Consider the following 72,089-nt stretch of genomic DNA (forward strand, 5'->3'; position numbering starts at 1 on the left):
TGCCTTTTCTTCATATGCCAAATGTAAGTGAATATATGGGCCTCTATTCTTCCCCAAGATCTGTACCTACCTATGTAATGTCAAAGCCTGCAGGTTCTCTGGCAAGATTTTAGAGTTAAAATTCCAACATGATATTTGTTTGCTTCCCATACTGATTCTCATTAATAATTAGGGCAACGTCTGACTCCATATAGGAACACTGTGATCATTCTTAACACTTTTTTTTTTTTAGACGGAGTCTCACTCTGTCACCAGGCTGGAGTGCAGTGGCACAATCTTGGCTCCCTGCAACCTCCGCCTCTTGGTTTAAGTGATTCTCCTGCCTCAGCCTCCCGAGTAGCTGGGAGTACAGGTGCCTGCCATCATGCCCAACTAATTTTTGTATTTTTAGTAGAGATGGGGTTTCATCATGTTAGCCAGGATGGTCTTGATTTCTTGACCTCTTGATCCACCTGCCTAGGCCTCCCGAAGTGCTGGGATTACAGGCATGAGCCACTGCGCCCAGCTTAACACATTTTTTTTTTTAAGAGACGGGGTCTCGCTCTGTCACTCAGGCTGGAGTGCAGTGGAATGACCTCAGCTCACTGCAGCCTTGAAATCTTGGGCTCAAGCAATCCTCCTACCTCAGTCTCCCGAATAGCTAGGATTACAGGTGTATACCTCCACACTGAGCCATTTTTTAAATTTTTTATCTTTTGTAGAGATGAGGTCTCACTCTGTTGCCCAGGCTGCTCTTGAACTCCTGGGATCAAGCCATCCTCCTGCCTCGGCCTCCCAATGTGCTGGGATTACAAACATGAGCCACTGTATCCATCCCATTTTACCACATTTCATGTTAGAAGATAACTCGACTGTAACGATTTGTCTATAGTTTCTGCCTTATGCTTGATTACTCCTTCAGCATATTCTTCGGGAATCCTCTTCATCTTCTTGACTCCATTTTAGGGGTGACTTAGAACATTATCATAGATTCTCTGTGCATTCACCAGATGAGAGATTTTATTGATTGACTGGAATTTGGTGACAGCGTACCACCTTTTTCTCTGAATATTTACCCCTCTTTCTTACCATCTAACTTAGACATATTTTTACCACCTCAAGTTGTATATTGGTTAAGACTAAATTCTCCTTACCCTGAATACAACTGGTAACATTTTGACTAGAAGAGGTAAGGGTGGAGTGAGAGGCAAACAGGCCTGGAAGCCAAGCTTGGGAAAGAAGTAAGAAATGTGTGTTTTCCAACCAAGTAAAGGAATAAAACATGCACCTATTTGCTCGTCTTATCTCCTTAAAGAAAGGGTCCTTGAATTAGCTACTAGCGCACTTGTGACCTTCTCCATGGTACCTGACATGCTGTGAATAGTCAGAATGGGTTGTACTCACCTTCTCTTTTATATTGTTTAGTGTTAGATTCAAGGTTTAGTGAAAATGTAACAAATATAACAAAACCCAGTGAGCCTATATTACACCATTTATTGTGGTTAAAGTGATAAAAGTTGTACTGAAAGTATACAGTTGGAGAGAAACACTCCTCAGATTTTTCAAGACAAAGAAACACAAACATATTTCAGAAATTTTCTAAATAGCTATACATTTATAATGGAATGAATAAAATTATTTATTTAATTAAATCCCCCCATCTTTATGGATATATTCCTTTTGAGAATAATATGAACAGAAATAAGTACCATTTTTCTAAGAAAGGTGTGTTGTCATCTGGCATCAGCAAAATCAAAAAGAGCACTATTATACCACTAAAAATCTTGATCCTTGTCTTCTAGTCTTTGAAGCTGTGATTACTGCAAGTTTACTTCAGATTTACATTGAAGCAAAAAATCTCCTTTCCACTTGTCATTTTACCCAGTGGTCTCAGAATTAAATTAAGCTATTTTGGTGGGGGAGGAAAGGAATAGATTTGCATAGTGAGATTAACTCCTTTTCCAGGAGTAGGCCCTGATCACACTGTAATAAAAACAAGTTCCAAAAACAAGTGAAGAAAATAGGCTAGACTCCAAATCAAATGTTAATATTAATGCAAAAGTAGGGAGGAGACAAAGGTAGAATTGCAAAGTAATTGTCAACACAACATAGAATGAAAATGAGTGGTCACCCCTTGCATCATATACGCATGTCACACTGCTGCTACCTGCCACAAACCAGAGATAAGCTCATGGAAGAATTGATACTCTCTCTGAACCAAACTAGGGGTGGAGGAGGGGTGGAAGTCTAGAGAAGGCTGGATGAATAGTTATTCTTTAAGTAACACATAGGAAGGGTGGAGGAGAAGGTGATAGATGAGGAGGAGTAGAACTAGGAATAAAATGTTATAATTTGACAACTCCCTCCTGCAATTCCTTTATAGTCACATCTCCTCCCCCCTACACCCCCAACTCCTGGCAACCACTGATGAATTATCCATCTTTATAGGTTTCTCTATTTCAGAATAACATACAAATAGAATCACACGGTATGCAGCCTTTGGGTCTGGCTTCTTTGACTCAGTATAGTTCCTGGGAGATTCATTAAATTTGCTGCACATATCAATAGCTTGTTCCTTTCTATTGATGAGTAGTATTCCAGGATGTATATGACTGTATCACTGTTTGTCTAACCATGAATTTATCTGAAAGACAGCTGGGTTGTTTCCGGTGTTTGTCTATTACAAATAAATCTGCTATTCATGTACAAGATTTTTTGTGAACATACGTTTTCTTTTTTTTTTTTTTTTGATAAATGATCAAGAGTGCAATTGCTGGGTGATATGATAAATGTATGTTTAGTTTTATAAGAAACTGTCAGAGTGCTATGCCAACAGCAATGTATGAAAGATTCAGTTGCCCCACATCCTCACCACCATTTGGTATAAATAATATTTTTATTTTAGCCATTCTAGTTGGTATATAATGGTATATTATGGTGATTTTAATTTGTCAAATACTTTGTATGATTTTCAATTCATAGCATTCTGTGACTTTTCCTTCCTAAATCTGTTAATATAATGGATAACCTCAATGGATTGGGGGGAGGAATAACTTTTTTAAAAATAGATTTTATTTTTTAGAGCAGTTTTAAGTTTACAGCAAAATTGAGCAGAAAGTGCAGAGTTCCCATATATTCCCTCACCTCCACACTTGCATGGCCTCCCCCACTATCAACATCCCCCACTAGTTACAATCGATGAACCTACATTGACACATCATTACCATCCAAAGTCCAGTTTCATTAGGGTTCACTCTTGGTTTTGTATACGCCATATATTTTGACAAATGTATAATGACATGTATCCACTAGTATAGTATAGTATAGGTGTAGTATAGTATGGTATAGCATAGCATAGCTTTGTATATACAGAATAGTTTCATTGCCCTAAATATCTTCTGTGCTTTGCCTATTTATTGCTCCCTTTCCCCAAACCCTGGCAACCACTGATCTTTTTACTGTCTCTATAGTTTTGCCTTTTCCAGAATGTCATATAGTTGAAACCATACAGTATATAGCAGACACCTCACCAAAGAAGGTATGCATTTGGCAAAGGAACCATACAAAAAGGTTCTTGACATCATATGTCACCACAAAATTTCAAATTAAGACAGCAAAGAGATACCACTATATACCTATTGAAATAGTGAAAACCCCAAACACTGACAACACTAACTGCTGGTGAGGATGTGAAGCAACAGGAACTCTCATTCATTGCTGGTGGGCATGCAAAGTGGTACAGCCACTTTGGAAGACAATGCAACAGTTTCTTACAGAACTAAACATACCCTTACCAAACAATGCAACAATCATGTTTCTAGCTAGTTACCTAAATGAGTTAAACATGTGGGCCACACAAAAACCTGTACATGGATGTTTATAGCAGCTGTATTCAGAATTGCCAGCACTTGGAAGCAACCAAGATATTTTTCAGTAGGTAAGTGGATAAACTGTGGTACAACGAAATTTTATTTAGCACTAAAAAAATATGAGCTACCAAGGCATGAAAAGACATGGAGGAATCTCAAATGCACATTACTAAGTGAAAGAAGCCAATCTGAAAAGGCTATATGCTGTATTATTCCAACTGTATAACATCTGGAAATGGCAAAACTCTGGAGACTGAAAAGATGAGTGGTTGCTACAGGTTCAGGGGATGGGAAAGGGATGAGTATGTGGAGCACAGAGGATATTTAGGGCAGTGAAACTGTTATGTATGCAAAATTGAACAGCCATTTTGGAATATAGTTTGGAAGTTTATTACAAAGCTAAATAGTCTTACCAACAATTGTGCTCCTGGCTATTTACCCAAATAAGCTGAAAACTTATGTCCACACAAAAACCTGTACATTAATGTTTATAGCTTCTTTATTCATAGTCATCAAAATTAGAAGCAACGGGTGACTGGCAAGATGGCTGAATAGGAACAGCTCCGGTCTGCAGCTCCCAGTGAGATCAATGCAGAAGGTGGGTGATTTCTGCATTTCCAACTGAGGTACCCTGCTCATCTCATTGAGACTGGTTAAACAGTGGGTGCACTGTAGCCCATGGAGGGCGAACTGAAGCAGGGTGGGCCGTCGCCTCACCCGGGAAGCACAAGGGGTCGGGGAACTCCCTCTCCTAGCCAAGGGAAGCCATGAAGGACTGTGCCATGAGGAACAGTGCATTCCGGCCTGGATACTATGCTTTTCCCATGGCCTTTGCAACCCTCAGACCAGGAGATTCCCTCAGGTGCCTATGCTACCAGAGCCCTGGGTTTCAAGCACAAAACTGGGCAGCTGTTTGGGCAGACACAGAGCTGGCCGCAGGAGTTTTTTTTTTTTTTTTTTCATACCCCAGTGGTGCCTGGAATGCCAGAACCTCCCTGGAAAGGGGGCTGAAGCCAGGGAGCCCAGTGGTCTAGCTCAGCAGATCCCACCCCCATGGAGCCCAGCAAGCTGAGATCCACTGGCTTGAAATTCTCACTGCCAGCACAGCAGCCTGAAGTCTACCTGGGACACTTGAGGTTGGTGGGGGAAGGGGCGTCTGCCATTACTGAGGCTTGAGTAGGTGGTTTTCTCCTCACAGTGTAAACAAAGCTGCAGGGAAGTTCAAACTCGGCGGAGCCCACCACAGCTCAGCAAAGCTGCTGTAGCCAGACTTCCTCTCTAGATTCCTCTTCTCTGGGCAGGGCATCTCTGAAAAAAAGGCAGCAGCCACAGTCAGGGGCTTATAGATAAAACTCCCATCTCCCTGGGAGAGAGCACCTGGGGGAACGGGCGGCTGTGGGGGCAGCTTCAGCAGACTTAAACATTCCTGCCTGCTGGCTCTGAAGAGAGCAGCAGATCTCCCAGCACAGCACTCAATCTCTGCTAAGGGACAGACTGCCTCCTCAAGTGGGTCCCTGACCCCTGTGCCTCCTGACTGGGAGACACCTCCCAGCAGGGGTGGACACACACCTCATACAGGAGAGCTCTGGCTGGCAACTGGTGGGTGCCCCTCTGGGACAAAGCTTCTAGAGGAAGGAACAGGCAACAATCTTTGCTCTTCTGCAGCCTCCACTGGTGATACCCAGGCAAACAGGATCAGAAGCAGACCTCCAGAAAACTCCAGCAGACCTGCAGCAGAGGGGCCTAATGGTTAGAAGGAAAACTAACAAACAGAAAGGAATAGCATCAATATCAACAAAAAGGACATCCACGCAAAAACACCATCCAAAGGTCACCAACATTAAAGACCAAAGGTAGATAAATCCACAAAGATGAGGAAAAATCAGCACAAAAAAGACTGAAAATTACCAAAATCAGAACACCTCTTCTCCTCCAAAGGATCACAACTCCTCGCCAGCAAGGGAACAAAACAAGATGGAGAATGAGCTTGAGGAATTGACAGAAGTAGGCTTCAGAAGGTGGGTAATAACAAACTCCTCCAAGCTAAAGGAGCACGTTCTAACCCAATTCAAGGAAGCTAAGAACCTTGAAACAAAGGTTAGAGGAATTGCTAACCAGAATAACCAGTTTAGAGAAGAACATAAATGAACTAATGGAGCTGAAAAAGACAGCACAAGAACTTTGTGAAGCATACACAGGTATCAATAGCCAAATTGATCAAACATAAGAAGGATATCAGGGATTGAAGATCAACTTAATGAAATAAAGTGTGAAGACAAGATTAGAGAAAAAAGAATGAAAACGAATGAACAAAGCCTCCAAGAAATATGGGACTATGTGAAAAGACCAAACCTACATTTGATTGGTGTACCTGAAAGTGACTGGGAGAATGGAACCAAGTTGGAAAACACTCTTCAGAATATTATCCAGGAGAACTTCCCAACGTGGCAAGACAGGCCAACATTCAAATTCAAAAATACAGAGAACACCACAAAGATACTCCTCAAGAAGAGCAACCCCAAGACACATAATCCTCAGATTCACCAAGGTTGAAATGAAGGAAAAAATGTTGAGGGCAGCCAGAGAGAAAGGTCGGGTTAAAGGGAAGTCCATCAGACTAACAACGAATCTCTCGGCAGAAACCCTACAAGCCAGAAGAGAGTGGGGGCCAATATTCAACATTCTTAGACAAAAGAATTTTTAACTCAGAAATTCATATCCAGCCAAACTAAGCTTCATAAGCAAAGGAGAAATAAAATCCTTTACAGACAAGCAAATGCTGAGAAATTTTGTCACCATCAGGACTGTCTTACAAGAGCTCCTGAAGGGAGCACTAAATATGGAAAGGAACAACTGGTACCAGCCACTGCAAAAACATGCCAAATTGTAAATACCATCAACACTATGAAGAAACTGCATCAACTAATGGGCAAAATAACCAGCTAACATCATAATGACAGGATTAAATTCACACATAGCTATATTAATCTTAAATGTAAATGGGCTAAATGCCCCAGTTAAAAGACACAGACTGGCAAATTGGATAAAGAGTCAAGATCCATCAGTGTGCTGTATTCAGGAGACCCATCTCACGTGCAAAGACACACATAGGCTCAAAATAAAGGGATGGAAAAATATTTACCAAGCAAATGGAAAGGAAAAAAAGCAGGGGTTACAATCCTAGTCTCTGATAAAACAGACTTTAAACCAACAAAGATCAAAAAAGACAAGACCATTACATATTGGTAAAGGGATCAATGCAACAAGAAGACCTAACTATCCTAAATATATATGCACCCAATACAGGAGCACCCAGATTCATAAAGCAAGTTCTTAGTGACCTACAAAGAGACTTAGACTCTCACACAATAATAGTGGGAGACTTTAACACCCCACTGTCAATATTAGACAGATCAACAAGACAGAAAATTAACAAGGATATTCAGGACTTGAACTCAGCTCTGCACCAATCAGACCTAATAGACATCTACAGAACTCTCCACCCCAAATCCACAGAATATACATTCTTCTCAGCACCACATCACACTTATTCTAAAATTGATCATAAAATTGGAAGTAAAACACTCGTTAGCTAATGCAAAAGAAGAGAAATAATAACAAACAGTCTATCATACCACAATGCAATCAAATTAGAACTCAGGATTAAGAAACTCACTCAAAACCACATAACTACATGGAAACTGAACAACCTGCTCCTGAATGACTACTGGGTACATAATGAAATTAAGGCAGAAATGACTAAGTTATTTGAAACCAATGAGAACAAAGACACACATACCAGAATCTCTGGGACAAAGCTAAAGCAGTGTTTAGAGGGAAATTTATAGCACTAAACGCCCACTGGAGAAAGCAGGAAAAATCTAAAATTGACACCCTAACATCACAATTAAAAAAACTAGAGAAGCAAGAGCAAACACATTCAAAAGCTAGCAGAAGACAAGAAATAACTAAGATCAGAGGAGAACTGAAGGAGATAGAGATGCAAAAACCCCTTCAAAAAAAATCAATGAATCCAGGAGCTGGTTTTTTGAAAAGATTAACAAAATAGATAGACCACTAGCCAGAATAATGAAAAAGAAAAGGGAGAAGAATCAAATAGACACAACAAAAAATGATAAAGGAGATATCACCACCAATCACACAGAAATACAAACTACCATCAGAGAATACTATAAACACCTCTACACAAATAAACTAGAAAATCTGGAAGAAATGCGTAAATTCCTGGACACATACACCCTCCCAAGACTAAAGGAGGAAGAAGTCGAATCCCTGAATAGACCAATAACAAGTTCTAAAATTGGGGCAGTAATTAATAATCTACCAACCAATAAAAGCCCAGGATCAGATGGATTCACAACCAAATTCTGCCAGAGGTACAAAGAGGAGCTGGTACCATTCCTTCTGAAACTATTCCAATCAATAGAAAAAGAGGGACTCCTCCTTAACTCATTTTACAAGGCCAGCATCATCCTGATACCAAAGTCTGTCAGAGACACAACAAAAAAAGAAAATTTCAGGCTAATATCCCTGATGAATATCAATGCAAAAATCCTCAATAAAATACTGGCAAACTGAATCCAGCAGCACATCAAAAAGCTTATTCACCATGATCAAGTGGGCTTCATCCCTGGGATGCAAGGCTGGTTCAACATATGCAAATTAATGAACATAATCCATCACATAAACAGAACCAATGACAAAAAACACATAATTATCTCAATAGATGCAGAAAAGGCCTTTGACAAAATTCAACTGCCCTTTATGCTAAAAACTATCAATAAATTAGGTATTGATGAGACATATCTCAAAATAATAAATGCTATTTATGACAAACCCACAGCCAATATCATACTGAATGGGCAAAAGCTGGAAGCATTCCCTTTGAAAACTGGCACAAGACAAAGATGCCCTCTCTCACCACTCCTATTCAACATGGTATTGGAAGTTCTGGCCAGGTCAATCAGGCAAGAGAAAGAAATAAAAGTATTCAAATAGGAAGAGAGGAAGCCAAATTGTCTCTCTTTGCAGATGACATGATTGTATATTTAGAAAACCCCATCGTCTCAGCCCAAAATCTCCTTAAGCTGATAAGCAACTTCTGCAAAGTCTCAGGATACAAAATCAATGTGCAAAAATCACAAGTGTTCCTATACACCAATAACAGACAAACAGAGAGCCAAATCATGAGTGAACTCCCATTCACAATTGCTACTAAGAGAATAAAATACCTAGGAATCCAGCTTACAAGGGATGTGAAGGACCTCTTCAAGGAGAACTACAAACTGCTGCTCAAGGAAATAAGAGAGGACACAAACATATAGAAAAACATTCCATGCTCATGGATAGGAAGAATCAATATCGTAAGAATGGCCATACTGCCCATGGTAATATATAGATTCAATGCTATCCCCATCAAGCTACCAATAACTTTCTTCACAGAATTGGAAAAAACTACTTTAAACTTCATATGGAACCAAAAAAGAGCCCATATTGCCAAGACAATCCAAAGCAAAAAGAACAAAGCTGGAGGCATCATGCTACCTGACTTCAAATTATACTGCAAGGCTACAGTAACAAAAACAGCATGGTACTGATACCAAAACAGATATATAGACCAATGGAACATAACAGAGGCCTCAGAAATAATGCCACACATCTACAACCATCTGATCTTTGAGAAACCTGACAAAAACAAGCAATGGGGAAAGGATTCCCTATTTAATAAATGGTGTTGAGAAAACTGGCTAGCCATATGCAGAAAACTGAAACTGGACCCCTTCCTTACACCTTATAAAAAAATTAATTCAAGATGGATTAAAGACTGAAATGTAAGACCTAAAACTGTAAAAACCTTACAAGAAAACCTAGGCAATACCATCCTGGACATAGGCATTGGCAAAGACTTCATGACTAAAACACCAAAAGCAATGTCAACAAAAGCCAAAACTGACAATTGGGATCTAATTAAACCAAAGAGCTTCTGCACAGCAAAAGAAACTATCATCAGAGTGAACAGGCAACCTACAGAATGGGAGACAATTTTTGCAATCTATCCATCTGACAAAGGGCTAATATCCAGAATCTACAAAGAACTTAAACAAATTTACAAGAAAAAAACAACCCCATCAAAAAGTGAGTGAAGGATATGAACAGACACTTCTCGAGAGAAGACATTTATGCGGCCAGCAAACATGAAAAAAAAAGCTCATCATCATTGGTCATTAGAGAAATGTAAATCAAAATCACAGTGAGATACCATCTCACAGCAGTTAGAATGACGATCATTAAAAAGTCAGGAAACAACATGCTGGAGAGGATGTGGAGAAATAGGAATGCTTTTACACTGTTGGTGGGAGTGTAAATTACTTCAACCATTGAGGAAGACAGTGTGGTGATTCCTCAAGGATCTAGAACCAGAAATACCATTTGAACCAGCAATCCCATTAGTGGGCATATACCCAAAGGATTATAAATCATTCTACTATAAAGACACATGCACACCTGTGTTTATTGCAGCACTATTCACAATAGCAAAGACTTGGAACCAATCCAAATGCCCATCAATGATAGACTGGATAAAGAAAATGTGGTACATATACACCATGGAATACTATGCAGCCATAAAAAAGTATGAATTCATGTCCTTTGCAAGGACATGGATGAAGCTGGAAACCATCATTCTTGGCCAACTAACACAGAAACAGAAAACCAAACACCACATGTTCTCACTCATAAGTGGGAGTTGAACAATGAGAACACATGGACATAGGGAGGGGAACACCACACATCAGGGCCTGTCGGGGGTTGGGGGCTAGGGAAGGGTTAGCATTAGGAGAAATAACTAATGTAGATGACAGGTTGATGGGTGCAGCAAACCACCATTGCACGTGTATACCTATGTAGCAAACCTGCACATTCTGCACATGTATCCCAGAACTTCAAGTATAATAAAAAATAAAAAAATTAGAAGCAACCAATATGCCCTTCAATAAGTGAATGCAGAAACAAACTGTAGCATATCTGTATAGTGGAATATTATTCAATGATAGAAAGAAATGAGCCATCAAGCCACTAAAGACACAAAGGAACCTTACTTGCATATTACTAAGTGAAAGAAGTCAGTCTGGAAAGGCTACATAGTATATGAACCCAACTATATGACATTCATTTGTCAAAACCCACAGAACCGTACAACACAAGGAGTGATCCTTAAACTATGGACTTTAGTTATTAGTAATATATCAATATTGGTTCCTTGATTGTAACAAATATACCACATCTTTGCAAGATATTAATAATAGGGTAAAATTTGAGGGGGAAGGGAGGAGTTGGGATATAAGGGAACTCTGTACTTTATGCTTAATATTTCTATAAACCTAAAAAACTCTGAAACATAAAGCTATTAATTTTTAAAAATACACTTACCATATGACATGGTAATCCCACTTCTAAGTATTTAGAGAAACGAAAACATGTTCTCACAAAAAGATCATGTTCCCACAAAAAGTCTGTACATGGATGTTTATAGCAGTTATTCATCATAACCTCAAACTAGAAACAATCCAAATGTCCTTAAATAGGTGAATGGATAAGCAAACTGTGGTATGCCCATAAACTGAAATCTTGGCAATGAAAACAAGCTAACTATAGATACATGCAACAAGCTGGGTGAATCCCAAATGCATTTTTCTAAGTGAAAGAAGTCAGATTCAAAGGGTTACCTATGTTACAATTTCATTCTATGACGTTAGGGAAAAGATAAAACCAAAGGGACAGAAAACAGATAACTGGTTACCTAGGGTAACTATAAAGAGGTAGAATGAGGTAATATTTTGGGTTGAGCAGACTGCTCTGTATCTTGATTGAGATGGTATTTACACAACTCTATGCATTTGTCAAATCTCAAAGAGCTATACACTAAAAAAGAGATTATCTTACTGAATGTAAATAACAAAAATAAACAAAGGGTAACAGATGTCCCTCCTGTAAATGCCTCATGCATCACAGAAATAGGTTTACCATTTTTAGATACTGAAGTTACAGTGGCCTTGGAAACCTAGGTCTCTGCTTGAAAAAAAAAAAAAAGGTTAAAAGATGTTGCATTCTTTTTTTTTTTTTTTTTTTACCAGTTACTTTGATCCTGAAACAAATGAATAATTTCAGAGGCATTCTTTTTCACAGGTAGTCCTAAGTGCTAAGGCAGCATGAATCATAATTGTCAGGAAAAACTTCATAGATTCCGCTATAGTATCTCTGGTATTGTATCAGGACAATCTATAAGACATTTGGAGCTACACCAGTTGAAAGGTATTGGCTCAGTCAGCCCCCTTATTCAGTTTTGTAAATTAGGGGGCCGCTTGAAGAAAATTCTATGGTTTATGCTAATACACATGTAGCTGAAAATATAATTACATTTAAAATCTGTTGAATTTAAATTTACTACAGTTTTTTTTTAAAAGATCATGCTATCCTTCAGTCAGTCTTGCAGCAATTTTCCAACTCAATGTAGAACTACCAATGAAAAGTGATACCCTCAGGGAAACTACACACAACACAGACACAACATACACATGCACAGACACAATCTCACCAGCACACACAGGCAGACAAACATGTACACACCCACCTATATTCACATGTACATATGTTCATCCTCATGCATGCACACACATATAGTTATATATAGGCACACACATAAACACACAGTGACAGATCTATGTGTGCTCATACACAAAAAAGCACAACCCCACAATGCACATTACTTTTGTTTCTCAAAAATTTAGACTGTTCAACCTGGGCAACATAGTGAGACCCCATCTCTACAAAAAATTAAAAACTTAGCCAGGCACTGTGGCGTGCACCTGTAGTCCTATAGCTACTTGGGAGGCTGAGGCAGGAGAACGGATTCAACCCAGGAGTTTGAGGTTACAGTGAGCTATGATCTTGCCACTGCATTCAAACCTGAGCAACAGAGTGAGACCCTGTCTCAAAAACAAAAAAATTGGACCATATATTATAATCCACAGTGTAAGAACCCGAAGTGTAAGTTCCACAATGAGATAACACTTTATACCTACTAGGAGTTGCCTAAATCCCAGCAATTTCACTCCTAACTATATACCCAAGAGAATTGAAAACAGATGCTCCAAGCAAAACCTGTACATGAATGTTCACAGCAGCACTATTCACAATAGCCAAAAGGTGGGAACAAATTAAGTGCCTATCAACTGATGAATGAATAAACAAAATGTGATATATCCATGCAATGAAATATTATTCAGCCATAAAATAAGTGAGTTTTAACACAATAAAAAAGCAGTAAAGTATCAGTACATGCTACATGGACAAACCTTGAAAACATTATACTAAATGAAAGCAGCCAGACACAAAAGGCCACACACCGTATAATTCTGTTTATATGAAATGTCTAGAATACACAAATTAATAGAGACAGAAAACATATTTGTGGTTCCCAGGGGCTGGAGAGGAGGAAGAATGGGATGTGACTTCTTAATGAGTACAGAGATTCATTACAGGGTGATGAAATTATTCTGGAATTAGAGAGCGGTGATAGTGCACAACGTTGTGATTATAGTAAAAGCCACTGAATTGTTAACTTTTAAATGATTTAGAATGGTGAATTTTACCTCAATAAAAAAAAAAGTCTAGATTGATTGTTCTTTTGTTTCAGCACTTGAAAAACATTGTGTGTCACTTTCGTCTGGCCTCCACGATTTCTGAAGAAAAGTCCAGTAAAATTGTTGTTCTATTATAGGTGATGAATTGTTTCTTTCTGACTGCTTTAAAGACTCTTTCTTTGTTCTTGTTTTTCAGAAGTTTGATTACGATGTATCTTGGCATGGATTTCTTTGAATTTATATTGTTTGAGATTCACTTGCTTTATTTTTTAAATAAACTTTTTATCTTAGGATAGTTTTAGATTTACAGAAAAGTTGCAAAGATAGTACAAAGAGGACCTGTATACCCCACATCCAGCTTCCTCTATTGTTAACACCTTACATTGTACTATGATACCTTCATCACAACTAATGAATACATTATTATCAACTGAAGTCCATCTTTTTTCAGATTTTGAAAGTTTTTACCTAATGTTCCAGGATTCAATTCTGGATACCACATTATAGTTAGTCATCATATCTCCTTAAACTTTTCTAGACTATGAGAATTTCTCAGACTTTCCTTGTTTGAAATTCCTGATAGCAGTCATTGACAAGCATCACCCAGTTAACTTGTGTCCCAGGATTCACTCTGCCATGTTGTAAACCTGAAAGTATTTTATCTCCTACACTGAATTTTCCCTTGACCTGTTTTCCTTGAGGCCGTTTCTATTTAACATGTTAAACTGTAACTCATCTTATTGAATCTGTATATTTATGTCTTTCTCTGATTTGGGAAATTTTCAGCTATTATTTTTTAAAATATTTTTCAGCCTTAATTTCTTTCCCTTCTCCTCATGAGTGTCCAATGGCATAGATGTTATTGTTTCATAGGTTCCTGAGTGTCTTTTTATCTTTTTTCTAATCTATTTTCTCTTTGTCATTCATATTTGATCGTTTTTATTTAAGTTCACTGATTATTTCCTGTGTATTCTCCATATGCTGTTGAGTCCCTGTGATGGTTCATACTCAGTGTCAACTTGATTGGATGGAAGGATGCAAAGTATAGATCCTGTGTGTGTCTGTGAGGGTGTTGCCAAAGGAGATTAACATCTGAGTCAGTGGGCTGAGTCCACCTTAATCTGGGTGGACACCATCTAATTAGCTGCCAGTGTGGCCAGGATATAAAGCAGGCAGAAAAAAGTGAAAAGGCTAGACTGGCTTAGCCTCCCAGCCTACATCTTTCTCCTATGCTGGATGCTTCCTGCCCTCGAACATCAGACTCCAAGTTCTTCAGCTTTGGGACTCAGACTGGTTTCCTTGCTCCTCAGCTTGAAGACAGCCTATTGTGGGACCTTGTGATGGTGTGAGTTAATACTACTTAACAAACTCCCCTTTATATATATGTGTGTGTTTGTGTGTGTGTGTGTGTGTGTATAGATATATAGATATGTATATATCCTATTAGTTCTGTCCTTTTAGAGAACCCTGACTAATACAGTCCCCCTAGTGAATTTTTTTTTATTTTGGCAAATGTATTTTTCAGTTGTAGGGTTTCCATTTTTTACAATATATTTTATTTATTTTCCGAGGTTCTCTGTTTTATTTATTTCAAATGTGTTTCTAAGCGCTTATTTAAGCATATTTATGATAGTTACTTTTAAAATTCTTGTTAGATAATTCCAATATCTGTGCCATCTTGGTTTTTGCATCTGTTCATTATCTTTGCTCATTCAAATGGAGATTTCCTGGTTCTTGGTATAAGTGATTCCCAATTATATCCTGACCATTTTGAGTATTATGAGACTTAGATTCATATTCATATTCATATCTTATTATATACTTTTGCCAGGCTGACATGGTAGTGAGGGCTCTCTTTATACAAACAGCATCTGCTGATGTCTGCTGCCTGGGTGGCAGAACCACTTCATCACTGCTATGGCTGGATGGTAGACTGGCCCTGCTCCCACAAATCACATCTGCAGACACTCATGGGTAGTGGAGAGGCAGAGCTCCTCATCGACACCTCATTGTTGTTTTGTGGTATGTTAGTCAGGCTCTACTCTCATAGACAGCATTCTAGATCCCTGCTAGCCAAGAAGCAGAGAAGTGTCATTACCAGGGCCAGTATAGTAACAGGCTTAATTCTCAGGTACAGCCGCTGTTGATGCCTGCCATCCAGGAAACAGAGCCACCTTGTTGCATAGTGGGGTGGTAGATAGTATCCATGCTCATACTAAGCCTCCCTAGATGCCCATAGGCCAGCATCAGGAGCCGTCTCATTGTCAGCACTGGTAGAAAGGGTTAGTTCTTGTATGCAGTGTCCATAGACCCCTCCAGTGGGCAGGCAGAGTAGTCTCATTACTGGGGCAGAATGGTAGACAGGCTCAGCTCTCAGGCACAGCCTCCACAGATTCCCACCAACTGAGACGCAGAGCCATCTTATTTCCATAGCATGGTGATAAAAAGGTTCACTTCTCAAGCAGAGCATCTGCCAGCCAAGATATGGAGCCACCTTGTTGGAGTAGGGTGGTCAAACAGAGTCTGTAGGTGCCTACCAATCAGTATGCAGAGCTAGCTCGTTATTATCAGGGCTGGATGGTAGTCAAATCTCCACTCACACAATCCTGGTGCTGGCAGGGGGTGTGGAGGTGGGCATAGGTTTTCCCATGGTGTTTAGCTATAAGTAGAGCTACTAGTATCAGAAAGGTGCTGTCATGCAAGTCTGACCTCTACCCAGAATGTCAGGCCTGTCCTTTTACCTTTTTTTCTTTTGGGTTCCTGTTGTTGTTTCCAGATTTAGATTTCCTATGCCCATTCTGGGACATACAGGAGGTAAAATAACAACAACAACAACAACACTAATAATAATAATTCAGAGAACTCACCAATGAATCATTCCTTGAATCCTGAGGTCCCTAGATAGTTTGCCTTCTTTTATCCACCATTCAGAGCCTCCTGTGGTCCATTTCATTTATTTTATCAAGGGCATTTAGGAGTGATAAGGGTGAAGACTAGGGTGAAATGTTCTTATGCCATGTTTTTCTGATCCTCCATAAATTTCAAAATGTTTTAATTTTCATTCAGTTGAATATATTTTCTAATTTCCCTCGTGATTTCTTCTTCAATCCAAGTATTCTTTAGAAGACTGTTGTCTAATTTTCAAACATTTTTTATTTCTTAAATACTTTTTGTTGATTTCTAATTTAGTTCTTTTGTGGTCAATGAACATTCTTAGTATGATTTTAATCCTTTTAAATGTATTTGGATTGTTTTGTGGCCTAGCGTATGGTTTATCCTGGAGAATGTTCTACATGTACTTTAGAAGAATGTATTTTCTGCTTTTATTGGGTAAAGAGCTCTAGAGATGCCAGTTATGTCAAGCTGGTTCGTAGCATTGTTCAAGTCTGTATCCTTCCTGAATTGCTGACCACTTGTCCTACCCATCATCAGAAGTGAGATATTGAAATCTTTATTTTTGTTGAGTTGTTTATTTCACTCTTCAATTCTGTTAGTTTTGGTTTTGTGTATTTTTTCACACTTTTTAGGTGTATATCTTTTAACTGCTATATCTTCCTGATAAATTGACTCTTTTATCATCATAAAATACCCTTATTTTTCTCTAGTAACAATATTTTTCTTATTTTGTCCGATGTTAATATGCTCACTCCAACTCTCTTCTGGTTGCTCTTTGCATGGTATATCTTTTTTTAACTTTTAAGTTCAGGGGTACATGTGCAGGTTTGTTACACAGGTAAACTTGTGTCATGGGGGTTTGATGTACAGATTGTTTTGTCACCCAGGTATTAAGCCTAGTACCCATTAGTTATTTTTCCTGATCCTCTCCCTTCTCCCACCCTCTACCCTCTAATCAGACCCCGTGTGTGTTGTTCCCCTCTATGTGTCCATGTGCTCTTATCATTTATCTCCCACTTATAAGTGGGGACATGCAGTATTTGGTTTTCTGTTCCTGCATTAGTTTGCTAAGGATAATGACCTTCAGCTCCATCCATGTCCCTGCAAAGTACATGATCTAATTCTTTTTTTATGGCTGCATAGTATTCCATGGTGCATATATACCACATTTTCTTTGTCTGCTCTATCATTGATGGGCATTTAGGTTGATTCCATGTCTTTGCTATTGTGAATAGTGCTGGAATGAATATATGCGTGCATGTGTCTTTGTAAAAGAATGACTTATATTCCTTTTGGTATATACCCAATAATGGGATTGCTGGGTTGAATGGTATTTCTGTATTTAGGTCTTTGAGGAATCTCCACACTGTCTTCCACAATGGCTGAACTAAGTTACACTCCCCCCAAGAGTGTATAGGCATTCCTTTTTCTCTGCAACCTCACCAGCATCTGTTATTTTTTGGCTTTTTAATAATATCCATTCTGACTGGTGTTAGATGGTATCTCACTGCAGTTTTGATTTGCATTTCTCTAGTGATCAGTGATGCTGACCTTTTCTTTAAATGATTTTTGACTGCATGTATGTCTTCTTTTGGAAAAGGTCTGTTCACGTCCTTTGCCAACTTTTTAATTGTGTTGTTTGTTCTTTTCTTGTAAATTTGTTTAAGTTCTTTATAGATGAAAGATATTAGGTCTTTGTTGGATGCATAGTTTGCAAAAATTTTATCTTGTTCTGTAGCCTGTCTGTTCACTCTGATGATAGTTTCTTTTACTGTGCAGAAGCTCTTTAGTTTAATTATATCCATTTGTCAATTTTTGCCTTTGTTGCAATAGCTTTTGGCATCTTCGTCATGAAACCTTTGCCTGTGCCTATGTCCTGCATGGTATTGCCTAGGTTGTCTTCCAGAGTTTTTATACTTTTGGATTTTACATGTAAATCGTTCATCTATTTTGAGTTAATTTTTGTTTATGGTGTAAGGAAAGGGTCCAGTTTCCAACTTCTGCATATGGCTAGCCAGTTATCCCAGCACCATTTACTGAATAGGGAATTCATTCCCCTTTGCTTGTTTTTGTCAGGTTTGTCTAAGTTCAGATAGTTGTAGGTTTGTGGACTTATTTCTGGGTTTTCTATTCTGTTCCATTGGTCTATGTGTCTATTTTGTATGAACACCATGCTGTTTTGGTTACTGTAGCCCTGTAGCATAATTTCAAGTCAGGTAGCATGAGGCCTCCAGCTTTGTTCTTTTTGCTTAGGATTGCCTTGTCTGTTCAGGCTGTTTTTTTTGTTTGTTTGTTTGTTTTTTGTTCCATAGGAATTTTAAAAGTTTTTTTTTTCTAGTTCTGTGAAGAATCTCAATGGCAGTTTAATAGGAATAGCATTGAATCTATACATTGTTTGGGGCAGTATGGCCGTTTTTACTATATTGATTCTTTATGTTAAATTCTGGGGTACATGCACAGGATGTGCAGGTTTGTTACATAGGTAAACGTGTAATAAGTCATCATTCTTACTGGCATAAGATGCTATCTCATTGTGGTTTTGACTTGCATTTCTCTAATGATCAGTGATGCTGAGCTTTTCTTCATGTTTGTTGGCTGCATAAATGTTTTCTTTTGAGAAGTGTCTGTTCATGTCCTTTGCCCACTTTTTAATGGGGTTGTTTGTTTTTTCTTGTAAATTTGTTTAAGTTCCTTATAGATTCTGGATATTAGACCTTTGTCACATGGATAGACTGCAAAAATTTTCTCCCATTCTGTAGGTTGTCTGTTCACTCTGATGATAGTTTCTTTTGCTGTACAGAATCTCTAGTTTAGTTAGATCCCATTTGTCAATTTTTGCTTTTCTTGTGATTGCTTTTGATGTTTTTGTCATGAAATCTTTGTGCATGTCTATGTCCAGGATGGTATTGCCTAGGTTGTCTTCCAGGGTTTTTATAGTTTTGGGTTTTACATTTAAGTCTTTAATGCATCTTGAGTTAATTTTTGTATAGGGTTATTATTAAATAGGGAATCATTTTTAATATGTGGTGTTGGGAGAACAGGCTAGCCATATGCAAAAATAAGATGTGCAGCCTTATTTCTGAGTTCTCTATTCTGTTCCATTGGTCTATGTGTCTGTTTTTGTACCATGCTGTTTCAGTTACTGTAGCCTTGCAGTATAGTCTGAAGTCAGGTGGCATGATGCTTCCAGCTTTGTTCTTTTTGCTTAGCATTGTCTTGGCTATACAAGATCTTTTTTGATTCCATATAAATGTTAAAATAGTTTTTTCTAGTTCTGTGAAAAATGTCAATGGTATTTTAATGGGAATAGCATTGACTCTACAAATTACTTTGGGCAGTATGACCATTTTCACAATATTGATTCTTCCTATCCATGAGCATGGCAATGTTTTTCCATTTGTTTATATCCTCTCTGATTTCCTTGAGTGGTGGTTTGTATTAATAGTTCTCCTTGAAGAGGTCCTTCACTTCACTTGTTAGCTGTATTCCTAGGTATTTTATTCTCTTTGTAGCTATTGTGGATGAAAGTTCATTCATGATTTGGCTCTCTACTTGTGTGTTGTTGGTGTATAGGAATGCTAGTGATTTTTGCCCAATGATTTTGTATCCTGACACTTTGTTGAAGTCGCTTATCAGCTTACGGAGCTTTTGGACTGAGGCAATGGAGTTTTCTAGATATAGGATGATGTCATCTGCAAACAGAGACAATTTGACTCCCTCTTTTCCTATTTGAATACCCTTTATTTCTTTCTCTTGCCTGATTGTCCTGGCCAGAAATTTCAATACTATGTTGAATAGTATTTTTTGTGCCCGTTTTCAAGGAGAATGCTTCAAGCTTCTGCCCATTCAGTGTAATGTTGGCTGTGGGTTTGTCATAGATGGCTCATTATTTTGAGGTATGTTCCTTCAATACCTGGTTAATTGAGAGTTTTTAACATGAAAAGATGTTGAATTTTATCCAAAGCCTTTCTGCATCTATTGAAATAATCATTTGATTTTTGTCTTCAGTTCTATTTATGTGACAAATTACATTTATTGATTTGCATATGCTGAACCAGCCTTGATTCCTGGGGATGAAGCCAACTTGATCATGGTGGATAAGCTTTTTGATGTGCTGCTGGATTCAGTTTGCCAGTATTTTATTGAGGATTTTTGCATCAATGTTCATCAGGGATTCTGACCTGAAGTTTTCTTTTTTTGTTGTATCTCTGCCAGGTTTTGGTATCAGGATGATGCTGGCCTCATAAAATGAGTTAGGGAAGAGTTCCTCCTTTTCAGTTGTTGGAATAGTTTCAGAAGAAGTGGTACTAGCTTCTCTGTGTACTTTGGTAGAATTCAGCTGTAAATCCATCTGCTCCTGAGCTTTTTTTGGGTAGTAGGCTATTTATTACTGCCTCAATTTCATAACTCATTATTGGTCTATTCAGGGATTCAACTTCTCCCTGGTTCAGTCTTGGGAGGGTGTGTGTGTCCAGGAGTGTATCCATTTTTTCTAGATGTTCTAGTTTATTTGCATAGAGGTGTTTATAGTATTCTCTGAGGGTTGTTTGTATTTCTGTGGGGTCAGTGGTAATATCCATTTTATCAATTTTTATTGTGTCTATTTGACTATTCTCTCTATTCTTCTTTATTAGTCTAGCTAGTGGTCTATATATATTATTAATTTTTTCAAAAAACCAGCTCCTGGATTCATTGATTTGTAGAAGGACTCTTCATGTCTCTATCTCCTTCAGTTGCACTCTGATCTTGGTTATTTCTTTTCTTCTGCTAGCTTTGGGCTTTGTTTACTCTTGGTTCTCTACTTCTTTTAGTTGAGATATTAGGTTGTTAACTTGAGATATTTGTAGCTTTTTGATGTGGGCATTTAGTACTACAAATTTTCCTCTTAACACTGCTTTAGCTGCATCCTGGAGATTCTGGTACATTATCACTTTGTTCTAATTAGTTTCAAAGAACTTCTTGATTTCTACCTTAATTTTATTATTTGGAGGTGGTTCCAAGATGGCCAAATAGGAACAGCTCCAGTCTACACCTCCCAGCATGAGTGATGCAGAAGATGAATGATTTTTGCATTTCCAACTGAGGTACTGAGTTCATCTCATTGGGGATTCTCAGACAGTGGGTGCAGGACAGTGGGTGCAGCACACCGTGGGTGAGCCGAAGCAGGGCGAGGCATCGCCTCCCACAGGAAGTAAAAGGGGTCAGGGAATTCCCTTTCCTAGTCAAGGAAAGGGGTGACAGACAGCACCTGGAAAATCGGGTCACTCCCACCCTAATACCGTGCTTTTCCAACAGTCTTAGCAAATGGCACACCAGGAGATTATATCCCGCGCATGGCTTGGAGGGTCCTACGCCCATGGAGCCTCACTCATTGCTAGCACAGCAGTCTGAGATCAAACTGCAAGGTGGCAGTGAGGCTAGGGGAGGGGTGCCCTCCATTGCTGAGGCTTGAGTAGGTAAACAAAGCGGCCGGGAAGCTCGAACTGGGTGGAGCCCACCACAGCTCAAGGAGGCCTGCCTACCTCTGTAGACTCCACCTCTGGGGGCAGGGCATAGCCAAACAAGAGGCAGCAGAAACCTCTGCAGACTTAAATGTCCCTGTCTGACAGCTTTGAAGACAGTAGTGGTTCTCCCAGCATGCAGCTTGAGATCTGAGAACAGACAGACTGCCTCCTCAAGTGGGTCCCTGACCCGCAAGTAGCCTAACTGGGAGGCACCCTCCAGTAGGGGCAGACTGACACCTCACATGGCCGGGTATTCCTCTGAGACAAAACTTCCAGAGGAATGATCAGGCAGCAACATTTGCTGTTCACCAATATTCACTGTTCTGCAGCCTCCGCTGCTGATACCCAGGCAAACAGGGTCTGGAGTGGACCTCCAGCAAACTCCAACAGACCTGCAGCTGAGGGTCCTGACTGCTACAAGGAAAACTAACCAACAGAAAGGACATCCACACCAAAACCCCATCTGTACATCACCATCATCAAAGACCAAAGGTAGATAAAACCACAAAGATGGGGGAAAAACAGAGCAGAAAAACTGAAAATTCTAAAAATCAGACTGCATATCCTCCTCCAAAGGGATGCAGCTCCTCACCAGCAATGGAACAAAGCTGGATGGAGAATGACTTTGATGAGTTGAGAGAAGAAGGCTTCAGACGATCAAACTTCTCCGAGCTAAAGGCAGAAATTCAAACCCATGGCAAAGAACTTAAAAACCTCGAAAAAAGATTAGATGAATGGCTAACCAGAAAAACCAATGCAGAGAGGTCATTAAAGGACCTGATGGAGCTGAAAACCACAGCACAAGAACTACGTGACGAATGCACAAGCTTCAGTAGCTGATTTGATCAACTGGAAGAAAGGTTATCAGTGATGGAAGATCAAATTAATGAAATAAAGTGAGAAGAGAAGTTTAGAGAAAAAAGAATAAAAAGAAACAAGCAAAGCCTCCAAGAAATATGGGACTATGTGAAAAGACCACATCTACATCTGATTGGTGTACCTGAAAGTGACAGGGAGAATGGAACCAAGTTGGAAAACACTCTTCAGGATATTATCCAGGAGAACTTCCCCAATCTAGTGAGGCAGGCCAACATTCAAATTCAGGAAATACAGAGAACGCCACAAAGATACTCCTCGAGAAGAGCAACTCCAAGACACATAATTGTGAGATTCACCAAAGTTGAAATGAAGGGAAAAATGTTAAGGGCAGCCAGAGAGAAAGGTCGGCTTACCCTCAAAGGGAAGCCCATCAGACTAACAGCTGATCTCTCGGCAGAAACTCTACAAGCCAGAAGAGAGTGGGGGCCAATATTCAACATTCTTAAAGAAAAGAATTTTCAACCCAGAATTTCATATCCAGCCAAACTAAGCTTCATAAGTGAAGGAGAAATAAAATACTTTACAAACAAGCAAAAGCTGAGCGATTTTGTCACCACCAGGCCTGCCCTAAAAGAGCTCCTGAAGGAAGCACTAAACATGGAAAGGAACAACCGGTACCAGCCACTGCAAAAACATGCCAAATTGTAAAGACCATCGAGGCTACGAAGAAACTGCATCAACTAACGAGTAAAACAACCAGCTAACATCATAATGACAGGATCAAATTTACACATAACAATATTAACCTTAAATGTAAATGGGCTAAATGCTCCAATTCAAAGACACAGACTGGCAAATTGGATAAAGAGTCAAGACCCACCAGTGTGCTGTATTCAGGAAACCCATCTCACGTGCAGAGACACACATAGGCTCAAAATAAAGGGATGGAGGAAGATCTACCAAGCAAATGAAAAACAAAAAAAAAGCAGGGGTTGCAATCCTAGTCTCTAATAAAACAGACTTTCAACCAACAAAGATCAAAAGAGACAAAAAAGGCCATTACATAATGGTAAAGGGATCAATTCAACAAGAAGTGCTAACTATCCTAAATATATATGCACCCAATACAGGAGCACCCAGATTGATAAAGCAAGTCCTTAGAGACCTACAAAGAGACTTAGACTCCCACACAATAATAATGGGAGACTTTAACACCCCACTGTCAACATTAGGCAGATCAACAAGACAGAAAGTTAACAAGGATATCCAGGAATTCAACTCAGCTCTGCACCAAGTGGACCTAATAGATATCTAAAGAACTCTCCACCCCAAATCAACAGAAAATACATTCTTCTCAGCACCACACCACACTTATTCCAAAATTGATCACATAGTTGGAAGTAAAGCACTCCTCAGCAGATGTAAAAGAACAGAAATTATAACAAACTCTCTCTCAGACCACAGTGCAATCAAATTAGAACTCAGGATTAAGAAACTCACTCAAAACTGCTCAACTACATGGAAACTGAACAACCTGCTTCTGAATGACTACTGGGTACATAACGAAATGAAGGCAGAAATAAAGATGTTCTTTGAAACCAATGAGAACAAAGACACAACATACCAGAATCTCTGGGACACATTTAAAGCAGTGTGTAGAGGGAAATTTATAGCACTAAATGCCCACAAGAGACAGCAGGAAAGATCTAAAACTGACACCCTAACATCACAATTAAAAGAACTAGAGAAGCAAGAGCAATCACATTCAAAAGCTAGCAGAAGGCAAGAAATAACTAAGATTAGAGCAGAACTGAAGGAGATAGGGACACAAAAGACCCTTCAAAAAATCAATGAATCCAGGAGCTGGTTTTTTGAAAAGATCAACAAAATTGATAGACCGCTAGCAAGACTAATAAAGAAGAAAAGAGAGAAGAATCAAATAGATGCAATAAAAAATGATAAAGGGGATATCACCACCGATTCCACATAAATACAAACTACCATCAGAGAATACTACAAACACCTCTATGCAAATAAACTAGAAAATCTAGAAGAAATGGATAAATTCCTCCACACATACACCCTCCCAAGACTAAACCAGGAAGAAGTTGAATCTCTGAATAGGCCAATAACAGGCTCTGAAATTGAGGCAATAATTAATAGCCTACCAACCAAAAAAAGTCTAGGACCAGATGGATTCACAGCCGAATTCTACCAGAGGTACAAGGAGGAGCTGGTACCATTCCTTCTGAAACTATTCCAATCAATAGAAAAAGAGGGAATCCTCTTTAACTCATTTTATGAGGCCAGCATCATCCTGATAACAAAGCCTGGCAGAGACACAACAAAAAAAGAGAATTTTAGACCAATATCCCTGATGAATATTGATGCAAAAATCCTCAATAACATACTGGCAAACCGAATCCAGCAGCACATCAAAAAGCTTATCCACCATGATCAAGTGGGCTTCATCCCTGGGATGCAAGGCTGGTTCAACATACATAAATTAATAAATATAAACCAGCATATAAACAGAACCAATGACAAAAACCACATGATTATCTCAATACATGCAGAAAAAGCCTTTGACAAAATTCAACAACACTTCATCCTAAAAAGTCTCAATAAATTAGGTATTGACAGGACGTATCTCAAAATAATAAGAGCTATCTATGTCAAACCTACAGCCAATATCATACTGAATGGGCCAAAACTGGAAGCATTCCCTTTGAAAACTGGCACAAGACAGGGATGCCCTCTCTCACCACTCCTATTCAACGTAGTGTTAGAAGTTCTGGCCAGGGCAATCAGGCAGCAGAAGGAAATAAAGGGTATTCAATTAGGAAAAGAGGAAGTCAAATTGTCCCTGTGGGCAGATGACATTATTGTATATCTAGAAAACTCAATCGTCTCAGCCCAAAATCTCCTTAAGCTGATAGGCAACTTCAGCAAAGTCTCAGGTACAAAATCAATGTGCAAAAATCACAACAAGCATTCTTATACACCAATAACAGACAAACAGAGAGCCAAATCATGAGTGAACTCCCACTCACAATTGCTACTCAGAGAATAAAATTCCTAGGAATCCAACTTAGAAGGGATGTGAAGGACCTCTTCAAGGAGAACTACAAACCACTGTTCAATGAAATAAAAGAGGATACAAACAAATGGAAGAACATTCCATGCTCATGGATAGGAAGAGTCAATATCATGAAAATGGCCTTACTGCCCAAGGTAAGTTATAGATTCAATGCCATCCCCATCAAGCTACCAATGACTTTCTTCACAGAATTGGAAAAAACTACTTTAAACTTCATATGGAAGCAAAAAAGAGCCCGCATTGCCAAGTCAATCCTAAGCCAAAAGAACAAAGCTGGAGGCATCATGCTACCTGACTTCAAACTATACTACAAGGCTACAGTAACCAAAACAGCATGGTACTGGTACCAAAACAGCATAGTACTGGTACCAAAACAGAGATATAAACCAATGGAACAGAACAGAGCCCTCAGAAGTAATGTGGCATATCTACAACTATCTGATCTTTGACAAACCTGAGAAAAACAAGCAATGGGGAAAGGATTCCCTATTTAATAAATGGTGCTGGGAAAACTGGCTAGCCGTATGTAGAAAGCTGAAACTGGATCCCTTACAAAAATTAATTCAAGATGGATTAAAGACTTAAATGTTAGACCTAAAACCATAAAAACTCTAGAAGAAAACCTAGGCAATACCATTCAGGACATAGGCATAGGCAAGGACTTCATGTCTAAAACACCAAAAGCAATGGCAACAAAAGCCAAAATTGACAAATGGGACCTAATTAAACTAAAGAGCTTCTACACAGCAAAAGAAACTACCATCAGAGTGAGCAGGCAACCTACAGAATGGGAGAAAATTTTTGCAATCTACCCATCTGACAAAGGGCTAATATCCAGAATCTACAAAGAACTCAAACCAATTTACAAGAAAAAAACAAAAACAACCCCATCAAAAAGTAGGCAAAGGATGTGAACAGACCCTTCTCAAAAGAAGACATTTATGCAGCCAAAAGACACATGAAAAAATGCTCATCATCACTGGCCATCAGAGAAATGCAAATCAAAACCACAATGAGATACCATCTCACACCAGTTAGAATGGTGATCATTAAAAAATCATGGAACAACAGGTGCTGGACAGGATGTGGAGAAATAGGAACATTTTTACACTGTTGGTGGGACTGGAAACTAGTTCAACCATTGTGGAAGTCAGTGTGGCGATTCCTCAGGGATCTAGAACTAGAAATACCATTTGACCCAGCCATCCCATTACTGGGTATATACCCAAAGGACTATAAATCATGCTGCTATAAAGACACATGCACACGTATGTTTATTGTGGCACTATTCACAATAGCAAAGACTTGGAACCAACCCAAATGTCCATCAATGATAGACTGGATTAAGAAAACGTGGCACATATATACCATGGAATACTATGCAGCCATAAAAAATGATGAGTTCATGTCCTTTGTAGGGACATGGATGAAGCTGGAAACCATCATTCTCAGCAAACTATCACAAGGACAGAAAACCAAACACCGCATGTTCTCACTCATAGGTGGGAATTGAACAATGAGAACACATGGACACAGGAAGGGGAACATCACACACTGGGGCCTGTTGTGGGGTGGGGGGAAGGAGGATGGGGGAGGGATAGCATTAGGAGATATACCTAATGCTAAATGACGAGTTAATGGGTGCAGCACACCAACATGCCACATGTACACATATGTAACAAACCTGCATGTTGTGCACATGTACCCTAAAACTTAAAGTATAATTAAAAATTTTTTTTTGTTATTCACCAGGAGCCATTCAGGAGCACATTGTTTAATTTCCATGTTGTTGTGTGGTTTTGAGTGAATTTATTAATCTTCAGTTCTAATTTGATTTTGCTGTGGTCTGAGAGATTGTTTTTCATGATTTCAATTCTTTTACATTTGCAGAGGAATGTTTCACTTCTAATTATGTGGTCAGTTTTAGAGTAAGTGCCATGTGGTGCTGAGAAAAATGCATATTCTGTTGTTTTGGGGTGAAGAGTTCTATAGATATCTTGATCCCCACTTGATATCTGGATATCCCCACAAGATATCTGGATCCACTTGATCCAGACCTGAGTTCAAGTCCTGAATATCTTTGTTAATTTTCTATCTCAATGATCTGTCTAATATTAACAGTGGGGTGTTAAAATCTCCCACTATTATTGTGTGGGAGTCTAAGTCACTTTGTAGGTCTCTAAGAACTCGTTTTATGAATCTGGGTGCTCCTGTATAGAGTACATATATATTTAGGATAGTTAGGTCTTCTTGTTGAATTGAACCCTTTACCATTATGTAATGCCTTTCTTTGTCTTTTTTGATCTCTGTTGATTTAAAGTCTGTTTGGTCAGAAACCAGGATTGCAACTCCTGCTTTTTTCTGTTTCCCATTTGCTTGGTAAATTTCCCTCCATCTCTTTATTTTGAACCTATGTGTGTTTTTGCATGTGAGATGGATTTCTTGAATACAGCACACCGATGGGCCTTGACTCTTTATCCAGCTTGCCATTCTGTGTCTTTTAATTGAGACATTTAGCCAATTTGCATTTAAGGTTAATATTGTTATGTGTGAATTTTATCCTGTCGTTATGATGCTAGTTGCTTATTTTGCAGACTTGTTAATGTAGTTGCTTCATAGTGTCATTGGTCTGTGTACTTCAGTGTGTTTTTGTAGTGGCTGGTAACAATTTTTCCTTTCCATATTTAGTGCTTCCCTCAGGAGCTCTTTCAAGGCAGGCCTGATGGTGACAAATTCCCTCAGCATTTGCTTGTCTGAAAAGGATTTCATTTCTCCTTCACTTATGAAGCTTAGTTCATCCAGATATGAAATTCTGAGTTGGAAATTCTTTTCTTAAGAATGGTGAACATTAACCACCAACTTCTTCTGGCTTGTAGGGTTTCTGCTGTGAGATCTGCTGTTAGTCTGATGGGTTTCCCATTGTAGGTGACCTGGCCCTTCTCTCTTAACATTTTTTCCTTCATTTCAACCTTAGAGAATCTGATGATTATGTGTCTTCAGGTTGATCTTCTCATGGAGTATCTTAGTGGGGTTCTCTGGATTTCCTGAATTTCAATTTTAGCCTGTCTTGCTAGGTTGGGGAAGTTCTCATGGATGATATCCTGAAGTATGTTTTCCAACTTGGTTCTGTTCTCCCTGTCTCTTTCAGGTATCCCAATCAGTCATAGGTTTGGTCTTTTCACATAGTTCTCAGAGGTTTTGTTTGTTCCTTTTTATTTTTATTTTTTTTCTAATCTTGTCTGTCTGTTTTATTTCAGAAAGATAGTCTTCAAGCTCTGAGATTATTTCCTCCACCTGGTCTATTTGGGTATTGACACTTGTGGTTTCATTGTGAAGTTCTTGTGTTGTGTTTTTCAGCTCCATCAGGTCATTTATGTTCCTCTCTAAACTGGTTATTCTGGTTAACAGCTTGTATTAGTTCATTTTCACATTGCTGATAAAGATATACCCGAGACTGGGAAGAAAAAGAGGTTTAATTGGACTTACAGTTCCACATCGCTGGTGAAACCTAAGAATCATGGTGGATGGTGAAAGGTACTTCTTGCATGGTGGTGGTAAGGGAAAAATGAGGAAGATGGAAAAGTGGAAACCCCTAATAAAACCATCAGATCTTGTGAGACTTATTCACTACCATGAGAACAGTATGGGGGAAACCACTCCCATGATTCAAGTTATCTCCCACCAGGTCCCTCCTACAACATGTGGGAATTATGGGAATACAATTCAAGAGATTTGATTGGGGACACAGAGACAAACCATATCACAGCTCCTGTAATGTTTTATCATGGTTCTTAGCTTCTTTGCATTGGGTTAGAACATACTCCTTTACCTCAGTGAAGTTTGTTATTGTCACCTTCTGAAGCCTACTTCTGTCAGTTCATCCATCTCAGCCTCAGCCCAGTTCTGTGCCCTTGCTTGAGAGATGTTGCTATCATTTGGAGGAAAAAAGGCACTCTGACTTTTTGAGTTTTCAGCATTTTTGTATTGATTCTTTTTCATCTTCATGAGCTTATCTACCTTCAATCTTTGAGGCTGCTGACCTTGGATGGGGTTTTTGTGGGGTCTGTTTGTTGATTTTGTTGTTGCTTTCTGTTTGTTTTTCTTTTAACAGTCAGGCCCCTCTTCTGTAGGGTTGTTGCAATTTGCAGGGGGCCTACTCCAGACCCTATTTGCCTGGGTCCATCCCACACCTGGAGGTTTCACCAGTGATCCTGCAGAACAGCAAAGATTGCTGCCTGTTCCTTTCTCTGGGAGCTCCATTCCAGAGGGGCACCAACCTGATATCAGTGGGAATGTTCCTGTATAAAGTGTCTGGCGACCCTGTTGGGGGGTCTCACCAAGTCAGGAGGCACGGGATTAGGGACCCACTTAATGAAGCACTCTGGCTGCCCCTTCGTGGAGCAGGTGCACTGCACTGTGGGGAACCTCCATCTTCTGGACTGCCCATACTCTTCAGAGCCAGCAGGCAGGAAAGACTAAGTCCTCTGAACCATGACCACCCCTCCCCCCCAGGGCCTCCGTCTCATGGAGATCAGAGTTCTGTCCATAAACCCCTAGCTGGAGTTGCTGAAATTCTCCCAGGGATGTCCTGCCCAGTAAGGAGTAATTATTCCGGGTCCCACTTAAAGAAGCAGTCTGGCCATGATCTGCCACAGTTGCTGTGCTGTGTTGTGGGGAATTCCTCCCAATCTAAACCACCCAGTCTCCCCAGCACCAGCAGGGGAAAATGGCAGACTGGAGCTGCAGTGATGGCAGCCGCCCCTCCCCCTGAGGAAATTGGTGGTCTTAGGCAGTATCCAGTCTGCTGCCACTGGCCACAACCCAAGTGGTTGCCAAGCATCTGCACAGCTCTGTGCTTGGGACCCAAGGCCCTGGTGGCATGGTCTCATGGGGAGATCTGATCCTTGGGTTGCACAGATCCATGGTAAAAACGTGGTTTCTTTGGCAAGGTAGCACAATCACTCACTGTCTCCCTTGGCTGAGGGTGGGAGCTCCCCTTGCCCTATGTGGCTCCCAGGTGGGCCGTTGCTCCATTCTGCTTTTCCTTGCTCTCTGCCGGTCATGCCAACTGTCTAGTCAGTCCCAATAAGAGAACTTGGATACCTCAGGTGAAGGTGCAGGATTCACTCACCATTTTTATTCTTCTCAGTAGGAGCCACCAATGGTAACTGCTTCTAGTCAGCCATCTTGGCCCCTCTCAATATTGATGCTTTCTATCCGTGAACATGGAATGTTTTTCCATTTGTTTGTGTCATCTCTGATTTTTTTTGAGCTGTGGTTTATAGTTCTCCTTGTAGAGATCTTTCACATCCCTAGTTAGTTGTATTCCTAGGTATTTTGTGTGTGTGTGTGACAATTGTGAATAGGCGTTTGTTCCGGATTTGGCTCTTGGCTTGACTATTGTTAGTGTATTGGAATGCTAGTGATTTTTGTACATTGATTTTCTATCCTGAGACTTTGCTGAAGTTGTTTATAAGCTTAAGAAGCCTTTGAGATGAGACTCTGAGGTTTCCTATATATAGGATCATGTTGTCAGCAAACAGGGATGGTTTGACTTCCTCTCTTCCTATTTGGATGCCCTTTCTTTCTTTCTCTTACCTGATTTTCCTCCCCAGGACTTCCAATACTATGTTGAATAGAAGTGATGAGAGAGGGCATTCTTGTCTTGTGCCAGTTTTCAAGGAGAATGCTTCTAGCTTTAACCCATTTAGTATAATGTTGGCTGTGGGTTTGTCATAGATGGCTTTTATTATTTTGAGGTATGTTCCTTCAATACCTGGTTAATTGGGAGGTTTTTTTTTTTAACATGAAGGGTTGTTTAATTTTATGAAAAGCCTTAATGCATCTATTGAGATAATTATTTGGTTTTTGTCTTTAGTTCTGTTTCTGTGATGAATCACACTTATTGATTTGTGTATGTCAAATCAACCTTGCATCCCAGGGATGAAGCTGACTTGATCATGGTGAACAAGTTTTTGATTTGCCTCTGGATTCAGTTTGCCAGTATTTTGTTGAGAATTTTTGCATCAATGATCATCAAGGATATTGGCCTGAAGTTTTCTTTTTTTTTTTTTTTTATTGTATCTCTGCCAGGCTTTGGTATCAGGATAATGCTGGCCTCATAGAATGAGTTGGGAGGAGTCCCTCCTCCTCAATTATTTGGAATTGTTTCAGCAGGAATGGTACCAGCTCTTCTTTGTACATCTGGTAGAATTCAACTGTGAATCCATCTAGCCCTGGGCTTTTTTTGGTTAGTAGGCTATTTATTACTGCCTCAACTTCAGAGCTCATTACTAAAGTGTACAGGGATTCCATTTCTTCCCGTTTCAGTCTTGGGAGGGTGTATGTGTCCAGGAATTTATCCATTTGCTTCTAGATTTTCTAGTTTATGTGCATAGAGATGTTAATAATATTCTCTGATGGTTGTTTGTATTTCTGTGGTGTCAGTGGTAAAATCCCCCTTGTCATTTCTGATTGTGTTTTTTTGAATCTTTTCGCTTTTCTTCTTTATTGGTCTTGCTAGCTGTCTATCTATTTTATTAATCTTTTCAAAAATTTAGCTCCTGGATTCCTTGATCTGTTGAATGGCTTTTTGTGTCTCAGTCTCCAATTCACCTCTGATTTTGGTTCTTTCTTGTCTTCTACTAGCTTTGGGTTTTGTTTGTTCTTGGTTCTGTAGTTCTTTTAGTTGTGATGTTAGGCTGTTGTCTTGATATCTTTATAACTTTTTGATGTGAGCATTTAGTACTATAAATTTCTCTCTTAACGCTGCCTTAGCTGTGTCCCAGAGATTCTGGTATGTTGTATCTTTGTTCTCATTACTTACAAAGAACTTCTTAATTTATGCCTTAATTTCATTATTTACCCAAAAGTCATTCAGGACCACGTTGTCCAATTTCCATGTAATTGTATGGTTTGGAGTGAATTTCTTAGTCTTGATTTCTAATTTGATTGTGCTTTGATCCAAGAGACTGTTTTTCCTGATTTCAGTTCTTTTGCAGTTGCTGAGGAGTGTTTTACTTCCACTTATGTTATCAGTTTTAGAGTATGTGCCATGTGGTGCTGAGAAGAATGTATATTCTGTTGTTTTGGGGTGGAGAGTTCTGTAGATTTCCATCAGGTGCATTTGATCCAGTGCTGAGTTCAGGTCCTGAATATCTTTGTTAATTTTCCATCTTGATTTTCTTTCTAATATTGTCAATGGGGTGTTAAAGTCTCCCACTATTACTGTGTGGGAGTTTAAGTCTGTTTGAAGACCTCTCAGAACTTGCTTTATGAATCTGGGTGCTCCTGTGTTAGGTGCATATATATTAGTTTATAAGATAGTTAGCTCTTCTGGTTGAATTGAACCCTTTACTATTATGTAATGCCCTCCTTTGTCTTTTTTTTTTTTTAATCTCTTTTGGTTTAAAGTCTGTTTTGTCAGAAACTAGGATTGCAACCCCTGCTTTTTTCTGTTTTCCATTTGCTTGGTAAAATTTCCTCCATCCCTTTATTTTGAGCCTATATGTGTCTTTGCACATGAGATGGGTCTCCTAATGACAGCATACCAATGAGTCTCAGCTCTTTATCCTGCTTGCCACTCTTTGTCTTTTAATTGGGGCATTCAGCCCATTTACATTTAAGGTTAGTATTGATATAGGTGGATTTGATCCTGTTATCATGATGCTAGCTGGTTATTTTGCAGACTTGTTTGTGTGGTTGCTTTATAGTGTCACTGGTCTGTACACGTCAGTGTGTTTTTTTAGTGGCCGGTAATGATCTTTCCTTTCCATATTTAGTGCTTCCTTCAGGAGCTCTTATAAAGCAGGTTTGGTGTTGACAAGTTTCCTCATTCCTTCACCATTTGCTTGTCTGAAAAATATCTTATTTCTCCTTTGCTTAGAAGCTTAGTTTGGCCAGATATGAAATTGTGTGTTGGAATTTATTTTCTTTAAGAATGTTGAATATTGGCCCCAAATCTCTTCAGGCATGTAGGGTTTCTGCTGAGAGGTCTTCTGTTAGTCTGATGGGTTTCCCATAGTAGGTGACCTGACCTTTCTCTCTGGCTGCCTTTAACATTTTTTCTTTCATTTCGACCTTGGAGAATATGATGATTATATGTATTGGAGATGATTTTTTTGTGAAGTATGTTACTGGGGTTCTCTGGATTTCCTGAATTTGATTGTTGGCCTGTCTTGCTAAGTTGGGAAAGTTCTCATGGGTGATATTCTCAACTATGTTTTTCAAGTTGGTTCCATTCTTCTCATCTCTTTCAGGGACACCAATCATTCACATTAGTTTGGTGCAAACATAAGTGTGGTTTTTGCCATTACTTTTAAGTGGCTATTTTGTCTGTCAGTTTCTGCGATGTTTTATCATGAATTTTAGTTTCTTTCCCTTGGATTACAATGTACTTCTGTAGCTCAGTGAACTTCTTACCTATCCATATTCTAAATTCTACTTCCCTCATTTTAGCCATCTCAGCCTTAGCCCGGTTCCAAACCCTTGCTGGAGAGGTGATGCCATAATTTGGAAGAAACCACTCTGGCTTTTTGAATTTTCAGTGTTCTTGTGCTGATTCTTTCTCATCTTTGTGGGCTTATTTACCATCAATCTTTAAGGCTACTGACCTTTGGATGGATTTTTTTTCTTTCATCTTATTTGATGACTGAGGGTTTGATTGTGGTATAAGGTGGATTCAGCCAACTGGCTTTGTTTCTGGGAGATATTAGGGGGCCAATGCTCAGCTCCCAACTTCTGGACTGTGTGCTCTAACTCTGGGGGACTTGTATTGAGTCCCAACTTTGTTCTCTGGCCCCTCAAGGTTTGGAGTCCATTGTGATGCAGGGGGCCAAGGTGTGGCAGCTGCAGCAGAGTGCCAGCAGATTCAGGGGTGCTTGCCCCCTTGCCAACGTTCATCACAGTGGTGAAGGCAAGGCAACTGGGAGGGGGAATGGGGGGGCCACTGCTGGAGACTGTGTGCACAGTTGCACTGGAGGTGGTGTTGGCTTGGGGAGGGGTGCTGCCCAGTGCAGGTCTGGGTGCCTTCTCTGTGCCCCGCAAGCAGGAGTGATCACTCAGGGTGTGGGAGGATCCCCTGTTCACTTCACAGTGTTAACACAAGGGCAAGGTGCTAGTGGGGGCAGGGCTTGCTGGCTCTGTGCCCACCAAGGCTCTGTCTGCAATGGCAGTTGGCAGGGGTAGGGAGCAGGCTGCATTCCCACATGCTGGCAGGGCAAGTAGAGCAAAACCTGCTCGTGCAGACACGTTCCAGCAAAGTGATATGGGGAGTTGCCATGGGCTAAGGGGAAGCTTCAGTATCTGGAGGGAGCATGCAGGCTGGTGCGTGGCTGTAGGGGCTGCCTTGCTGGAGTTCTCCACTGTTCAGGCATGGTCCATTGGTGCTGAAGCTATGGTGTGGGTCCCCAGGGCACCCAAGGCTGCCCTGTAAGCTGGTATGGCCAGGCTGGGGCCCTGGGAGAGACCAGCAGACCAAGGGGTGCTCACTTTGGATCAGCACCATCAGACGTGCAAGACTGCCCTGCAGAGATCAGGTTCAACAGTTCCCCTAGGGCAAAAGTCTCTTATGGGAACAAGTTGAGCCCAAGGGGATGGCTGTCCCTGGCTGTGCTCCTGCACCAACCCCTCTGTGCTCCACAGCCACTGTCTTGCTGCCCCACCATTTCTCTAGGCAGCTCTCCCTGCCACCTCAAGTGTCCATGGCAGTTGAGGGATCCTCTCATGATGGGGTTCCAGAAACCTGTGGTGAGAGCGGGTTGCTCCATACAGTTCAACTCACTCATTCTCCTGGAGCAGCTGTGGTTCAAAAATGAGTCCCAGTGTGCAGTAGCCCATGCATGGTTCCCAGCTTTCTCCTTCTTCAGCCCAGCTTCTGTGTTTTCCCTCCATCCACTCTTGGCACCTTTCCCTCTGAAGATCTATTAAAAGTATGCCAGTCATCTCAGTCCCTCCGTGGGAGCTGTTCCACTTGTCTGTGTCTAGCCAGCTATCTTGCCCTCACATGGTATATCTTTTTCCATCTTTTTACTTCCAACCTTTCTGTATCTTTGAATATAAAGTGTGTCTCTTGTAGACAGAATAGTTATGTTTTTAAAAAATTATGGACTGACAATCTCTGCCTTTTGATTGGAGAGCTTACACAATTCACATTTAATGTTATTATTGATATGATTTTATTTATATCTGCCATTTTGCTATTTGTTTTGTACATGTGTCATGTCTTTTTGGGTTCCTCTTTACCCCCCTTTAATGCCTTATTATTTTTTTTTTGTTTGTTAAACCAATATTTTCTAGCACAGTATTTTAATTTCTTTTTTGGTTCTTGACTATATTTTTTGAGGTATTTTCTTAAGGGTTGCTCTAAGAGTTACTATATAGATCTTAATTTGTCACTCTTTCTTTCAATTAATGCTAATCCAAATAAAATATAAAAACTTTTTTCCAATAGAGATTCATTTACTCCTCCTACCCTCTGCTTTTGTTGGAATATATATTATACTTTTATATGCTTTGCTAAAATAATTAAATTGAAAGCCATTAGAGGGAGGTGGCTTTAATGTCCTCCATTCCTACATAAAGAAACTGAAACCTAACTAAGAACTTTAAAGAAAACCAAATGTAAGCTCAAGCAATCACAGATGCCGATTTGGTATTAGTTATATTGTCTTGAACTTTCCCATAGGGATTGTCTAAATAAGGCAATTATTCAAAATTTAATTAATCAAATAACTTCTTTGCTCTGCTTCCACATTCACCCTATAAAAGCCTTCCCTCTCTTCCCTTTAAACAGAATCTTGAACCACTTCTGGTTTGGAGCAGCCCGATTCATTAATTGCTGTCTGCTCAAATAAATTCTTTCAAATTTTAGTGTTCCAAAGTTTGTCAACAGTTCTAAGCCTAAAAATAGTTTTATAATATTGCTTTGAATTATGCTTTGAATTAGTTAAGAGAAGAAAGTCACACTTTTCTGGGTTTTTTTTCCATGTCTCATAATTTTTTGTTGAAAAATGTATTTTTGAAAATAGTATATTCTAGCAAATCTGAATTCTGGTTCCTTTCCTCCACACCCAGGAGTAGATGTTGATCGTTGTTAATTGTTTAGCCTCTTGCAAGGACTATTTCTGTGGAGAATGCTTTTCCCTCAGTGTGTAGCTGTTGATTTCTCTGTGAAGTTGTTTTCTTAATTTTATTTTGTTTTTAATTTTTAAGCCTAACCTCCTAGGAGTCATTCTTGGGTCAGCAGTGCAGCATAGCTTAGTGATCAGCCAAATATTACTTAGAGGTTGTGCTTAAACACATTAGGAAGTAAGATGTCTACCCTTTGCTGATGGATTTGTGTGCTGCTTGGGGAAAGGATTCAACATTCAGACATCTTACAGGTCTATTACAGCCTTTGCCTTTCTGCACTTACACAGCATCACAGTTATCCAGGAATGAGTAACTCACTAAGGCTCTCTCCAGTCCCTCCTGAGCATGAACACTGTGCTGTGCACACACACTCAGTCTCCCAGACCCCCAGGGATATTTGACAACTTATCAAGGCCCACTATGGCTATCTTATTCTCACCATCAAATTTCTTGCTGTTATGCTGTTCTATTGTTTGTCCCAACCAGTACCATGACCTCAGGCTAGCTGTGGTGTTAGCCCTTCCCGATTATTTGCCACTGAGATCACTGTTGTTTTCCAAAATACCCCTCAGCATGGTTTTTCTGTGCTCCAATACAAATCAAGCACAGCTCCCTCATGGAGCTGAGAAGAAATAGGAGCAGCACCAGACTAAAATGCCACAGAATCACACTGTTGCTGCCTAAATGCTTCTCAATTTGATGTTTGACTTTAGTCAATTTCCAGAGTCCTGATATGGTTGTTTTTGTTAATTTTATCCAGTTTTATTATTGCTTTTGACGGAGAGGACTTACTGAGCTCTTCACTCCACCATTCTGGAAGTCCTGTCCCCTGGTCGATGCAATTTTATCTCTGATTAGGATATTGATGTATTGAGCATCCTATGTAGCATAAGTTTCTGATTCTTGTATTCTTTCCCTTTTCATATATTTAGTAATATATAAATGAGTGGGTTAACATGAGCTCAGTGGGATCGTGGAGCCAGAAACTCAGCTGAGGCAGTACCACAAGACCCAACAGTATATGAACAAATAGGGAAAACATATTTATGCTCATGTCCAGCTAAGAATACGTGACATTTTTTCAGGTATTCTTCAATACAATGGATCCAATTTCTTCAGTTACAAAGTCTATACTGGTGAATTTGAAGATAACTAGGGGTGCTCTCAGTCGTTTTGAATAGAATTTAGTAATACTTAGCTGCATGTGGCCATGATTCTCACAAAGAACCAAAGATCAAAGCAGTTGTTAGTGCTATATTTTGTGCTTCTTCTAGTTTCTGAAAATTACCTCTTATTTCTGGATTGTTACCTTAGGCTTAGAGTGAATTTGGCAGAATTATATAATGTCAGTATGAACTTCATTGTTTTGCTAATTAATTGTGTCACACTCATTCTGGTTATTAACCCCTAATTATTGTGGCACCATTTTGAGGAAGGGAGTAATTTTAGGGATTGGCTCACTTTTTACCTAAACCCTAGTTGATGTAACAATAATATAGCATTTGACAATTAGCTAGGTCAGATATGGACCAGATGCACAAGAAATCTGCGAATTTTTGTTTCTGATGTCTTTCTGCTTGGAAACCTCTTCTCTTCCCACAAACCTTTAAACTCAGCTGAAGAGAAAATGCCATTTCCAAGAAGGCATCTTGGATGTTTATTGTTCGGAATTAAGCCCTCCTCACCTTATATTATCAAAAGAGTTTGCTGATCGACTATTTGAGGGGATGCTTTCTTCTCTTCTCCCTGGATTCTCTTTCCCAATTTACTCTTCATGGAAGAGAAGTTGTTTAATATGATTGATAAGCTTGGGGAAAATAAACTGGGCAACCTCAGCTCAGCTCTGCCGTTTTTCTCCTTGAGGGCAATCCTACTTTTGGGTAGCAGAAGATCTCTGGAACTCAGTAGCATAGTTTTGACCCAATTTTGCCTGTGACAGAGTGAGTTAATCTGCCTAATTAGTTGGCTATACCCTCCTATTTAGCCTGTATTAGTAATAAAAGTTCATAATTTGGCCTCTCAATCATTCTTTTACATTTTTTTCTCAAATTACTCAAAATCTCTTGAGGGTGTGGAAAGAAAGAGGGACTATTTATTTGACTCTCTTGTAGAGCACAGCAAAGATTTTAATATCTCATAATTCAGGTGGCTTTTTACCATGAATATAGTAGTTATTATTGAAGCACACTTTCCTCTAGAACATTGCTACACAAACAGTGGTACAGGGGCCGGGTACATTAGTATCATATGTGATCTTCTTAAAAATGGAAAATATTGGTCCTGACCCCAGATTTAAAAAGTTACAGCCTTCATTTTAACAAGATCTCCACTGCAGATTTAGGTGCACATGAACATTTGAGAAGCACTGCCCTAGGTGTCTTACCCCTAGAGAACAGGTGCATACACTGGTCATTCTCTGATTTCTCTCAGTGCTTAATACACTTCTTGTGCCATAAGATTCTAATGATTTGTTAACTAAATCTCTTAAAACAAATTCTAAAAACTGAAAATGCACTCATACTTTATTTTTAATTTTTTCTTGAGATAAAACTTACATTACATGAAATTCACAATTTTAACCATTTTAAAGTGTACAATTCAGTGGGATTTAGTATATTTACAATACTGTAAAACTAACATCACTATTTAATTCCAGAAGATTTCCTTCATCCTAAAAAGAAATTCTATACCTTCCAGTATCCCTTCCCCCCACCTATTGGTAAGAACTACCTTGCTTTCTGTCTCTGTGGATTTGCCTCTTCTGTACGTTTCATATGAATGGAATGATACATTGATACATTATGTGGCCTTCCTTTTGTGGCTTCTTTCACTTAGCAAAATGTTTTCAAGGTTCATCTATAAAACTTTATTCCTTTTTATGGCTAAATAATATTCCATTGCATAAATATACCACATTTTATTTATCCATTCATCAGTTGGCAGGCATTTGGGTTGTTTTTACTTTTCGGCTATTATGAATATTGATATTCATATGAAGATTTGTGTACAAATTTTTATGAGAACATGGTTTTTAATTTTGGAGGAGTATATTCACAGGAGTGGAACTACTAGGTCCTACAGTAACTATATATTTAACTTTGAGTAACTGCAAAACTATTTTCAATAGCAGCTGCACCATTTTACATTCCCACTAGCAGTGTACAGGAACTAAAATTGTTTATACCCTTGCCAACCCTTGTTATTTTTCATTTTAAAAAAATTATACCCATTCTAGTGAGCATGAAGTGCTACCTCATTATTGGTTTTATTTTTAGTAGAGATGGAGTATCACTATGTTACCCAGGCTGGTCTCCAACTCCTGGGCTCAAGTAACCCTCCTGCCTTGGCCTCCCAAAGCACTGGAATTATAGGGGTGAGCCACCACACCTGGCCCATTGTAGTTTTGCTTTGCATTTCCCTAATGACTAATGATGTTGAGCATATCTCCAGGTTCTTACTGGCCATACCTTCTTTGGAGAAATGTTTATTAAAAAGCATTGCCCATTTTTAACTGTTACTCGTCTATCGTTGAGTTGTAGGAGGTCTTTATATATTCGGAATACTAGACGTTTAGCAGATATATGATTTGCAAATATTCTCTCCCGTTGTGTGGGCTGTCTTTTCACTCAATTAATAGTTTCTTTTGATGCACAACTTTTAAATTTTTGATGAAATAAAAATTATCCTTTTTTTTATTTTGATATGTATGGTTTTGGTGTCATATTTAGGTAACCATTGCTTAGTCCAAGTTCACAAAGATATACATCTATGTTTCCTTCTCAGAATTTGATAGTTTTAGTGCTACATTTAGGTCCCTGATTCATTTTGGGTTAATTTTTGTATATGGTGTAATATAGGGGTTCAGCTTCGTTATTTTGCACCTGGATATCCAGTTGTCCTAGCACCATTTGTTGAAAAAACTATTCTTTCCCTATTAAATGGTCTTGACACCATTGCAGAAATAAGTTGACTGTAGATGGACGGACTCATTTCTGGATTCTCACTTCTATTGCATTGAGATTACATAGATAGATAGGTAGATAGACAGATGATAGATAGATAGATAAATAGATATATAGATAGATAGATAGATAGATAGATAGATAGATAGATGATAGATAGATAGATAGATAGATAGATAGACAGGTAGACATAGAGATATCTTATGCCGATACCACACTGTTTGAATACCATTGTTTTGAAATTGAAAAGTGTGAATGCTCTGACTTTGTCCTTCTTTTTAAAGAGTTTTGGCCATTTTTGGTCCCTTGCAATTCCAAATGAGTTTTAATATCAGCTTGTCATATAAGATCATGTCATCTGCAAATAGGGATAGTTTTATTTCTTCCTTTCCTGTGTGGATGCATTTTGTTTCTTTTTTCTTTTCTTTTTCCCCCTAATTCCCTGGGTAAAATTTCAAGTACAAAGTTGAAAGGAAGTGACAACAATGGACATCCTTGCCTTTTTCCTGATTTTAGAAGAAAAGCTTTCAGACTTTCAACATTAAGTATGATGTTAGGTGTGGGTTTCTTATAGAAACCCTTTATTAAATTGAAAATGTTTTCTTTATTCCTAGTTTGCTAAGTGTTTTTATCATGAAAGCATATTGGATTTTGTCAAATGCTTTCTCTTTGTCTATTGAAGTCATCACATGTATTGTTTCTTTCATTTTATTAATATGGTGTATTACATTGATTAATTTTTAAATATTGAACTACCCTTGCATTCCTGGGATAAATCTCACTTGGCAATGGTGTATAATCCTTCTAATGTTCTGCTGTAGTCGGTTTATTAGTACTTTGTTGAAGATTTTTGCATGTATATACGTTAGGGATATTAGGCTGTAGTGTTTTTCTTAAAAAAAAAAAGCTACAGGTTTTTGGCACTGTATTGAAGTAGTATTAGCCTCATGATATGAGTTAAAAATCATTACTTCCTCTTCATTTTTTTTTTTTTTTTGGAAGAGTGAGAAGGATTAGTCTTAACCCTCCTTTTAATATTTGGTAAAATTCACCAGTGAAGCCATTTTGCTCCTGAACTTTTCTTTTGGGAAGTTTTATGATTATTAATCCAACTTCCTTATTTGTTATATGTCTATTCAGATTTTCTATTTCTTCTGAGTCAGTTTCAGTAGTTTGTGCCTTTCTAGGAATTTGTCTGTATTATCTAAGTTATCTAACTTTTTGCCATACAGTTGTTCATAGCATCCTCTTATAATTATTTTCATTTCTGTAAGGTCAGTAGCAATGTCCTTAATTTCATTCCTGACTTCTTGCTACTTTCAAAATTATCTTTGTCTTTTTCTTTCAATAGTTTGATTATGATTTGTCTAGGGGTAAATCTCTTTGAGTTTATCCTGTTGGGTTTTGTTAAATTTCTTGGGTGTGTAGATTAATGTGTTTCATCAAATTTGGGGAGTTTTGAGCCATTATTTATTTAAATATTCTTCTGCCTTTTTTCTCTTCCCTCTCCTTCTAGGACTCCTCTTATGTGTATGTTGGTATATATGATGATGTCTCACAGATCTCTCATGCTGTATTCATTTTTTTCTTTATTCTCTTCTCTTTCTGCTCCTCAGATTGGATAATCTTAATTGATTTATCTTCAAATTAACTGACATTTTCTTCTGCCTGCCCAAATCTTCAGTTGATGAATTTTTCATTTTAGTTATTGTACATTTCAACTCTTAAATTTCTATTTGTTATCTTTTAATAATTTCTATCCCCTTATTTCTAGTCACTATTTTATGAGATGTTTTCATGCTTTTCTTTTTCTAAGCAGGATTTCCTTTAGCTCTTTGAACATATTTAAAATAGCTACTTTAAAGTCTTTGTCTTACAAGTCTAATGTCTGGGCTTTCTTAGGAGCCAGTTATATTAATTGCCATTTTTTCTATGTATGGGCCATATTTTCCTGTTTCTTTTCGTGCCCCCAAATTTTTGTTGCAAATTTGACAAGTTGGATATTACAGCATGGAAACTCTGGAAATCAGATTCTTCCCCTCTTCAGAGTTTGCTTTTTCTGCTTGTTGTAGTTGTCGTTTATATTTTAGTGATTTTTTAAAACTAGTTTTAAAAAATTAAGCTAATTTACAAAACTAGTTTTAAAAAATCACTAAAATTAATTCTGTATTATTTGTCATGTGTGCCCCCTGAAGTCTCTGTTCCATTAGCTTAGTCGTCAGCTAAAGATTTAACAAAGATTTCTATAAATATCTTGAACGAAAAAATTTCCCAATCTTTGCAGAAGTGTCTGTTTTGATGCATGACTTCAATATTCAGCCTGGCAATTTACAACTCAGCTACAGCTTTCACTTTCTGATCGCACAGAGCCTGAGGATCAGCCAGAGGTGAGAGCTTATGGCTTTCTCAAGTCTTTCCTGAGCATGCAGACAGCCCTGTGCATGTCCATGGCCTTCTAGATTTTTGGAATATGTTGGAGCTTTTCAAAACTTTTGTTCCCCGAAATATCTCATTCCCAGCCTTTCTGATCAATCATTTTGCTTAGTATATTGTTTTCCCTGTTTTCCATTGCCTCATGTGACAGGGGAAAAAATATTTGCCTGTAAATGTTTTTGAGCAACGGTTTCCAAGTAGTGGCTTTAGTACTGGGTGACTTCTGACTTAGGTAAGATAAAACAAATCTTTTGAGCCAACCTTCCAAGGAACCACCAGGCAGACCAAGGACGATCTTTGCAAAAGAGGTCTATTCTGCTTCTTCAGTGCTGGAACTGGCAATGCAGGCTTCTATTGTCAAGGCTACTGCTGAGCTGAGGAAAAAAGGATAGAACTAGTGTAAGTTAAAACACCACAAAGCTCACTATAATTATAAAGATTCAGCAGTTTTTCTTGAATAAATGCTCCGTGAGTTGTTGCAAGCTTTTGTTAGTTTTCAGCGTTCCAAAAATATTGATTCTGACAGGTTTTTTTCCCCATTTTTTAATTGATTTTAATGAGGGATAGACTTTTAGAGTTGCTTACCCTGCCTCTTGTGCTGACGTCATTCCTCTGCACACATACTTTTAATCAGAATGAGTCAGGTACATAAAGGAGCAAATGCATTATAGGTCAACAGGTTACTTTCCAAATTGTCTCTTCAAATTCTCTTTTCTTTATGAGAAAATATTTTGCTGAGACTTGCTTCTTAAGAAATGACCTGTGATTTATATCGTGATTCAAATTTTATGTTGCAAATCTTCATATGAGCAAACGCATCTCTGAAGAGATCCAGTGAGAGAGTTGCTCAATCATCAAGATGAAACGAGAGCGCCAGGCCAGGATGAAAATAAACTAGTGATGAACAAGAAGAAAGATAGATGGTGAGTGCTTATCCAAGTTACAGGTTTGAGCAATGTAATGGGTAGCGACAGCCCAGGTAAATCAAACTTGGGCAACCTTATCTAACAGTTTTTGCCACCTCAATATGGACATAGACCAATAAATTCAAATTAAGAACCTATGTTTACCTCATGGAAAAGTGAAATCATTTCTATGTTACTCCAAAATACAGAAGATCAAAACAAAAATCAGATGCTTCCTTCCTACAGAGCTAGACACTGTAGACTGTAGTAGGACCACATTGTGTTTGGGTATGCAATAAGAAATATATTTAATGATTTTACTGACTCTTATTCTCAAATTAATGCCCTGTTTGTTACTGGTAATCTACTTAGGAGGCCATAGCACATTTAAACAGTGTTTCTTGAGCAAAGAAAAAAAATACATTGTGATATATTCAATACCTTTCATGTACTAACAGATCATAAGATGCAAGTTAAATAAACTAACCATTAAGAGGACACAGAAAAGTCAATCAAATAATTTGCTCATTAGATGATCTTTGAGAGAAATTGTCTACCATATTTATGTTGTTAAATCAATTTATTATTTATTTATTTATTTTTGAGACGGAATTTTGCTCTTGTTGCCCTGGCTGGAGTGCAATGGCGCGATCTTGGCTCACCACAACCTCCACCTCCTGGATTCAAGCGATTCTCCTGCCTCAGCCTCCCCAGTAGCTGGGATTACAGGCATGCATCACCAGGCCTAGCTAATTTTGTATTGTTAGTAGAGACGGGGTTTCTCCATGTTGGTCAGGCTGGTCGTGAACTCCCAGCCTCAGTTGATCCGTCGGCCTCAGCCTCCCAAAGTGCTGGGATTACAGGCGTGAGCCACCGCGCCTGGCCAATCCATTTATTTTAGTTGCAAGAAGTCTTTGCAATAACCAAGGCCAATGTTTTCACTTAAAAATTATTTATTAATATTATTATCAATTATTCTAAACATAAAATATGAAAAGAAAATAATATAATAAACTTCATACATCACCATCCAGCTTTACAAAATATGAACATCGAATACATATTTAATTACATCTAATGATTTTCATGGGTAGTACTTTCATTGTTATTTATTTCTAGATATTATATAATTCTCAAAATGATCCATAAATCATTCAGATGTACATGTGAAGTTTTCAAATGTGTATATTGTTTATATATGTATCTGTTTGTATTTACTCTCTTTTTATTGTTAATTAGTAAATTGTAATAAGCAAAAATTATCTATATGATATTGGCTCTTTGAAATAATCTGAGACTACTTTGCAACCTAGTATGAGGTAAATCTTCATAAATGTTTTATGTGAACTTGAAAAGAAAGTATATTCTCTACCTATTCTGTATATACTCATTAGATATAGATTATTAGTTTTTCTGCTCAAACTTTAAAAATTCTTACTAACATTTGTGTCTCCTTGTCTAATAGAGGTATATTAAAGTTCCCCCATGATTGTAGACTTCTCAACTTCTCTTATAATCCTGGCTTTAAAAATGTTATATATTTTAAGGATATGGTATCAGGTGGCTACAAGTTCTCAACTGTTATATTTTTGTTTCTTTTAATGTGTGTCAATGTGATGTGTAGTATGTTGGTCACGATAGACTATGTACTTCTATAGTGACAAATAATCCCAAAATCAATAATGTAAAACAGTTTTAAAAAGTATTTTGCTCACACTACACTGCATGTTCAACATGAGTTGACCCCATTGAGGTTTTATCTCGATATCTCACCTGTTTCCATGATCACCACAGCAGTGAAGAGAATATGGCAACTTATGCAATGCCTCTTAAAGCTTCCACCTGGACATAACACACGTCCCTTCTACTTACATTTCATTTATCAAGGCAAATCACATGGCCACATCTATCGTTAAGAGGGTAGGGAAATGCAATTTTACCACATGCTTGAAAGGGGAAAGAACTAAAACGATTTGGTAAACTGTATTAATGACTGCAATATGTAATGCCCCCACTTAATTCCTACAGAAACCAAAAGCAGTAGCTGATGAATAGGCAAAAATAAAAAGGATAAAAAGGCATAATGTGGCCCCTTTTCCATTACGTGTTTCTGAGCCTGAGGGAGGCCTGAGCTGTGGGAATGGGAAAATGCTTTGAATTCATTAGAGAGTGACGTTTTCATTCAAATTGACTTTTTAATACCTAGAAATCTGACTTTCCCCATGTCAGAGAAAAAAATTTAAAAATTATTGGATCTATGCTAGAAATGTCATCTAGTTAGGAGAGAAGAGCTAGAATAGTTCTGAACATCAATGGTAGAGAATAGATTTGCTCCCCATTAACACATCCAGTCAGATGTGTTAACACATTTCTGACTATGCGTCTCACTAATTAAGTCAGTTTTTCATTATTTCTATTCTGCCCCAGTCTAGAATTTAAGCACTGTTTATTGAACACCATCCCAATCTGATTACCGCATCGAATTTTGGCTTTCCCCTAACAAACAAACAAAAAAATTAGGATGCAAGCAGAAAACAACTTCATTTATTTCACTGTCTCTTTTAATTTGTTGAATAATTCTTTCCTTATCTCTGAATGAAATCCTAGATTGGTCTCTAGATTTTATAATTAGTATTATATAACAAAAAGCCCTCTTATCATATTCAGTCACAAGAATACATTCAATTTAGTACTTCAAAACACCTAATCAGTATGTTAATCAAAACTCCTGTCTGGTCTAGTGTTATAAACCACTCCAGCTCATACCCACTTGATTTGTGGATGTCCATAGTGTGGGAGAGGGCATGGTCGCCTGCTCCTATCTTCCTTGTTCTTCTCTTCCCATTCATTAATTTTCTGGTTCCTAAGGATGAGAGGGATTAGGCGAAAGGGCAGAATGTTAAGTTTTTGGTACAGGTGTCCTCCGACATTGATCACCCCAGATGTGGCATATGTATAATTGCTAGCCCTCTCCCTCCTAGAAATCATGTGGGTTTTTCAGAGACTGTACCACTAGGACTACTGACCGCAGCTCCTTTGGCAGAAGTTTCAACCGCAAATGGTTAGCACCCACAAAAGGTTTTCACGAGTAATTATTGTAATTGAACAAATATTGCTTGTAATTAGTACTGTTCTCTGAATGAATAAAATAAATCAAGTAAATTGGTGGTACTCTTGACATCTCGTAGTTACCTACCATTTACTTGACATTTGTTTTTTTAATCATACATTTCAGTTCAGCAGCTCATATTATGAAAAACAAACCCACACACCATAGCTGGAAATAACCAAACTTCATCATTTTCAATATTTTGTATAAAGACACTTACATAGGTTAAAAATGTTTCTGCTCTGCAGCTATAAAGTAAAAGAAGGAGCTATTTGGGATTCCAACTCTATTCAGATGTTCTTGACACAATCAGCTGTATGTTCAGTGCCCTGGGTCATATTTGTAACTCTAAGAAAACCCCTGAAGTGATGAACACACAATTATAAAAAAGAAGAGCCCTAGTTTTTAAACCAGATAAAACCACATAGGGCTTCGCAAACTACAGCCCACAGGCCAAATCCAGCCCACAGCCTGTTTCCACACAGCCTATAAGCTAAGGATTTTTTAAAAAATATGTGTTAGATAGTTAGAAAAAAAAACAGAAGAAGAATATTTTACGACATGTGAAAATCATATGTAACTCAAATTTCAGTGTCCATAGATAAAGTGTTACTGGGACACAGTCACCCTCATTCATTTATGATTGTCTATAGCTGCTTTTGTGCTACAAAAACAGAGCTGAGTTGTGTGGCAGAGACTATATGACCCTCAAAACCTAAATTGTTTACTATCTGGCCCTTTGTAGAAAAAGCTTGTTGACCCTTGATTGTCGATTGTCGGTTTGTTCAATTCAGAGTAAATATTGTTCAATTAATGCATCAATTTTAAACTATCTGCACAGCAAACTGAGGTAACTCCATAAATATCAAATTATTTCTGCCTGATTAGTTGTCCTGACGGTGATACCACCCCCAAATGTTTCTTGTTCAGCAAACCCTATTAGTCGCCCACCCAGATCCCTCAGACCTTACTATTTCAGTGTCCTCTGTTCAACGTTCAATGGCTGGTATCTGCATCTCTGTATCCAAAGGCTTTGTGTCAGAACTGGGAAAGGCTGCTCTGCCTACTCATGTGTAGCCAGCTGAAAATGCCAGGCGATTAACACCTCCCCTGCCCCAGCAGCCCTTAACAAACGACTTACAGGATTTGCTGTATAAATACCCCAGTTCTATTGACTATGGAGTGGGCTAATTCTGAGCTGTGGTATTTTTCTTTTTCTTTTTCTTTCTTTTTTTTTTTTTTTTTACACCATTTCTCAAGAGTTTCTGTCTGAGATTAAGCACCAGTTGCCCATTATAGCAACTAGCTTAATAATACACTTTTCTTTTCTGGCTGCCTTTTCTTCCCAGTATTAGTTCTCCATTTCCCTGCCTGCACCTCTATCCACCCCTGAATAAACTACTTGCACTGAAATCCTTGTCTCAGGATCTGCTTTGAGAATCCAAACTAAGACATCACACAATTAGACAACATTTAGCTTTTAATATTGGCTTCCTAGACAACCTCAAAATATTCTCGTTCTCAGACAGCAAGGCACCTCAGTTTTCAATATTATTCTTATAATTCTGAGCTTTTAGTACCACTTAACAATGGAGGTTGAGTGAATGTGAGAGGTAGAGACCATGACATGAATCAAAGAAAGGCTTGAAACACAACATTAGGGGAACTAATGTCTTCCACATATCTGCACTCTTTAGCTAGATGTCCTAAACACTCCTCAAATTCTACCAAACTTTCCCAATATATTTCTAAGCCTCTATGAAGTCACCATTTTTCACATTAGGATGCTGAGATTGAGGAAGGTTAACCCAAATTACCAGCATGTTGTACATTTTCATCAAAGACAGACCAGAGGAAAGGGGCTGAAAAAATAGTTATGGTTTACATTTGATACTAAAGAATTTTGAACTGTATAAATGTAAGTTGCTAAACTGGCTGCCAGAAAATGAAACAAGTTAGGGAAATCAGCATAATGTGGAGTTACACAGACTCAAATTTAAAATTTGAGGTTCTCCACTTACAAGCTGTATGATTTTAGGTTAAGTGGCTTAACCTTTCAAAGACTCAATTATGCATCAATGAAACAAGAGGTAGTGATTGAAAAATTAAATGAAATAATGTGCATTCAATAAATAGTAGCTTTTATAATTTTTTAATTTCCATTTTTTAATTTTTAATTTTTATCGATACATAAGTCATACAAATTTATGGAGTATATGTGATATTTTGATATAAGCATATAATGCGACTTTTTATCATTTTTATTTTCCTAGGAGTCTAAGTAAGATATTGCTTCGGATGAAGATTCTGGCATTTCCCACAGTTATTCCACTCCAGTATGGAAAAGGAGCTGATCTTCTATTGGCACAAATGCTAGCTCATATTCAGGATAAAAAGTTCAACCTTTTTGTCCTGTCCCACAGTTTACAAATCTGCACTTAAACAGCAGAATGCCATTATTTGGTCACTCATTAGAGAATATAATTTAAACTCTCTGCTATTCATCATTTGTTGAAAGCACAACAAAAATAAATAACGTAAAAGGAAGGTAATCATATTTCTACCTTTGGAACTGGGAAAAACTTGAATTCCTCTAGGTGATGTCAATACTCCTTTCTGGTAAGAAGAGCCATGTACTTTCTCGCATTTTCCTCTTTGCTTTGACCTTAGACTTCTAGGGATTTAGACTCACATTTTCATAAACATATTTATGTATTTATAATGAAATGTTCTATGTATTCTTTTTTTATATATAATTATTTTTCCCCAAATCAAGTTTTTATACTTTTTGTTTTGTCCTTGTTATTTCTGTAATTTTTTTAAAAGCTATTCATTTTTGTTGTTTATTTGTTCATTTGGGTTTTTGTGAAAATGCGGTTAAGAAATAAAGTCAATAACTTAAAAAATGGAAAATAGCCCAGTATATATGTTTTTAGGGTATATTAAATGCAGTGAAGCTTGGCATTGGAGGCAAAGATTTTTGCAGGCTCATTTGAACCATGACTCTATTGAGCTAGAGTCTTCTTTCCTCATAATTATGGTTGCTTCTGGTGTATCATTTATTCTCCTAAATATGTCATTTGATATTTTTTATCATAAACAAAATGAAAAACGTGATGCCATTCTTATTTCTTTGTTCATTCCCTCAACAGATATTTATTGAGACTATCCAGAGCTGAAGATACAGCAGTCATCAAAGCATAGAAATTCTTCACTCTCAAGGACCTTACATTCTAGTAAGAGAAGAAGAAAATAAATAAACTCTGTTCTCTCTGTTCTGTCATCTATAAAGAGCCACAGTATGCTGGTGATTTGGTTTAACCTTACTTGACCTCAGTTTCTTCATGTGACAGGTAGTGATCAAATAAAGGCATAGAGATATGTTGGGAAGTTTTGAGTTTTTAAGTGCTATGTAGGAAATGAAGGCAGGGTAAAAGTATAGTAAGTAACAAAGGAGGCTATTATTTATGACAGAGTGGTCAAAGATGTCTTTGAGAAGGTGGCATATAAGCAAAGACCTGAGTTGAAGTGAAGGAGCATGCCATTCAGTTATCTGGGGGAAGATTGTGCAGCAGAGAGGACTGCAGGAGCAAGGGCCTTGAAGTAGGAATACACCTGGCATGTTCAAGAAATAGCAAAGAGGTCAGTGTGGATGAAAGGCAACAGGCAAAGCTGTAGCATTCAGAGATGAGCTCAAAAAGATAGGCAAGGAACAAGATCACATAAATCGAAAAAGCCTTTGGTTTTATTCTGATTAAGATGGGAAGCCATTGCCGGGAGGGGAGAATAAATTTAGGAATGACATTATAGTTTTAAGATATTCTTTTGGCAACTATAGAGTTACAAGCATAGACACAGAGAGACCAGTTAGGAAGTTGTTGCCATAATCGGGGCAAGAGATTAGATTATTGAGACTTGGACCAGGGGATATGGTAAATCATCAGTGGTCAGAGTCTAAACATATTTTGAAGGTAAAGCCAACAAGAATTGCTTAACGGGTCGAATGTGGGAGAAAGAAAATGAAGAATTTTCTCACAGACTAGCTTCTGGTAATGAAGCCGAGCACCATTTCATGAGCTGGGCACCATAAGATAGGTTCATATCCTGATATGAACTCTGGCTCTGCATCTTCATGTCAACATATCTGGTGAGTCAGCATAGTGGGCAGTAAATGTCTTTCTAGAAGCCATTTCTACAGCTAGCAGTAACTTAGCTATATATGGAAGTGACTGTGAATGTAACCCAAACTAAATATATTCTCAACTCAATTTCCCTTTAGCTGGATCTCAAAATTGCCCATGGCCACTCCAGCATCACTCAACTCAAGGGAAAGTGTGATGGAGTGAAAGTTGAAGTAGAAAGAGCCAGCGGTTTTTAACTGTTTGCAGTTAAAATATCTAATTTTTGCAAATTTTACAAAGCTGAAGGGTTATAAGAACACATTGCTAGGGCTTCCCCAAGAGCCTTAGAATGAGCTTTTTTAAGTGCAGGCCCCTGCATCTTAAAGCCAGTTAGCTTCACAGTCTTTTCACTTCTGTATGTAGTTTTGGAGATAGGAGTAGGAATCAGTCTAGGAGGCTGAGTGAATGAACTGTCAATGCAGAAGGAGAACTAAGAGAGAAGAGTAACTTATAAGCCAAATAAAGATCTTAACGATGAGACCAGTCAGATGAGGACTAAGAACTGAGAAATGTATTTGGCAACATGAAGGTCATAGTGAACTTAAGAGAAGATGAATTATTGGAGAGCAAGAGTGAATTGAATGAATGTGTTCAGTCAAGAGAGACTGGGGGAAGGAGACAATGAGTAAGCACAATCCTCTTGACACCGTCTTTTCACTTACTTTACAGATCCAAATCTTTTGTGAGTTATATGAGTAGTTATTATATCAAGAATTCTTCCTGTAAAGAAATAATCCATCCTCCACTCAGTCCACCTCTTATATCACACTTCAGGTCCTACAAAATGTTCGGCATTTTCCCAACTACATCCACCTCCTTGGCACATTAAAATGAGTGTTGTACCAAATGCCCATCAATGATAGACTGGATAAAGAAAATGTGGCACATATACACCATGGAATATTATGCAGCCATAAGAAAGAATGAGTTCATGTCCTTTGCAGGGACATGGATGAAGCTGGAAGCCATCATTCTCAGCAAACTAACACAGGAATAGAAAACCAAACACCGCATGTTCTCACTCAAAAGTGGGTGTTGAACAATGAGAACACAGGGAGGGGAACATCACACACCAGGGCTTGTAGGGGGTGGGGGGCAAGGAAAGGGAGAGCATTAGGACAAACACCTAATGCATGCAGGCATTAAGACCTAGATGATGGGTTGATGGATGCAGCAAACCACCATGGCACATCTATACCTAAGTAACAAACCTGCACATTCTGCCCATGTATCCCAGAACTTAAAATAAAAAAAAATTAAAAAGAGTGTCATATTGCTTTATCCTATGAAATGTAGTGAATTTGACATTTAGATAATTAAACAGGCATTTATTAGAAATATGGGAAATTCTCTATTGATATCCATGTTAAGACATTTCTATGAAAACTGTAGAATGATGAGGAGACCCTTGTCTGTGGCACATGCCAATGAGATTAAATATTGGCACTTAACGTATCACGGGAATCTGGGGAGAAGCCCAGTATTATTAAAAATAGAGGATGGGGACTACAGAATAACATGTAAAACACTACTTATTGAGTAGAGTTATGAACTAAAAATAGCATTGCTATGCTATTGGGATTGAGGTGAAAAGAGTGAAAAGGGAGCTTTCAATGAGAACAATATTAAATCCCCTATCTATGCTGATAATATCAGACCTAACAACTGCCACCAAAACCAGAGCAATGATATAGTGTGGGTTCAGGAAGTAGGGATGTCAGTAAGGCAGGTTAAAACCTAAGGCAGGAGAACAAAACAAGATGTGATCCACTGTGATTCTGAAGAAGGGAAAGCCAGTGAAAACATTCCTCTTTTGCCTTTATTCTAAAGGATGTGCCTTTGGGTGGTTTATAAAATGAAGTTTAGCTCCTTCTCAATTTTGTGAACATCTCTGTTGCTCTAAGGGCAGCTATTTCTAGACATTGCCAAGCTTGGATGGAGGTATATGTTTGGAAATGTTATACAGGCAGAGTAGTACAGTGGGGAAGAGACCTACATTCAAGGTCAGAATATTTGGATCACATCCTGATTTTTCAATGAGGCTTATAATATTTTATTTGTATAAATTTAAGGGGTACAAGTATACTTAATGTTACATGGATATATTGTGTAGTGGTGAAGTCTGGGCTTTTGGGGTAACCATCACCTGAATAGTGTACATTGTACCCATTAAGTAACTTCTCATCCTTCACCCCCCGATACCCTTCCACCCTTCTATATCTCCAGTGTCAATTATCTCACATTCTATGTCCATGCATACACATTATTTATCTCTCACTTATAAGTGAAAACATGCAGTATTTGACTTTTTGTTTCTGAATTGTTTCACTTAATATAATGGCTTCCAGTTCCATCCATGTTGCTGCAAAAGACATGATTTCATTCCTTTTTATGGCTGATTAGTATTTCATGGTATGTGTGTATATACATATATATTTATGTGCATACATATTTATATGTACATGTGTTTATATGTACATATATTTATATGTACATAATGTATTTATATGTATATGTGTACATATATTTATATACATATATATTTATGTGTATACACACACGCGTCACGTTTTCTTTATTCAATCATCCATTGATGGGCACTTTAGAGACAAACTCTGACTTCAGCTGCAATACTTATAATTACACATCTAGTCATGTCATTCCCTTATCTAAAACCTTTCAGGTGTTAAAAATTGTGAGAAAAATGGGGCTTATGCTCTTCATCCACACAAGGCCCCCTATGGCTGTATCCTACCTCTTTCACCAGTGTGATCTCTGTTTACCCTCCACCCAACCCCTAAGAGCCTAGTGAGACTGAACTGCTTGACATTTCCTCCTGAACTGTGTTCTTCCAGAGGAGACATTGTTCCCTTCTTTTCCCACCAAACTCATTTATATTTATTCTCAACGTTCAGTTCAGCTGTCATCCCCTTCAAAAATCCTTCACTGGATCCAGTTGGACTGAGGCCCTCTCCCTGCTGTTTCCATAACATGTCATATTAGGTTGAAAAACATCTGTGACCCTGACTATGAGGGCATGGCCTGTGTTTTTGTTGTCTCTATATCCCGAGGCCCACAACGGGAAAATTAGTCACTCCAGAAAAAAACCTATTGGACCAAACAATCATAAATTGAGGGAAATAACACTTGCCTAATACCTAACAGATTACTGGCAAGCAAAAGTTGGGTATTAACATAATACATGTAAGAGTGTATGGAGGAATGAGCATTTACTTAACCCTTAATATTTTTATTTATGCATTCATTCCCAAAATATTTATTGAATATCAACCATATGTCTGCAGCACTGGAGATATAACAGAGAATATCATTGACCAAGTCCTTCTCTTCATAAAATCTACCTGGCAAGAGGAACATATATCTGCCTGTATGCCATTTCCAAACATATACCTCCATCCAAGCTTGGCAATGGCTAGAAATAGCTGCCTTTAGAGCAATAGAGATGTTCACAAAATTGAGAAGGAGCTAAACTTCATTTTATCAGTCACCCAAAGGCACATCCCCCAGAATAAAGACCAATAACTATATATCCCATTAAGTGAAGAAATAGTATAAAGAGAAACAGAGCAATGTGAGCAAATGGAAATTGAAGAGCGTTACTATTTTAAATATGGTGTCCAGTAGGACCTGTTTGATGAGGTGGTGATTAATCTAAGGGAAGTAAGAAAGTAGGCCGTTTGATACTCTTTCTGACAGTGTTCTAGACAAAGAGAGTTCATCAAGTCTGAAGGCCTGGAGACAGGACCTTGTTTGCCATGTTCGAGGAACAGCAAGGAGCCTGGTGTGGATCAAGGGCACTAAGTGAGGGAGAGTCTGATAGAAGATGAAACAGAAGAGGTAGTGAGGAGACCAGATGATATAAAGGCCTTGAAAACCATGGACAGGACTTGAGTTTTGTTTTAAGTGAGGTGAAAGTCAGTGGTAGAAAAGGTGAGGGAGCAGACGTGATCTGACTTATAGTTTAGAAGGCTTCCTCAGGTAAGCTGGACTAAATGGGAAGCAAGGATAGATGCTAGTGATCAGAAGATCATAGCATGGACTGGGGAGACAGCAGTCAGATTTTGGATTTAGCGTGAAGACAGAGCAAACAGGATTTGCCAAATATTTGAATGTATGAGAGAAAGATGAGTTAAAGAGGCCTCTGGGATTTTGAATCCCCAGAAGATTGGAGTTGGATTTATGAGATGTGAGGAGCTACAGAAAGGATAGGTTGGGGCAAGGGGTGGGTAGGTAATCAGAAGTCTGGTTAATTAATGTCATAGCATGGTTATATGCTAATGGGAGTTATGCAGCACTAAGTAAAAAAAATCATGTAAGAGAGTGGCAAATTGCTAAAATGATGTCTGTGAGATGACAGGAGGGAATGGGATCTAGCACTGACCTTAGATAAGGGCATAAACAATATCAGATATTACACTGGGGGTTTAGGCCCTGTGGAACACTGCACAAACATAAGGCACTTATAGGCACAACTTCATTAACTAGATTTATGAATATTCTAGCTGTTGTATTCTTTGAGGATAAGTATATTTTCCAGTTGAACTAGTTCAATGAATTAAAATGTCTAAAAGGCCATAGCAATGACATGATGCATATTGGATTTGTGCTCCCTGGAGTCATCCTCAGGCATAGAACTGCAAATTTAAAGATCATTTGGCCTTTTCAAGATTATATCCGTTTCCATGGTCTCCCATGATACTCAAATTCTAGGTAAAGTAGGCATTATAATCATTTTATAAATGAAAAAAAAAAAACAACAGAGGCCCAAAATACTAAACAGTTTACCCAAAATCACATGGTTTGTTAGTGATAGAATTAGGACTGGAACCTGGGTTTTCTGTCCTACACCCCAGGGCTTATCCTAATAATTGGAATCACAGTCATATTATGCACCTGCCTCCTTGACCTTGTCCTGACCCAGAAGAGACTTACATAGTTCCAAAGGGGCATTACCCTGGCCACTTGGTCTCTCAGTTCACTAATTTTTCCTGCTTTCTTTTCTTCATCATTCTCATCCTTGGAGTAATAGAAAAGGCTTGTAACCTTCTCATAGGAAAGCGATTAACTATGGGGATAAAGAACTGGACTCCTGTCAGGATGCACAAGAAAAACTATGGGGATAAAAACTGGACTCCTGTCAGGATGCACAAGAAAAACTATGTCTCTCCTCCTCAGGTAACAAAGCTAACCTGTTGCCATGGTTCTTTCTGACATCCTGGTTTAATGTTTCTCATCTGCACGCAGGGGGCTTAAAGGATATTGATTTTCCAGGCATTTTAGATAAGTAGAGAAACTTCCACATGTTTGTTTATGGGTTATATTGCAGATTCTGCCTTTTTTTCTTCCTCTCCCTCCTCTTCTTCTATTTTCCAAATGCCTTTAAAGGGGCTTACAGAATTCATACTGTCAAACATAGCAAAAACAAATAGCAGAGACAAAAAGGATGAAGGGAAGATATAAGGACTGGATGATTCTCAAGTGAGATTAAATAAAATGGCCAAAGCCCTACACATCTTCTAGAGGTAGCATGTATTCTTGGCTCTGTGCTTCTCAACAGCCAAAGCAAAGGGTAAAACATGACCAATAAAATATCCATGAGCATCCACAGAATTATGACAAATTAGTTGCTCAGAAATGTAGCCTTTTCTGTTACTAATATGAAAGAGAAATTTGCCCCATAGGCCATTAAAAGAGGACTTGGGAAATAGAATAGATGAAGTCCTTATAAAATCCTCACAGTGAATACTGCAGTGTTTCCCAAGGCTAGAGACTAGAGATTAGACTCTTCTAACAGGAGAAGAGGGAAGAGGAGAGGAGAGGAGTCTGATAATATAAGGCTTTAGAAGAGCTCAGTTCAGTAATAGTAACCCAAAGAAGAGACATCACAAATTGATCCAGGTGAAAAGCTTTCTGTTAGTCTGACTTGATGCATTTCTCAAACATTTTGATCTCAGGACTACTTTGCATTTTTTAAAATTATCAAGGACTCCAAAGAACCTTTGTTTATGTGGAGTATATCTACCAATATTTACTTGATTTGAAATTTAAATGACAACTTTGAGAAATATGTATTTGAAAAATTCATTTAAAAATAATCCATTACATGTCAACATAGCAACATATTTTTCAAAACAAAAAAAATTAGTGAAAAAGTGACATTGTTTTATATTTTGGCAAATCTCCTTAATGTCTGGCGTAATAGAAGACAGCTGGGTTCTCATATTTCCTTCTGCATTCTAATTGTTAAGACATATTTTGGTTGAAGTATATGAAGAAAATCCAGCATTACATAGATATTTTATTGGAAAAGGGAAGAGTATTTTAAGAGCCTTTTCTGATAACTGTGAGTATTCCTTTGTACTACAACAAAATTTGACAAGTGGCTATTTCTTAAAGGTTAGTTGCAATGTGGAATCCAAAAGTATATTGACGAACTTTTCATGTGCTGTTACATTACACTTCATTGCTCTATCTTGCACTTTTAATAGATCTTTTACCCATGCATGATTTTGTAGTATCATTCGTCATTCGGAAAATACAGATTCACTGAGTTGAGTAGATCTTCTAAATGTTGATATATTTTATTATATCAAAAAATCACATTTGCTAATATTGCCACTGATCTCATTAGAAAGCCCTTAAGTGTTTGGAAGCTGTCAAGTTCGCAGTAACAGACATAAGTTTTCCAAATTTCCAATTTTCAGTTGAAAGCTAAAATTTTATCTTTGGTAACAAATATGATCAGTTGTTTTCCTTGAAGTGACAGGTTCTTTTTGTTCATTTTGAAGAAAATGTCTGCCGAATGCCCAAATCTGAATAAACACAGTTTGATTGTTAGTCATTCTTCAAGTAAAAATGGTGTTTGAAGGAAAAAAAAAAAAAGAGACTAGTTCAGCTTATAAGTCAGTTGCACAAGTGCTCTTCCTGGAGACAACCCTCATGCTTCAGCGTGCAGTGGAATTGTTTTATTCATGCTTTCCATTGCATCACACATTCTGTGAGTTCAAAGGTTGAGATTTAATAAAATTAGTCACTTTTACCTTAGCATCAAGGACATTCTTAACTAAAATTTACTCTTTCCCTTTATTTTGCTTGTTGTTTCTTTTTGTTTTGTTTTATCTTTTACTGTGAGGGAATGGCATTGAAGAAGATGATGACTACTAGTATAGTTGGTGCCACTGCCTTGATTCATGCCAGGGTGCCAGCCGTTTGCCATTATATTTGCACCATCACAGTGTAAAAGGCAATAAATCTTAGTATTAATTACTATAGTTATAGGTTAAAATATAAAAGCATACCTTGTTTAATTGCACTTCACTTTACCATGCTTTGCAGATAATGTATTTTTTTATAGATTGATGGTTTGTGGCAACCCTGTATCGAGCAAGTCTATCGGTGCCATTTTTCCAATAGCATGTGCTCACTTCACTTCTCTGTGTCACATTTTGGTAATTCTCACAATATTTCAAACTTTTTCATTATTATTATAACTGTTTTAGTGATCTGTGATCAGTGAGTTTTTATGTTACTATTGTAATTGTTTTGGGGTGCCACAAACCGCACCCTTGGAAGACAGCAAACTTAATCAATAAATTTCACATGTGCTCTGACTGCTCCACTGACTGGTTGTTTCTCCATCTCTCTCCCTCTCCTTGGCGTCCCTATTCCCTGAGATACAACAGTACTGAAATTAGGCCAATTAATAACCTTACAACGGCCTCTAAGTGTTCAGTTCAAAGAAAGAGTTGTGCACCTCTTACTTTAAATCAAAAGCTAGATATGATTAAACTTGATGAGGAAGGGAAGCTGAAAGCCAAAATAGGCTAAACACTAGGCCTCTTGTGCCAAACAGTCAGGTTGTGAATACAAAGGAAAGTTCTTGAGGGAAATTAAAAGTGCTACTCCAGTCAACATATGAATGATAAAAAGCAAAACATCCTTATTGCTTATAAGGAGAAAGTTTGAGTGGTCTGGATAGAAGATCAAACCAGCCACAACATTCCTTGAAGCCAAAGCCTAATACAGAGCAAGGCCCTAACTCTCTTCAATTCTGTGAAGGCTGAGAGAGGTGAGGAAGCCGCAGAAGAAAAGTTTGAAGCTAGCAAAGGTTGGTTCATGAGATTTAAGAAAAGAAGCCATCTCCATAACATAAAAGTGCAAGGTGAAGTAGCAAGTCTTGATGGAGAAGCTGCTGCAAGCTATCCGGAAGATCTAGCTAAGATCATTGACGAAGGTGGCTATGCTAAACAACAGATTTTCAATGCAGACCAAACAACCTTCTATTGGAATAAGATGCCTTCTAGGATTTTTATACCTAGAGAGAAGTCATTGCTTGGCTTCAAAGGATAGGGTGACTCTCTTGTGGCCTCATACAACTGGTGACTTTACAGTGAAGTCAATGCTTATTTACCATTCAGAAAATCCTAGGACCCTTAATAATTACGCTAAATCTACTCTGTCTGTGCTTTATAAATGGAACAAAGTCTAGATGACAGCACATCTGTTTATAGCATGGTTTACTGAATATTTTAAGCCCAGTGTTGGAACCTACTGTTCAGAAAAAAAAGATTCCTTTCAAAATATTGCTGTTCATTAATGGTACACTTGATTACCCAAGAGCTCTGATGGAGATATACAAGGAGATTCATGTTGTTTCTGTGCCTGCTAAAACAACATCCATTCTGCAGCTCATGGATCAAGGAGTAATTTCTATTTCAAGTATTATTTTCTAAGAAATACATTTTGTAAGGCTATAGCTGCCATAGATAGTGAATCCTCTAATGGATGTGGGCAAAGTAAATTGAAAATTTTATGAGAAAGGATTAACCATTTTAGACACCATTAAGAACATTCATGATTCATGGAGGAAGGTCAAAATATCCACACTAACAGGAGTTTGGAGGACATTGATTCCAACCCTCATGGATGACTTCGAGAGGTTGAAGACTTCAGGGGAGAAAGCAACTGCAGATATGCAAATAGCACAAGAACCACAATTAGAAGTGGAGCCTGAATATATGACTGAACTGCTGCCATCTCATGATAAAACTTGAATGGATTAAGAGTTGTTTCTTATGGATGAGCAAAGAAACTGGATTCTTGACACCGAATGTGCTGCTGGTGAAGATGCTGCGAGTATTCTTGAAATGTCAACAAAGAATTTAGACTATTCCATAAACTTGGTTGATAAAGCATGGGCAGGGTTGGAAAGGATTGATTCCAATTTCGAAAGAAGTTCTACTGCAGGCAAAATGCTATCAAACAGCATTGCATACTATAGAGAAATCTTTCGTGAAAGAAGGCATCAATCAGTGTGGCAAACTTCATTGCTGTTTTATTTTAAGAAATTGCCACAACTCTCAAAAAACTGGGTATAGAGGGACCATACCGCTACATATACATAATAAAAGCCATATACGATAGACCCGCAGCTAACATCGCACTGAATGAGGAAAAACCTGAAAGCCTTTTCCTGTAAGATACGGAACATGACAAAGCTGCCCACTTTTACCACTGTTATTCAATATGGTACTGGAAGTCTTAGCTAGTGCAATCAGACAAGAGAAAAATATAAAGGGCATCCAAATTGGAAAGGAAGAAGTCAAATTATCCTTGTTTGCAGATGATATGACCTTAGATTTGGAAAAGCTTAAAGACTCTACAAGAAAATTATTAGAACTGATAAACAAATTCAGTAAAGTTACAAGATACAAGATCAACAGACAAAAACCAGTAGGGTTTCTATATGCCAACAGTGAACAATCTGAAGAGGAAATCGAGAAAGTAATCCCATTTACAATACCCGCACATAAAATTAAATACCTGGGAATTAACATAACCAAAGAAGTGAAAGGTCTCTGTAATGAAAACTACAGAACATCAATAGAGGAAATTGAAGAGGACACCAAAAAATGGAAAAATATTCCATATTCATGGATTACAAGAATGAATATTGTTAAAATGCCCGTACTGCCCAAAGCAATCTACAAACTTAATGCAATCCCTGTCAAAAATACCAATGACACTCTTCACATAAATAGAAAAAACAATCCTAAAATTTATATGGAGCCACAAAAGGCTCAGAATAGCCAAAGCTATCCTAAGTAGAAAGAACAAAACTGGAGAAATCACATTACCTGACTTCAAATTATTTTACAGAGCTATTGTAACCAAAGTAGCATGGTACTGGCACAAAAATGGATACATAGACTAATAGAGCAGAATACAGAATCCAGAAACAAACGCACACACCTAGAATGAACTCATTTTTTACAAAGGTGCCAAGAACATACACTAGGGAAAAGACAATCTCTTCAATAAATGATGCTGGGAAAACTGGATACCCATATGCAGAAGAATGAAACTAGACCTCTATCTCTTGCCGTATACAAAAATCAAATCAAGATGGATTAAAGACTTAAATTTAAGACCTGAAACTATGAAACTAATACTAGAAAACATTGGGAAAATATCCAGGACATTGGTCTGGCAAAAATTTCTTGAGCAATACCCCACAAGCCCAGGCAACCAAAGCAAATGGGACCACATCAAGTTTAAAAGCTTCTGCATGGCAAAGGAAACAATCAACAAAGTGAAGAGACAACCCACAGAATTAGGAGAAAATATTTGCAAACTACACCTCTGACAAGGGATCAATAACCAGAATGTATAAGGAGCTCAAACAACTCTACAGAAAAAAAAATCTAATAATTCAATGAAGAAACGGGCAAAAGATTTCAACAGACATTTCCCAAAAGAAGACATACGAATGGGAAACAGGCATATGGAAAGGTGCTCAGCATCACTGCTCGTCAGAGAAATGCAAATCAAAACTGCAATAAGATATCATCTCAACTCCAGTTAAAATGGCTTATATCCAAAAGACAGGCAATAACAAATGATGCTGAAGATGTGGAAAAAAGGAACCCTTGTACACTGTTGGTGGAAATGTAAATTAGTACAACCACTATGGAGAAGAGTTTGGAGGTTCCTCAAAAAACTAAAAATTGAGCTACCATATGATCCAGCAATCCCACTGCTGGGTATATACCCAAAAGAAAGGAAATCAGTATATGGAAGAGATATCTGCACTTCTATGTTTGTTGCAGCACTGTTTACAATAGCTAAACTTTAAAAAAAAAACTAAATGTCCATCAATAGATGAATGGATAAAGAAAATATGGTACATGTACACAATGGAGTACTATACAGCCATGAAAAGAATGAGATCCAGTCACTTGGAACAACATGGAAGGAACTGCAGATCATTATGTTAAGTGAACTAAGCTAGGCACAGAAAGACAAACACACATGTTCTCACTTATTTATGTGATCTAAAATTCAAAAGAATTGAATTCATGGACATAGAGAGTAGAAGGATGGTTACTAGAGGCTGGAAATGGTAGTGAGGGATGGGGTGTAGAGAGTATGTTTAAGGGGTACAAAAAAATAGAAAAAGTGAATAAGACTTACTATTTGATAGCACAACAGGGTGACTATAGTCAATAATAATTTAATTGTACATTTTAAAATATCGTAAGAGTGTTATTGGATTTTTTGTAACTCAAAGGATAAATACTTGAAGGGATGAATACCCCATTCTCCATGATGTAATTATTTCATGTTGCATGTCTGTGTCAGTACATCCCATGTATCCCATAAATATATACACTTACCAAATACCCACAAAAATTGGAAAAAAAAATTTTAAGAAATTACCACAGCCACCCCAACCTTTAGCAACCACCACTCTGATCATTCAGCAGCCATCAACACGGAGGCAAGACCTTCCACTGGTAAAAAGATTACAACTCACTGAGAGCTTAGATGATCATTAGCATTTTTAGTAACAAAGTATTTTTAAATTAAGATGTATGCTTTTTAAAGACATAATGCTATTGCACACTTACTACACACTACAGTATGTATAAACATAACTTTTATATGTACTAGGAAACCAAAAAAATTATGTGACTTGCCTCATTGCAATATTTGCTTTAATTGCAGTGGTCTGGAATTGAACCCACAATATCTCCAAGGCCTGCCTACATTAGTATGTACTCAGTATAATTGGCCTTTGTATTAATATGCAAACAGTATTGACACTTAAATGCTTTGAAAAGGTGTCTGTAGAGAACTCTTTGAGAACTGCTCATCTTGGGGAAAGGATGGGCTGCATATCCACCAGGTAATTTTATATACATATTTTTATATATTTTATATGTATATAAAAATTTTAAGGGTCGTATAGTACCCTTAAAATGGATTTTTAAAATTAAATTTTATATTTTGAGACCATTATAAATTCACAGGCAGTTTTAAGAAATAATAGGAAGAGATCCTGTGCATCCTTTGCCCAGTTTCCCTCAATAGTGACATCTTCCAAAACTACAGTACAATAGCACAAACAGATCATTGACATTGATACAATCAAGATACAGAATAGCTTCTTCACCACAAGAATTCCTTGTATTGCCTTTGCATAGTCACACCCACTTTTCCCCTTTTCATTGCCACCTATCTCCTTCTCCCCGCAATCTTTCATCTGTTTTTATTTCTAAATTTTGTCATTTCAGTAAGATTATCTGAATGATATGGTATGTACCCATTTGGGATTTTCAATCTACATAATTCCTTGAGGATTCATCCATGTCGTATAAATATTTTATTCCTATGTATTGCTGAGTAGTATTCCATGCCATGAATATGACACAGTTTGTTTATTAATTCACCCTTTGAAAGGCATTTCAGTCAGGTTCTGGTTATTACAAATAAGCTGCTGTGAAGATTGATGTATACGTTTTTGTGTATACACAAAACGTGTGTATGAATGAAAATTGTGAATGAATGTTGTGAATGAAAGTTGTGAATGAAAGTTGTCTGTTCTCTGGGATATTTGCCGGTTTTTGTTTTGTTCTGTTTAAAGACATGGTCTCACTTTGTCACCTAGGCTAGAGTGCAGTGGCGTGATCATAGTTTACTGTAACTTCAAATTCCCGGACTCAAGCCATCCTCCCCGCTCTGCCTCTGGAGTAGCTGGGAATGCAGGCACACGCCACCATGGCTGGCTAATTTTTTTTTTTAATTGTTTTTTGTAGAAATGAGGTCTTGCTATGTTGCCCAAGCTGGTCTCAGACTCACGGCCTCAATTGATCCTTCCACCTCTGCCTCTCAAAGTGTTGAGATTACAGGCATGAGCCACTGTGCCCTGCCAGGTTCGTATTTTAATAAACTGTCAAATTGTTTTCCAGAATAGCTGTGTTATTCTCCATCCCCACCAGCAAAGTATGAGTGATCCATTTTCTCTACCTCCTTGCCAGCATTTGGTATAGTCATAATGTTTTTATTTTAGCCATTCTGATATGTGTATAGTGATATCTCCTTATGGTTTTCATTTGCATTTCTCTATGTAACTAACCTGCACAATGTGTACATGTACCCTAAAACTTAAAGTATAATAATAAAAAATAATAATAATCATAAAAAAAGGAAAAAAAACAAAATAATAATAATAATGTTGAATGTCTTTTTATGTGCCTATTACCATCTATATATCCTTGTCATAAAAATGTGTGTTCACGTTGCACCCATTTTCTAATTGGATTGTTTGTTTTTTTTACAGTTGAGTTTTGAAAGTTCTTTATAAATTCTGGAAACTAGTCCTTGCTTTTTTATAAAACTTTTATGGTTTTACATTTTACATTTAAGTCTGAGATCCATTTTGTATTACCTTTTTGTACAAGGCATGAGACTTAGGTTGAGGTTATTTTATTTTATTTTATTTTATTTTATTTTATTTTATTTTTGCCTATGAATGTCCAATTTCTCCTGTGCTGCTTTTGCACTTTTGCCAGAAATTAGTTTGGCATATTAGCACGGGTCTATTTCTGGGTTATTTTCCATTGAGCTATGTGTCTATCACTGCTTCAATACCACACTGTCTTGATTATTGCAATTATATAATAGGTTTTAATGTCAGGTAGAGTGATCACTCCTACTTCATTCTTTTTTTTTTAAAGATTAGTTTAGCTATACCAAGGCCTGTGCCTTTCCATTTAAATTTTAGAATAAGCTTCTCTATGTGCACAAAAAATTTGCTGGGATTTTGATTGCATTGAACTTCTTTAGTATGCTTTGTCTTTCCAATTCACGAACACAATATATTCCTCCATGTATATATTTCTTCTTTGATTTCTTTTATCAGCATTTTGTAATTTCCAGAATAAGGATTCTGTGTATGTTTTCTTAGGTTCGTATCTAAGCATTTAATTTTATTTGGAACAATTGTAAATGGTATTGTGATTTCATCTCGCTTTCTACATGTTCATTGTTAGTATGTTGAAAGGAGATTTCTGTGCTTTCATTTTACATTCTATGACCTTGCTAAACTCATGTGTTAGTTCTAGGAGTTTTTCTTGAATAGATTTCTTTAGATTTTCTATGTAGATAATCATGTAACCTGCAAATAGGGAAAGTTTTTTTCTTCCTATTCAATTGCTATTCCTTTTCTTTCTTTTTCTTGCCTACTATAGTGGCTAGAACTCTCACTACTATGTTGAATAAGAGTGGTGAGAACAAACATGCTTTCTTTGTTCCCAATCTGAGAGGGAAAGCATTCAATCCTTCACCATTAAGTATGATGTTAGCCGTAATTTTTTTGTAGATGTTCATTAAGTTTAAGAAATTCTTATTTCTTTCTGCCTGGCTGAGAGATTTTATCATGAATTGGTATTGGGTTTTGTCAAATAGTTTTTCTGCATTGATTGATATGAAAATATGGTTTTTCTTCTTTCGTCTGTTGATATGATGGAGTACACTGACTGATTTTTGAGTGATTAACCAATTTTAATAACCTTACTAAATCTCACTTGGTCATGGTGTATAATTCCTTTTGTAAATTGATGAATTCAATTTGCTAATATTTTGTTGAAGATTTTTACATCTAATTTCATGAGAAATATTGATTTGTCTTTTTTTCTATCATCTTTCTATTAATTTGGTGTAAGGGTAGTACTAGTTTATAAAATGAGTTGAGAAGTGTTCCCTCCTCTGAGATTTTCTGAATGAGATTGTGTAGATTGGTGTTAATTTCTCTCCTCCTCTTCCTCCTTCTTTTTGTAATTCTTCTTTAAATGTATCTCCATTAAAAATCATCTGGACCTGGAGATATCTTCTTTGAGAGCTTTTGAGAGCTTTAAAACTACAAATTCAGTGATTGTAGGGCTATTTAGATTGTCTATTTCATTTTACTTTAGTTTTGATAGTTTGCCGTTTTCAAGAAATTGGCTCATTTCTTCTATTAAATTGTCAAACTTATGAATGTAAAGTTGGTTGTAGTATTCCCTTATTTTCTTTTTCATGACACAGGATATGTAGAGATAGTCATGTTTCATTTATAATATTGTGTTGTCTTTTCCCTTTTAAGTTTTCTAAAGGTTAATGAATTTTGTTGATTTTTTGAAGAACCTGATTTTTGTTTTATTGATTGTCTTTATTATTTTCTTGTTTTCAGTTTTATTGATGTATCCTCTTATCCTTATCATTTCCTTCCTCCTGCCTGCTTTGGATTTATTTTCTGCTTCTTTCACTGATTTCTTGAGGGAGAAGCTTAGATTATTGATTCAAGACTTCTTCTTTTCTAGCATTTAGCGCTATAAATTTCCCTTTCTGTTTTAGCTGCATTCCAACTATATTAATATGTTGTGGCTTTATTTTCTTCATTTCTATGTATTTTTATATCTTTAGTCCAAGGAATATTTCGAAGTGTATTGTTTAATTTCCAGTATTTGGATATTTTCCTGCTGTTTTTCTGTTATTGATTTCTAATTTGATTCCATTATGATCAAATAGCACACTTCGCATTATTTAAATTGTTTTAAATTTGTTGAGATTTATTTTATGGCCCAGGGTATGGTCTATCTTGTTGATTGTTTCATGAGTCCTTAAAAATGTATATTCTGCTATTGTTGGATGGAGAGTTATAAGTACATCAATTATATTTTGTTGGTTGGTGATATTGTTCAGTTCTCCTATAGTCTTGATGATTTGATATCCAGTAGTTCTATCAATTGCAGAGAGAGGGATACTGAAGTTCCAAGAATAGTTGTAGATTTGTTTATTTCTCTTTTCACCTCTATTAATTTTTGCTTCATATATTATGAGGCTCTGTTGGTTGGCACATACACATAGGATTGTTGTGTCTTACTGGTGGGTTAATTTTTCTATCATTATTCAATGTAACTTTTTGTATCTAGTAATTTTCTTTGCTCTGCAGTCACTTTACCAGATGTTAACTTGGCCACTTCTGCTTTTTAAAAAATTAATGTTTGCATAGTATATATTTTTCCATCCTTTTACTTGTAATCTACTGTTATCAGTTTTCTAGGGCTTTTGTAAAAAATGTATCACAAACTGAGTAGCTTAAAATAACTAAAATTCATTCTCTCAAATTATGGAGGCCAGAAGTCTGAAATCAAGATGGGCCAGGCCATGGTCTATCCAAATCCCGTAGGAGAGTATCCTTCTTCGCTTCTTATAACTTGTGGTAGCCCCAGGCATTCCTTGGCTGTGGCAGCATAACTCCAATTTCTGCCTCTTTGTTCACATGATGTTATTTATCCCTATGTCTCTGTGTTTTATGGCCATCTTCTTATAGGAGCATGAAATGTATTGGATTAGGAACCCACCATACTCCGGTATGACCTTATCTTAACATATATCTGCAATGACCCATACAATTTACATCTATCAATGTATTTGAAGTGAGGTTTTTATAGACAGCGTATGGTTGGATCATTTCTTTTATCAATTTTTGTCTTTTAATTGATGTATTTAGATCAGTTACATCTAAGGTAATTATTGATATGTTAGGGAATAAGTCTCCATTTTATTATTTGTTTTGTCAGTTTCTCTCTCTCTCTTTTTGCTCTCTTGTAGGTTATTTGAATATTTTTCAGTATTTATATTATTCTTGAGTATATCACCTTGTATAATTTTCTTTGTGGTTGCTCTAAGGATTATTTTATATAAATATATGAAAAACACTTATTACATTCTAGTGGTATCTACCTTTAACACTGACTTAAGTGTAGAAAACTTACTTCCACTTAGGTGCCTTTACTCTCTCCTTTACAGCTTTACATTATTGGACATATTACTTTATGTAAGTAAAGGAAATGCCTTAAGCATTTGAGTACATAGATTGAGTAATATGTCCATTTCCTTTACATACATTGAGCACTATGTCCAATAATGTTGTAATGTTTGTATCAACCATCAAATATGATTTAAGAATCTCAGGAGAATAGTCTATTGTATTTACCATCCCCTCCATTTTTTTACCCATTCCAATGTTCTTCTTTCATTACTGAAGTTCTAATCTTTCTGTTACCATTTCCTTTCTGCTTAGAAAAATGTCTTTTAGTCATTCTTTAAGAGTATATGTGACAAATTTTCTTAGTTTTCCTTTGCCTGAGGGTGTCTTCACCTCCTCTTCATTCCTGAAAGATATTCTTTCCAGATATAGAATTCATGGTTGAGAGTTCTTTTCTTTCAGCACTTGAAAAATGTTATTCTACATCATTTTAGATTCTGGGGTTTCAGATGACAAATTTGCTGCCATCCTAATTGGTGTTTGCCTATAAAAGTAACACATTGTTTTTCTCTGGCTGCTTTCAAGATTTTTTTCTTTGCTTTAATTTTCAGAAGTTTAATTTTGATGGAGTTTGGCATGGATTTTCCTACATTTATCTTATTTGGGGTTCACTCAGCCTTTTTGAATATGTAGGTTTATATCTTTCACCAAATGTGGGGAGTTTTCAGTGTTATTTCTTTAAATAATTTTTCAGTCTCTGTTTCTATTACCCTTCTGAAACTCTAATATTACAAACATTATCTTTTTGGTTATTCTCCCTGAGATCCTGTTCATTTTGTTACAGCCTATATTCTCTCTGTTGTTTACACTGGGTAAATTCTATTGATTTGCCCTTAAGTTCATGGATTCTGTCCTTCGTCATCTCCACTCTACTGTTGATCCCATCTAGTGAGGTTTTTTTTTCTTTCTTTTTTTTTTTTTTTTTTTTTTTTTGAGACAGAGTTTCACTCTTGTCGCCCAGGCTGGAGTGCAATGGCGTGATCTCAGCTCACTGCTACCTCCACCCCCCAGGTTCAAGCGATTCTCTTGCCTCAGCCTCCCGAGTAGCTGGGATTACAGGTGCCCACCACCACGCCAGCTAATTTTTGTATTTTTAGTAGAGACTGGGTTTCACCACGTTGGCCAGGCTGTTCTCGAACTCCTGACCTCAGGTGATCCACCCGCCTCGGCCTCCCAAAGTGCTAGGACTACAGGCGTGAGCCACTGCACCTGGCTCCAGTGAGTTTTTATTTGGGTTATTGTATTTTTCAGTTTTATAATCTCATTTGGTTCTTTTCTATAACTTTTATTTCTTTGCCCATATTTTTAAAATTTTTTCATTTGTTTCAAGAGAATTCATAATTGATTGCTGAAGCCTTTTTATGATGGCTGTTTTAGAATCCTTGTCAAATAATTCCAACGTCTGATTCACCTTGGTAATGGGGTTTGTTGATTGTCTCTTTTCATTCTTGTTATGATTTTCTGATTCTTGGTATAACAAGTGATATTTTATTGTATAAAATATCCTTTGGCCAGGCACAGTGGCTCACATCTGTAATCCCAACAATTTGAGAGGCCAAGGCAAGAGAATCTCTTGAGTCCGGGAGTTTGAGACCAGCCTGGGCAACATAACCAGACCCCATCTCTATGAAAAATTATTTAAAAAATAGCCAGGAGTGGTGGTGCATACCTGTGGTCCAAGCTACTCAGGAGGCTGAGGTGCAAGGATCACCTGAGCCCAGGAGGTTAAGGCTGCAGTGAGCCATGATCATGTCATGCACTGTAGCCTGGGCAACAGAGCAAAACCCTGTCTCAAAAATAAAATAAAATATCCTCTATATTTTGGATGTTATAAAACTGTGGACCCTATTTAATATTCCTTTTTTAAAAGCAGGCATTTCTTCTGTTGACTTGTAGCAGGAGAGCTAGACGGGTTTGTATGTTCAGCTTGCCACTGGGTCCCACTGACACCAGCCCAGCAACTGTTAAGTGCTGACTTATTGCAGATGGGCGGAGTGGAAATTCAGATCCCCTCTTGGCCCTGCAGACATATTCCCAGCGAAAGTATGGAATTGACTCATACCACCTTGTTGTCTCCAAGTGGTAGTGTAAGCTCAGCTCCTTGCTGAGCCCCACTGACACCAGGAGAGGGGAGGATAGGAAGTGAAGTGCCAACTAAAACCTCCCACAACCTCCTTCTGCCTTGTTGAAGCTGAGTGGAGGTGGAGGCTCAGCTCACCACTGGGCTCTAATGACACTATCCCAGCTGGGAAATAGAAACACTCGCTGGTTCTTCTAGGCAGGGGTGGAAGATCAGCTGCGTGCTTGGCCCCACTTACACTCCTCTGGCAGGGGAATTGGATTGCTGCCATCTGCTTCTCCTGGTTAAGACAAAGAAGATAATCTCCTTGCTCAGATAGTCAATACCATCCAACAGGGGAATTGGAATGTGCTGTCTGCTTTTGCTGGGTTAGGAGTGGGATGAGGTGGAATATCAACTTCCTGAGTAGGGGGGCATTGACTGAAAGGTCTTCTGTTGCTAGGCCACCCTTTTTCCAATACTTTCACTAGAGAGAACAGGCTTTTCTTAGAGTTGTTTTTTTTTTTTTTTTTTTTTTTTTTTTTTCCTGAGTCTGTAGGCAGTTCTGAGTTGGAGGTTTCTGCAGCATCTGTCTGGGATATATAGGAGGCAAAAAGGAAACCAGGAAATTCATCATAGTGTTGTTTCTCAAATCTCAAGGTCCCTAGGTAGCTTGTTATCTTTTTACCATATTACAGAGCCTTCTTATGTTTTTTTGTTGTGTTATGTTTAGGGTTTTGTTGTTGTTGTTGTTGTCAATATAGAGACTGGTTTGAGTCTCAAATTCTTCTTTGTCTCTACCCAATCATGGCCTGGAAAGGTCATGTTAACTGATTGCCTTCCAGTTCCTTTTCTTTCTTAAGCTTTTTAAGAGGCTGTTCCCCAACAAAGAACTTTAAATGTTTTTTATTGAAGTACAATATACATGCATATAAGTGCACAAATCATAAGTGTACAGCTCAGTGAATTTTCACAAAGTGAACACATCCATGTAATTAGCACCCAGGTTAAAATAAAATAGGACCAGCAATCCCAAAGGTTCCCATTCCTACCTGCATCCAGTGACTGCCACTCCTAGAGGTTACTATCCTGTCTTCTAATAGTATAAATTAATTTTGACTATTATCTTCTGTGTGTAGATATTTGTACTGGTGATTGTGGCCTGTTCATTCTCATTGCTGCCATGTATTTCATTGTGTGAAAATACTACAATTAATTTATTCTTCCCTTTATGAGTATTTGTATGTTGTATTAGGGTTCTCTAGAGAAACAGAACCAATAAGAGAGATATATATATCTCCTATTGGTT

This window comes from Pan troglodytes, chromosome X, assembly GCF_028858775.2.
Source record: "Pan troglodytes isolate AG18354 chromosome X, NHGRI_mPanTro3-v2.0_pri, whole genome shotgun sequence".
NCBI classification, from domain to species: Eukaryota; Metazoa; Chordata; class Mammalia; order Primates; family Hominidae; genus Pan; species Pan troglodytes.